Here is a 72,089-nt window from a genome sequence, read left to right as displayed (position 1 = left end):
GAACAAGGAGCGTCCTTTTGCATGCAACGAAACATCCTCAAGCCCCAAGGCAGTGAAATAGACCTAAAAGGACCGTAGCCAACAAATCCATGGAATCAGAGGGTCACTGGGTAAAAGTAGAAAGGGAGCTGGAGATGAAAGAGAAAACTTGTCGCCAAATATTATGTCTTTCAGAGAGAGACACTCACAGCTGGTAAGAGCTACAGTAAAACTCCTTTTTTCATTTTTTCACTCCACACTCCTCAGAACATAACAATCAAACTCATCTTACAAATGCAGACCTACAGCACATGGCTGCATAATTGAACCCCATAATTCAATTATGACACAATGCACATATATAATAAAAACGTCCATGAAAATATGTCAGGTTACTCTTGTTGCATAATCCACATGTTAGATATCCAATTGTATGCTCACAATAACCAAAAAGCATGCATTTTTTCCCAAAATATTCTGATGTTGAAACTCCAAGGAAACCACACAGATGAGGTCCATACAGCAGCTGAGGAAGGGGGCAGAGTTTTGACTGATGAGTGACATAAAAAGGGACCAGGACAACTATCTGGGGTTGACCCTCGAAGAGTGTCTGCAAAGGAGAAACAATTCAATCAGTACTGCACTATCGAACAGTACCTGACGCCTGAAGGCTTTTGAATACCAGTGGTATGACCATCTACCATGGCCATACAGTGGGAGTTCCAGATGGTGATTAAGAATCCAGAAGGGCATACAATAAAGAAAGCATCCTACAGTTATTGGTGTCTCTTCAGTAGTCTTACATGCCATCGAATTGTACAATATACTAAAGCACATTTAAATGTGATTGGCTTTTGAATTAAAGATGGGACTCTTGCCCATATATATATATATTTTTTATTTTTTTGTTAACATTTTTGAAGGCTTTCTGTTCTGATGTTCCAACTAGCTTCATTTAAACAGGGACATTTTCAGTTTCATAATTGGAGACATAGAGAAGTGGGCAAAAATGAAAACTGAAGGGTAGCCATTTGAGCTCAATACAGTACATTTGGAAAGAGATATTGCAGCTGCAAAAAGGAAACCTTTCCCAGGAGAAATGCACTGATTCTGAATCTGTGTTTCTGACCACCACCATACAAACCCAACACTTACACATTATTTAAGTCATTTGGGTTGCAGCTGATATTTGTTTATTCTTTTAACTTCTTGGAACCAAGCCACACCTGCCATAAAGGTTCTCACCTTTAAATGTACAATTTATTTGTAGTCACTAAGGACTTTTCATGGTTATTGTAGCAAAGTGTCCTGGATGTACCTACAAAGCCTTCATTCGGACATTTTAGCAGTGTTTCAAAAGGCAAGAAACAGCAAATTTGGTGTTGGATGGCTACCTGATAATAGCATTCACCCCCATTGTGGACTTGTTGATACCTATTATTAACCCTCAGACATTGGCCAAAGAACAACATGACACAGCACATCAGCAATCCTACAGCATGGTGGAAAGTAATATACTGTATAAGCACAGGCAAATGTAAAAGTACATAAAAATTCATTTCTGTTGTCTTCATAAATCTTAAGGTGGCATAAGATTTTTATTTCATCTATGTGTATTGCTGTTAAAGCAGGTGTGACCCTATCTAATGAAGACAGAAAGAATAGGGGATGATGGTTAAAATGTCATAATTCCCAATCTTAGAGCAGAGGGTGTATACCAAGCTGATGTAGAGGCTAAGCAGACCATCACCACTACCATTTTTACATAATTATTTTGTTTGTTTTTTTCATTAGTTACTAACTAAAAGACTTGTTTTCCTTTCATTTTTGTCACTCTCCTGCATGAATTTGAGAATTAAACACTCTGAGCACAACCTTCATTGTGGCATTTTTTAATACATTATGTAATTTATGTACTTACCTTCATTTATGAATTGTGGAAAAAAAATAATTATCATAAAATTAAATATATGCACAAACAGGCTGCCCAAGTAGGGTCTGTATTTTAAAATACAGTAAAATTAGGTTGAGATGTGCAGGAATTTCCTCTCTTTGCTACCTTGTTCAGCATTTGTTTCTTCTCATCATTCAAAAAGGTTGCCACACACCATACTAAACAACATCACCCTGTTGTTATCTAAAAAAAGAAACTTTTTCTTAGAAAAAGTTACTTTTCATTTGTAGCATTTGTCTGTCATTTCTTTTACTCCCATTGTAGAAAAAATAGGTGACCAGTTTTATGGTAATTTATATACTTTGGCTTAATTTGTCAACTATCTATGGAAACATACAAGTATGAAATTTATCATACTGTGTACACATGGCAATTTGCTTTACTTGACTTAACTTGAATGTCTTATTAAATAATTATATCATAATGACCATTTTCTCATGTTACTTTTCACAACTATATTTCATCTCACAGGAAAACCAAAAAGGACCCTATATAATGAAAGTATTGTCAATCGGTGCTTGTCAAAGAACTTTTGATGCTTTTTTGGTAAACACCTTCAGGAGCAAGGTTAACAAAGAAAGTACTTTCTAATCTCTCATAAAATGTTCAGTTAAGAGTGATTATGGCAAACCCTCAAAAAGTATCACTTGGGTTACATACATCCATTGCAAAGTCAATCTTTAATTTCTAAGGATCATCATTTTTGTTAAGCTCACTCCAGATATAATAAGCATATCAGATAGCTCTAAGTTAAGATTTTACTATTGTCTCTTTAAGGTTGTAAATTATATTATTTGTGTCTTCAAAAGACTGAACTATATTGAATAATTAAGACAGACACTAAAGTATGTTAATATTATATTGAATTTATATATATATATATACATATATATGGATGGAAGTGAAGGTCTGTGATACTGTTTGCATATTAGCAGCTGGAGATCCACAAAGTGAGAAAAAATGAATCACGTATCATAAAGTAGTTTTTATTTCTGAGCTTTCAGCCCCTACCAGGAGCCTTCATCAGAGGATAATGCTTAGAGTTACAAGAATCAAAGCAATCATACAGCAGAAACACGAAACGTAGTTTATAGCATTCCATGCAGTTCTTGCCCAGCGGTATACATAGGACAAACATCAAAAAGAATTGCAACTTGCATACAGGAACATCACAATGCCGTTAGAAGGAAGGACACATGATCACAGATCTCTATACATACAAAATCAACAGGACATACGTTTAACTGGGACAATGTACAAGTAAGATTTAAGGCCAGTACTAAAAGTGCCAGAGTACTGGCTGAATCTTGGCTATCAGACAAAAACGACATTAACAGACATTTGGACATAAACCCAGCATATGCAAACTTAAGTAGAACATGTTCATAATAAATAAAACGTTATGATCTGTACCACCCCTTCCCGTATATATATTCATATATTTGCCTAATAATAAAGCAATTATAACAGATTTTTGATTAAGTATCTATAATGTACCATTGTCACACATTAGCTAGCCCATTGCAGAAACTACTGTGAAGGAGAGCAATTACAGAAAGGAAAATAGTGAGAGTCACAGCCAATAAACCTACTAAACCCTTAAATAATATACTTAAATATATAATATACTTAAATGCATCACCTTTTGTGTCTTTAGTCTTTTTGTGCATTTTTTAAAAGTTTACTTAATTTTTTAAACTTTTTGGCATTTCTCTTCATCTCAAGCTGCTATATCTGGATCAACTAAGCTTCAGCAGTTTTATATAGTGAATCAAATATTTAATTACATTCTCATTTTATGTACAGTAAGTAAGAAAAAGAGATGGACAAATGTAATGTAATAATAATTGTTACTTTTAAGCTTTTAAAATACCTATAGAAAAAAATATGTTAGATTAACAAACAAATAAATCATTTGATTTCTGGCAAAACTGAAATGTTTAGATTGTAAACAGTATTAACTAATGTGTATGCTATTTACATGGTCAGTTGGTGCAGATTTTATACAATTTGCAGTTGTAAAAACTTATCCTGAGAGTCACAAAACAACTGAGTTATAAAAATGAAAGCATAAATACAATGTAAATACATATACCATGCTTTGGCACATTTGGCATGCACTGTCACATTTTCTAAGATAACTCTTCTTATTTTACATCTGTAATTTTAAAATCTGTAGTTTACCATTAATGATTCCCTTGGTTGAAGTATACTTTTACAGACTACTTACTCATTAGCATTGTTCCTGAAATGTGCGCAAACAAAATGATATCATTAGGGACATGTGTACATAATGAGACAATTAGAATGGGAAATTAAAGTAATGAGTCAACTGTTAAAACCAGAAACTTATCTCTCCCAGCACTGATCTATTGATTAATAAGTGATTGAAGAAAAAGCATCCATATTTAAGTTCAACAATTATATTCTACCTGGACATTTTTTAAATTTACAGTAGTTCTGGATTACCTGTCCTCTTAGTGTTATGATAAAAACACAGATATTCAATTCTTGAAACAAAAACTACATAGAATAGGATCCTTAGTCATCTGTGGGCTTACTTTTGGACAGCATGCTCATGCACATCTGTTTTGATTTGAAAATGAAGCTCAACAGAAAACACACATACTAGTTAACAAAGGAAAATGCATTAATAGCAATACAATAATTTCAGAGTAAAACAAAAGCATGCTGGTACATACAGTACTGTGCAAAAGTTTTAGGCAGGTGTGAAAAAATGCTGTTAACAAAGAATGCTTTCAAAAATATAAATAATGATTGTTTATTGTTATCAATTTACAAAATGCAAAGTGAGCAAACAAAAGAAAAATCTAAATCAAATCAATATTTGGTGTTACTACCTTTTGCCTTCAAACCAGCATCAATTCTTATAGGTACAGTTGCACTAAGTCAGGGATTTTGTAGGATTATAGTCAGGTGTATGATCAACCAATTATACCAAACAGGTGCTAATGATCATCAATGTCACACATAGGTTGAAACACAGTCATTAACTGAAACAGAAACAGCTGTGTATGAGGCTTAAAACTGGGTGAGGAACAGCCAAACTCTGCTACCAAGGTGAGGTTGTGGAAGACAGTTTCATGTCATGGCAAGATTGAGCACAGCAACAAGACACAAGGTAGTTATACTGCATCAGCAAGGTCTCTCCCAGACAAAGATTTCAAAGCAGACTGGGGTTTCAAGATGTACTGTTCAAGCTCTTTTGAAGAAGCACAAAGAAAGGGGCAACGTTGAGGATCGTAGACGCAGTGGTCAGTCAAGGAAACTTAGTGCAGCAGATGGAAGACACATCAAGCTTATTACCCTTCGAAATCAGAAGATGTCCAGCAGTGCCATCAGCTCAGAACTGGCAGAAACCAGTGGGACCCAGGTACACCCATCTACTGTCCGGAGAAGTTCAGCCAGAAGTGGTCTTTATGGAAAAGTTGAGGCCAAAAAGCCATACCTCCGACGTGGAAACAAGGCCAAGCATCTCAAGTATGCACGAAAACATAAGAACTGGGGTGCAGAAAAATGGCAGCAGGTGCTCTGGACTGATGAGTCAAAATTTGAAATATTTGGCTGTAGCAGAAGGCAGTTTGTTCGTCGAAGGGCTGGAGAGCAGTACAATAATCAGTGTCTGCAGGCAACAGTGAAGCATGGTGGAGGTTCCTTGAACGTTTGGGGATGCATTTCTGCAAATGGAGTTGGAGATTTGGTCAGGATTAATGGTGTTCTCAATGCTGAGAAATACAGGCAGATACTTATCCATCATGCAATACCATCAGGGAGGCGTACTGTATGATTGGCCCCAAATTTATTCTGCAGCAAGACAACGACCCCAAACATACATCCAAAGTCATTAAGAACTATCTTCACCGTAAAGAAGAACAAGAAGTCCTGGAAGTGATGGTATGGCCTCCACAGAGCCCTGATCTCAACATCATCGAGTGTGTCTGGGATTACATGAAGAGACAGAAGGATGTGAGGAAGCCTACATCCACAGAAGATCTGTGGTTAGTTCTCCAAGATGTTTGGAACAACCTACCAGCCGAGTTCCTTCAAAAACTGTGTGCAGGTGTACCTAGAAGAACTGATGCTGTTTTGAAGGCAAAGGGTGGTCATACCAAATATTGATTTGAGTTTGATTTCTCTTTTGTTCATTTACTGCATTTTGTTGATTGATGAAAATAAATAATTAACACTTCCATTTTTGAAAGCATTCTTTGTTTACAGCATTTTTTCACACCTGCCTAAAACTTTTGCACAGTACTATATGTAAAACTGCTTATTTATCCAATTGAATCAAAAATGACAAAATGAAATTACAGGACAAATATGATTCTTTGTATGTTCTAATAATTAATTACATTTGCAAAAAAAAACCCTAAAATTATAGCAATGATTTGTCCTCTGGCTCCCCTAATGAATGTCAGATACTTACAGAGAAACCCAGAGACTCCTTATTTCTAAACCTCTATCTAATTTTACAGTGAGCAGGGTTGGTGCATCATAGCTTCAGGAATGTATATTCAAACTGGCACTCTCTGTGTGGAGATCTCCTTCTGTCCATATGGTTTTCTGGTTCCTCAAATATTCCAAAAATGTGTAGTTTAGATTACATTGCATTTCTGTGTTGACCTAGTATTAGCAACTGTGGATATGGTTAAAAAGATCTTTAAGTTTCTGCACTTATGTGTTCTGCTCAGAATCATTCAGTAATTTATTAATGCATTGTCTACAGTATACTGTTTTCTTGAAGTTCGTGATTGTAGAGGCAGAGACTGCAACATTGAGTACAGAGCAGGAACCAACAGCTCAGCATTGCCATATTATTATAATAAATACATTTAATGGTAAAATGAGCTCATTTCAGCGATCTTATTTTCGCTATATAACCATGAAAGGTCATTTCTGTTTTATTACATTATCAAAGACAAAGTAAATAAAGGGAGCTTACTTAGTAGTTAAGACTAATAGAATAATAAAATATTTAATTAAACAAACTTAAACATGATTTTTTTCATTTTTTTGTAAATATACCTATGATGCCTAAACAGAAATAAGATATGGACAATTAAAACTACTATTCTGCAAAAAAGTCTAAAATACATATTTTTTAAACTTTTAGAAAATGGATATCAGTTGTGAACAAGAGGTGGCACTGTTGCCCCTTTAAACCCAACAGACAGACACTCAGGACACAAGGTAAAGGCACTGAGAAGTATTTTAATTATTTTCTCTTCACAAAACAGTGCTCCCTAAGCACCACAGCCACAAATAACAGGCAAATAATACAACAATCAATCACCAACACAATTCTCTTCTCTCTTTTCTCCTCCACACCTCCCCGGCAAGTACTGTCCACCTCCTCCCGATTCAGGCTCGCTTGCTGGGTCTTCAATAGTCCTTTATATAGTTCTTGACCCAGAAGTGCTTCTGTTCTTCTAACTATGTGACTTGTCAGCACTTCCTGGTCAGATGGAGAATCCCAGTTCTTTAAATCAGCCCGGAAGTACTTCGAGGCTTCCATCCTTGTGACTTTGTACTTCCGGGCTATGGGGAAAACCTGACTCCCCAGGTTCTCTTTATAGCATCCCCTGGCGGCACCCACAGCACCCAGCAGAGCTGTGGTATAAAACTATATGTCCCATGGTGCCAGTGCGGGAATCCAGGGTATCGCTATACTGCAGGGCAGCTGCCATCTAACATCTTGGGGGAAGTATTGTCCCAAAGCGGTTCTCTTCCCCCATCCTTCCATTCTATGGGCTTCCCTGCCGGGTTGAGCTGCCGGCCGTCTATTACACTGTTTACTTCATAAAGCATTGTTAACACTAGAATAAAACAAAATAATTGAAATGACAGCCTATTAAGCTTAGCAGCTAGTAAACACAACTGCTAGTTTTATGACAGTGTGAACTCATAGAAAACAAAATCTAATTAAGGGTTGCTTGGCTGGTAAGAGTTTGTTAGGACCTAAGACAATAGAGAAAGAACCCACACTGGCAAGAAAAGAGAGTAGCTTGGCATACCACATGTTGGAATTCAAGTTCCACAAATCAGTGAGGCCCCACCTACTGTATTACCTTCTTAGGGCACCATGTCTTTCAGGGTCTACTGTCTTCAAGCAATACTTGCTTTTCCATCTTATTAGTCTAAATTCATGAGTGTTATCCTTCATTGTACATTGTAGACTACAAAATGTCCTTCGATCACTGAATGGACAGTGACCTAGGCTAAAGATTTTAGAATTTCCTTTTACTAGTAAGAATGGATCCTCAGATTTTTTTAGCAGACTAGTGTTTTGTTTTCTCTCCTTTTTTTTCTAGCTGCCCTGAGTTTATTAAACTTTACCAATTATTGTTTATTTATTTATTGTTAATTTATTGTATATTGTTATAGGGAGCCACTGTCAATCACCATTGTCTGGTCAATGTAAATTTCTCTGCTCCCACTTTTCACTTAAAAAAGTCTCACTTAAATGGTAAGCCATGAAGTTTTTAGGGTTAAATCCACACCACAGATTCTATGAACAGGATCCAGTACCTTTTCTAGGAGGGATTCTGTTTTCATTTCATCCATCATTGTAGCACATTTTGGATCACTCTCTGCCTTTTGACTCTGTGTTGACCAGTTTTTCAAGAGTAGGTCTATCAGGAATATAACACTCCCGACAACATAGGTCCAAGAATCACAAGGGTATGGAAACCTCTCCCCTACACTAGGGTCACAAGTCTAGGAGATTCTCTATTGAAATTTTCTTTTCAAATATACATAATATTCTTGATGTTTGACAAATTTGCATCTTTATTAGTTTGTGAGAAACATATTCCTTCACTTACCAAAAGGACAAGCTAGCAAAGCATAAAGAAAAAGCTACCAGTGGCATGGAGTGGTAGAATGCACAGTTTTATTTGAGACGCAAGATGTGTCCTGAGTTGGTGCTTGAATTGTCAATATACTTTAAGCATGTATGTGATGGAAAATTAATTCTAAAACATGACAGTAAGAAACAAGAAGGAATGATTTTAAAGTGTATCCTTAGCAAGGAGGTATGTTGAAGGAGCATACAGAGAAGTGAGACTGAATATAGTACATAAAGGAATTGTGCTGAAGTCATTAGCAAACAGCCTAAAATCATTACAGATAGAGTAAAACAGAATTCATCCATCCATTTTCCAACCCGCTGAATCCAAACATAGGGTCACAGGGGTCTGCTGGAGCCAATCCCAGTCAACACAGGGCACAAGGCAGGAACCAATCCCGGGTAGGGCGCCAACCCACCGCAGGACACACACACCCACCCACACACTAGGGCCAATTTCAGAATCGCCAATCCACCTAACCTGCATGTCTTTGGACTGTGGGAGGAAACCGGAGCACCCAGAGGAAACCCACACAGACACGGGGAGAACATGTAAAATCCACGCAGGGAGGACCCTGGTCTCCTTACTGTGAGGCAGCAGCGCTACCACTGCGCCACCTTGCCACCCAAGGACAGAATTCCGAATTTTTAAAATTAATTTAACAAAAATATATATAATGAAAAGAAAAAAAATGTTCAGAGTGAATAATTATACAACGAAGGATTTGGAGCTGTCTAACTTTCAGTGATTTACACACTGGTATCAGCCCTTCCTTTTCTTTCTAAAAAAATAGAACAAATTTCACAATAGCTACACACTTAGTTAAACAACCGCAGTTTATAAAAAAAAGTCAGTGTGGCCTAACCTTAAAAAAAGCAAAGGCCTGCCATAACTGGAGAGTTAAATATGTCTAGAAATCCATTAATGCATATGTGGTAATGAAAAATTCAATGCATTTTATTACTACATGCATTACAAGATACATTTCAATAGGTAATGCTGAATACGCTGACATCTACTTTGTTTAATTATATTTCAACTAGTCTTAGAAAAGTAGCACAGCTAGATTTAAATTCTGCCATCTTGTACTATGAGAAACATCTCACAGAACAAGTTTATTGGACTAACAGAACTGTTGGACTATCAATTACTGGTTATGAGTATTTTTTGTCATACTTTAAAATTACTGCAACTTCTGCATGTGGAAAAGTCTAATGTCACTGCTCCTTACACTTTAAATGTGGTGGTGATTTTTAATGAATTTCTATTAAATGTAAACAATCCCACCACTTATACTCAATGTGCTGTTTTCCTTGCTTAGATGTTGTGATGATATGCATAGGTGTGGTAGGAAACTGTCTAAAAACGAGTCACAATAAAACCAAACATTCAGAAGTAATAAGGACAAAAATCAAAATGGCAATTCAAATACAAAGGATGCTGATTACAAAATACAAAAAAGGTGAAAGTGGTCAAACCAATAATACATTTCAAAAAGGAAATAACAAAAATGCCTAGATGCTAAAAAAATATAAAGAAACAAAAACAAAATTCAAAAAGATCAAAAGAGTCATAACAAGAAGGTGCAAGATTCAAAGAGTAATTAAGACAGCCTGCAATCCAAAAGTCCAAAAACTCAAACTAGAAACAAATGTCAAAAAAAATCCAGAAACACACACCTAACACTAAACTGTCAAAGACAAGAAAGAACAACAAAAACCAAAGGCAAAATTCAAAAAGGCGAGCAAAGACTCAACAAACTTTGCAGCAAGATCATCCATCTGACTGAGTAACACAAAGAACTTCCCATAGTTCCTCAAGAGCTACAGGGGTGACTAATTACAGCAACAGGGACCTGTTTACCAATTAGTGGCTTCATCCCTTCAATCAAAACTAAGTAAACAGTTAACAACATAATTACCTTTAGGCAGAGCATAAAGTAAATTTTAAAATGAATTTAAAAAGTATTGAACAATACAGGCAGGCAGTGTTGTGTAGTGGTTAAGACTTTGGACTTCAGACTCTGGGGTTGTGGTTCAAATCTTGCTACTGACACTGTGTGACCAGGAGCAAGTCACTTGACCTGCCTAGAAAAACAAAAGAAATGTAACCAATTGTGTCAAAAATGATTGTAGTAGTAGGATGTTGTACTGTGTTAGCCATTATGGATGCAATGAGAAGTCAAGCAAAGTGACACCTTTTATTGGCTAACTGTAAGTCACATTGGATAAAGGTGTCAGCCAATGAACTAAATGTAAACAATTACTAAAAATAAAACAAGGCCAAGACAAGTCAGAAAAATGTTGAACCTAGTAAGATGGTATTTGATTCATTAATATTTGTATTGTATTATAATTCTGCTGTTACATCTACTGGCTTTTATTATACTGTACTTGTGTTCTCTTCTTAGTTTCTTGGATGCCACTTCAGATTTTGTCCTGGTCCCCACACCTAGCTGAAAATCATAGCCATGAAGTTAGGTGAAGCTTCATCACTGCAGTCTGAATTCAGAATTGGAGCTGCTCTACCCTTGATCTTGGACTCTTGCCTGGATAGTGTTATCTGTGTATTTTAATATGTGTGTGCTAGGGCTTAGTAGCCATCTGGCCCAACAATGCCAGATATTTACATTTTTCAACAACGCCGGGTACTTTACTAAACTAATATTGTATATCTGACAGTGTATTTAAAGACAAAAGTTATGTTGCCATTCTTACACAATTTAAAATAATTAGTAATATAAAATATGTAATAATTTAAATATAATAGTGAAAAAGTTACATGATTACCACAATGTCTGTAAATATACAGTGTCTATAAAAAGTCTTATTGTTATACAACATTGAACCACAATGGAATTAATTTGACTTTTTTGACACTAATCAACAGAAAATACTCTTTAAAGTCAAAGTGAAAACAGATCTCTGCAAAGTGATGTAACTTAATTACAAATATAGAAAAAAAATTGATCTCTTCAGTATTTAAATATGATATACCTAACTCATCACTGGTGCAGAAAATTGGTTTCAGAAATCACATGATTAGTGAAATGGAGATCACCTGTCTGTAGTCAAGGAGTTTCAATCAATTGTAATATAAATCAACATTATCTGTAAAATCCAGCTTGTGGTGAGTGAGTATCATGGTCCAGCCTACACAATGAAGACAAAGGAACACTCCAAGCAACTCTATGAAAAGTTGATTGAAAGGCAGAAGTTAGAAGATGGATGAAAAAAATATCCAAGTCACTAAATATCACTTGGAGTATATTTAAATCAATCATTAAGAGATGGAAAGAGTATGTAAGAGCTGTAAATCTGCCTAGAACAGGCTGTCTACAGAACTGAATGGTTGTGCAAGAAAATGATTAGATAGGGTGGCCACTCAAAGACCTATGAAAACTCTGAAGGAGATAAAGACCACAGTGGGTGACATTGGAGAGACTGTGTATACAACAACTGTTGTTCAAGTGTCTTCACCAGTAGCGGCTTTATGGGTGCGGCAAAGATAAAGCATTAGTTAAAAAAAAAAAAAAAAAACACATTTTGCCAGAAAGCACATAGGAGACTCTAAAGTCAGCTAGAAGAAGATTCTTTGGTTTGATTACATCAAAAGTGATCAATTTCAACAAATAGACTAAATCTCATGTTGAATGTGAGCCAAAAAATGCACCATCCTCACTGTGCAGCATGGTGTCAGTCTCATGTTGTGGGGATGCTTCTCTGCATCAAGAACGTGAGTGCTTGTGAGGGTAGAAGGCAAAATGAATTCAGCAAAATACCAAGAAATTCTGATGGAAACCATGATGCAGTCTGCAAGAAATCAGCACTTTGAGAGAAGACTTGTTTTCCAGCAAAGTGACAAATTCAACCATAAAGTGAAATCTACACAGGAATGGCTTACAAACAACAATGTTAATGTCCTGGAGTAGACAAGTCAGAGTCTAGATTTCAATTCATTTGAGAATTTGTGGCTGGACTTTTAGGCATAATCACAATGCAACCTGATAGAGATCAAGCAGTTGGCAAAGAAGAATCTGAGGAAAAGTGCAATGTCCAGATGTGCAAAGCTGATAGAAATACTATGTGCATACATAGTCAAGTTGTTGTGGCTACCAAAAGTGCATCTACTATACGCGTATACTAGGCTGATTAGGGTAAATAATTGTGCAATGAATCATTTTGTGTTTTAAAATTTGTAATTAATTTAAACCAATTTACAATGATCTGTTTTCATTTTAAATTAAAGAGTATATATATTGTAAAATAATAAAACGTGAAGACTTTCAAGAGGTTGAATACTTTTTGTAGGCACTGTTCAAGTAACAACCTTTTACTTTATCTATTGTTTTTCAAATTACCGTATATATTCGCGGATAAGTTCTCCTGCAGATAAGTCAGGGCTTGATTTTACCGTTTAATTTCTGGTATTTTATAATGTCAGTCATATAAGTTGAATGCGGAAAACTCACACTATTGGTCCAAGAGATTATGATATGCTAACGTCCACCTGAGAAAGTAACCATGGAGCACAATGCCTTTTTTTCTATGTATTGTGCCTACGTGATGACACGGTAATACTTGAATTATTCTGAAGCAATGTTTGCACTGTTTTGTGTTTTTTGTATCTCACACTCTCATACACTTTTATCATAAGAGCATCCCTTATCTACGATGGAGTGTTTGATCAGAAGAAAATATGAAGCTGGTTTTAAATTGAAAGTATTGAAGGGGCAAAAGAAATTGGTAACTGGGCTGCTGCAACAAAACTCGATGTGTCTGAGAAACTGATGCGAGATTGGATGAGGCAAGAAGATGTAAAAAAAAATAAAAATAAGTGTCCCATTTTTGAATGGCCGTATAAGTCGGGGTCTGATTTTATGATTGATTTTTTGGGTTTCAAGACCTGACTTATACACGAGTATATAAGGTATTTGAAAAAAAAACTTTTAAAACTTAGCCTTAACATTTAAAGCAAGAGATAAAAAAAATGTATGTAAGTGTTTTTGTTCTTTATTTCACTTTATACGATTAAATCGTATTAGAAATTTATTCGTTTTCACATATCCCTTGGGGTCAGAGCGCAGGGTCAGCCATTGTACCGTGTCCCTGGAGCAATTACAGATTAAGGGTCTTGCTCAAGGGCCCATCAGAGTAGGATCTCTTTTGGCAGTGACAGGGATTCGAACTGGCAACCTTTGGGATACCAGCACAGATCCTTAGCCTCAGAGCCACCACTCCACCCCTAAGTGTGAATCTAAAGTAAGAAATGACACTGTAAGCAACTATTAAGATAAGCGTGAAAAGTACTATAATCAATGTAGAATTGTTACATTTAACAATAGTAAATTTAACCCAGAAACTAGGACTGAACTGCAATTTAACAATTGTGATCAGGAGCGAAATTGAAACAGAATGATTATTACTGTTGCATTATAGCTCTTAGGAACCTGTTTGATTCTTGATCCAGACACTATCATGCACTTTCTCCATGTGTCTAAATAAATTTTTTCTGAATACTTGTTTTCTTCCCAAAACCGAAAGACTTTGCATATTCTAAATTTGTCTGCTGTTGAGTGAGTGTGGGTATGTCACTAGGTGAAATCTAGAGCTCGGCCCTGCTGTATAAGACTTAGACTCATTGATACCCTATAATGGATTGCAAAGGTTTGCACTTACAAATTGACACAGGTTCCTCCTTCTCACTAAAAGAGTTATCTGCATATACTGTACACAACATGTTATATGAAGCTTATTTAGAACTGTTACACATATTATTGTTATTTACTTAACAGAGATCTTTAACCAAAAAATTAATATTCATATAATAAACTGATGAATTGGTGAGAGAGTGCAAAGTTAACAGACAATTCAGAACAATAATTTTAACAGAGTTTCCAGAAGGATAGTACTGCAGGCACTAGTCCCCCATGCTGCCAACATTAGATTCCAGACTAGCATAATATTAAGGGATAATACGGGTTGATGGGATCAGAATAATTTGTACAAAATGCTGTGTAGAATCCTTGAATCCTGAGAGTGGTAAACTGGATTGAGTGGAGCAGTCAGTTTTGTGAAAATGATCACTGTAGGTATATACAGTTGATTATGTAAGCTGCTGAATCTGTGAGGAAAGTGAACTTTGTAAAAAACGCCTTGTGAAATTTATGGCAAACCATATAGAAAAGTTATGATCAACAAACAGTTTAAGCAAATATCACTATGGTGCCTGCAAAGCAACATTAGCTTTGTACCAGATTAAATACTGAGTCATGTGGAGCAATGCTGTAAACATAAATGGTTGCAAAATGCATTAATCCTTTCTCTTGCAAAAGATAAATGTCTGCTTAGAGAAAAAAAGCTTAAAACAAAGTAGCTTCAATTAGAAGTTGGTAGTTGGGTGAAAATGTCTTTTCATTTGCTGGGAACCATAATCCAAAATATTTTTTGTAAACATTATGACAGACAATACAACAAAAAATTCACTGTTTGATTTTCAGTTTCAAGGATGAATGAGATCCACCCATATATGCCATTGACAGTAATGTATGTTATGGCTAATGCACCGTTTGAATATTACATATAAGGCAAGTGTATCTTTGGACTGGTAGTCTAGATATTATATCCTGGAAGAAATATTTATGGAATCTTAGTAATTTTCCAATCATATTTGCATGTGCACTGTGGACATGTAGAAGGCTTAAAACTGCATATGTTGAGGTAGCATGTTGAAGGTGCTATAAGAGTAAGATTGGGTCTAAGTAAATCCGGAGGTTTGCAGAGAACCCAGATAGAGCAACATCTTGACTTCCTCTGTTCATGATGGTACACTAAAGGGACAGGCAGAAACCAGTTACTGGACATGATGGTAGCATCAATGCCATAAGTATAAATGTGAATTAGCACCTAAAAAGCTGAAGTAATGCCTCCCTGAAGCAAGGGATTGTAGGACCTCTGGGTGAGATTGGTGCAGAGTTAGCGCTGTTGATGCATCAGATACTAAAGATAAAGTTGGAACTGAATTTTTGGAAGATACTCTTGGTTTCAATAGCCACATCATTAACTACTAAAAGATGTCAAATAGTAACTTAAAGAATGAGATCATAGGTAGTGGTGTTTTTGGCCCGAAAATTCTGGTGGGACCATATCAGAATTATTCTTTATATTTGCAGATTTTTCTAACATTAACATTAACTTGCCTAACCAATAAAATGTATTCCTCTTTTTCTATTGATTAGCAAGACGTGCAATATTAGATAGATAGATAGATAGATAGATAGATAGATAGATAGATAGATAGAGTAGATAGATAGATAGATAGATAGATAGATAGATAGATAGATAGATAGATACTTTATTAATCCCAAGGGGAAATTCACATACTGCAGCAGCAGCATACTGATAAAAAACAATAGAGTGATAAAAAATGCAGGTATAACAGACAATAACATTGTATAATGTTAACGTTTAACCTCCCTGGTGGAATTGAAGAGTCGCATAGTGTGGGGGAGGAACGATCTCCTCAGTCTATCAGTGGAGCAGGACAGTGACAGCAGTCTGTCGCTGAAGCTGCTCCTCTGTCTGGAGATGATACTGTTCAGTAGATGCAGTGGATTCTCCATGATTGACAGGAGCCTGCTCAGCGCCCGTCGCTCTGCCACGGATGTAAAACTGTCCAGCTCCATGCCTACAATAGAGCCTGCCTTCCTCACCAGTTTGTCCAGGCGTGAGGCGTCCTTCTTCTTTATGCTGCCTCCCCAGCACACCACTGCGTAGAAGAGGGCACTCGCCACAACCGTCTGATAGAACTTCTGCAGCATCTTATTGCAGATGTTGAAGGACGCCAGCCTTCTAAGGAAGTATAGTCGGCTCTGTCCTCTCTTGCACAGAGCATCAGTATTGGCAGTCCAGTCCAATTTATCATCCAGCTGCACTCCCAGGTATTTATAGGTCTGTACCCTCTGCACACAGTCACCTCTGATAATCACAGGGTCTGGGAGGGGCCTTGGTCTCCTAAAATCCACCACCAACTCCTTGGTTTTGCTGGTGTTCAGGTGTAAGTGGTTTGAGTCGCACCATTTAACAAAGTCCTTAATTAGGTTCCTATACTCCTCTTCCTGCCCACTCTTGATGCAGCCCACGATAGCAGTGTTGTCAGCAAACTTTTGCACGTGGCAGGACTCTAAGTTGTATTGGAAGTCCGATGTATACAGGCTAGTGATGTGCCGTTCGCGAACGAGCCGGCTCTAAGAGCCGATGCTTTGAAGCGAACGAGAGGAGCCGATGCCCATCGAGCAGAGCCGAAGCTTCAGCCGCTCCTGCTCAGCTCTGCTGAAAATCCATTCGGCAGTGGCGGGACTTTACTTATATGGGCACACAGAACATTGGCTCATAATGCCGGCTCGTTCACGAACAACACATCGGACTAGGATCGTACCATTATGTGAAAGAAGGAAGGGGGGCAGACGCTCCGAAGACAGCAAGTGTTGGTACAGGCCAGGTACACAGAGCGACACTGTCGACTCGACAGAGGAGGAGCCAGATTTAAATGCAAGCGCATCGTGAAGAAAAAAGGAAGAGTGAAGAAATGAGTGAAAGCCGAAAAAGAAGCAGCATCTGGCTGCATTTCAGTGACATTGGAGACTGCAAAGCTAAGTGCAGAATTTGTAATATGAAAATATCTGTTAGAGCAGGGTCAACAACAAACCTGCACATACATATACTGTATGAACCACCCACCCATCCGTGCAACTGGAGGAGAGCGTGCCCTCTCTCCTGCCATCCACTGACCCTGGAAAGAGCCAAGTACTTCTGCTGCAGCATCCACTGTCTTACCGAAAACTGCAGGTATAACACGGTCTTCAGTTCAAACCAAAATAAGCACATTTATCCCAAAACAAATGATGCCAAACAAACAAATAAGTGTCGATGAGGAGCTGGCTAAAATGATAGCTAGCGACTTTTAACCATTTTCCATTGTGGAGGACAGAGGATTTACAACTTTTGTACAGGCCTTAAACCCCATGTATGTTCTCCCTAACAGAAAAACTTTGTCCCAAACAATTATTCCATAACTATATATCTGAGGATGGAGTACAACACTGTGCTTTCAGAAACCACTGCTGTGGAAAAAAGGTAGCATTTAATGACAATAGAGCTGTGGATGAGGCATTTCAAAGAATAAGTGCAGCAGCAGCAAGATGCAACCCCAGCAGCCTGTCAGCTCCTCCATCAGAGGGCCAAGACGAAGAAATTGGAGCAGGGGCATGTTCACAGGAACCACAAGCTTCTGCTGTGTGGAGGCTCTTTGATGAAAGAGCAACAGGAGACACTGCAAGGAGAAATCCCACAGCTGATGCTATGCTGGAGTTGAGGTCCTATCTTAAGGAGTCCCTCATCCAAAGAGCTGAAGACCCACTGAGCTGGTGGGAGGCCAAGGCTTCAGTCTACCCACGCCTGGTTAAGGTAATGGTGGGAAGACTTTGCATTGTCGCTACATCGGTCCCCTCAGAAAGAGTCTTCTCAAAAACAGGACAAATAATCACGGAGAGGAGAAATCGCATTAGCCCATCTAAGCTGAGGCATCTGGCATTTCTGAATGCCAACCTGGCCTAAAAACTTTTATTCAAAGAGTCATAGTGTTGTGTTGTTGTTGTTGAGTTTGGCCTTTATTTAATTTGTTTGCTGTGATTTTGTGTTAAGTTGTTCATTTAAAGCTTTTATTAAAATGTTAAACAATAGTAACTGTGTATTTTTTTGTAATGAAAAAAATGCATAAAAACACATAATGTCTGAAAACAATGAATAAGAAATTGCTTATACACAAACCATTCATAATTGCTTAATTAGGCTAAAATATAAGCATCCAAGTGATACTAAACGAAGAGCCATTCGGGAGCCGTAAGAGCCGGCTCTTTAAAGGGAGCCGATCCAAAAGAGCCGAAGCTTTGAAAAGAGCCGGAGTTCCCATCACTAATACAGGCTGAACAGGACCGGAGAAAGTACACTCCCCTGCGGTGCTCCTGTGTTGCTGACCACAATGTCAGACCTGCAGTTCCCGAGACGCACATACTGAGGTCTGTCTGTAAAACAGTTCACAATCCATGCCACCAGGTATGAATCTACTCCCATCTCTGTCAGCTTGTCCCTAAGAAGTAGAGGTTGGATGGTGATGAAGGCGCTAGAGAAGTCCAGAAACATAATTATTACAGCACCACTGCCTCTGTCCAAGTAGGAGAGGGATCGGTGTAGCATGTAGATGATGGCACCTTCCGCTCCTACCTTCTCCTGGTATGCGAACTGCAGAGGGTCGAGGGCGTGGTGAACCTGTGGCATCAGGTGGTGAAGCAGCAGCCGCTCCATGGTCTTCATCACATGCGACGTCAGAGCGACAGGCCTGAAGTCATTCACCTCACTAGGTCGTGATACCTTTGGTACTGGGGTGATGAAAGATGTTTTCCAAAGCCTGGGGACTCTCCCCTGTTCCAGGCTCAGGTTGAAGGTGCGCTGTAGAGGACTCCCCTGCTCCAGCGCACAGGCCTTCAGCAGTCGGGGCAATACTCCATCTGGACCCGCTGCTTTGCTGGCACGAAGTCTCCTTAGCTCTCTGCTTACTTGGGCTGCTGTAATTGTGGGTGAGGGGAAACTCTCTCTTATGCTGGTATGAGCAGAAGGATGGGTGCGGGGTGTAGTACTCTGAGGTGAGAGTGGGTCAGGGTAGTCAAATCTGTTAAAGAAGTTGTTCATCTGGTTTGCTCTCTCCACGTCTCTCTCGATGGTGACACCCCGCTTCGAGCTGCAGCCAGTGCTGATCTTCATCCCGTCCCACACTTCCTTCATGTTGTTGTTCTGCAACGTCTGCTCCAGCTTTCTCCTGTACTGCTCTTTCACCACCCTGAGCTGGACTCGGAGTTCCTTCTGCATGCATTTGAGATGATCACCGCCTTTAAAAGCCCTTTTCTTCTGGTTCAAAAGGCCCTTGATGTCACTTGTAATCCATGGCTTGTTGTTAGCATAGCAGCGTACTGTTCTTACTGGAACTACAATATCCATACAGAAGTTGATGTAGTCAGTAGTGCAGTCAACAACCTCCTCAATGTTCTCACTAAATGATCCCTGCAGGATATCCCAGTCTGTATTTCCAAAGTAGTCTCTCAGAGCCTGCTCTGCCTCAGGGGACCACTTCCTGAATGAGCATGTGGTTGTAGGTTGTTCCCTCACTCTGGGTTTGTAGTGAGGCTGAAGCAGAACAAGGTTATGATCTGCTTTCCCAAGCACAGGCAACGGGGTGGCGCTGTATGCGTCTTTAACATTTGCATACAGTAGGTCAATAGTCCTATTTCCCCGGGTGTTACAATCCACATACTATCCACATACAATCCAGAGATTAGCACAAGTTCCTCGGGGTGCTGCATTTGTAATTTAGCAACAGTGGAATGAATCATGTCACCCGCTATCTCCACGTCTGCCCGAGGGGGGATGTAAACAATAACAACAATGACATGTCCAAACTCTCTGGGCAAGTAATAGGGATGCAAAGTTGAGGCCAACAGTTCGATGTCCCTGCAGCAAGTGGAGATTTTGACGTTTACATGTCCAGAGTTGCACCACCATGTATTTACATAGAGAGTGAGTCCTCCTCCTTTACACTTCCCGCAGGTGTTTGCGTCTCTGTCTGCTCTAACTGTGCTAAACTCAGGTACTATATTATACAATTACATACTTTGCACAACATCTGTTCTCTCTACTGACTCATGATTGCAAGTCAGTGAACAGCTCTGACATCATCATTAAAGATTTGTGGATGACAAAATAGTGGTGGGTCTCATCAGCAATGGGGATCACAGAATGGAGATGCAACGATAGGCAGACTAGTGCAATTGCAACAATCTGTCCACACTCCACTGCACAAGGAAGGCTCTATGATGGAGCTGGTCACAAGCACCAAATTCCTTGGTGTGCACCTGGAAGCTGTCCTTACCTGGTCAATTAACACCACTTCCATAGCCAAAACGGTACAGCAGAATCTCCACTTTCTACCTCCCCCCCATTCCCTCCACATTGTACAGGGGCACCATCGAGAGCTTTCTGGGGAGCTGCATCACTGTCTGTCTCTGACCGTAAGGATCTACTACTACCTACAATGGGTAGTAGACACAACATAAAAATTCATTGGGACATCTTTTTCCTCCATTAAAGACATTTTTATAAAGCATTGCATCAACAAAGCAAATTGCACTGTAAAGGACCACTTCTGCCAGGTTCTGCAACAGCTTCAACCCCTTGGTTGTCCAAATTCTGAACTCTGTGCTTCCCCAAGGCCTACAGATCTGCACCTAGTTGCTTATTTATATACAGTACAATTGCTACTACTGTTTTTAATTAACATTAGTTGATGTTATTTATTTATTTATTACTGCATTTCAGAATATTACAAGGAGCTTCTCAGTCAGAAATGATCTTGAAGTAAAACTGCTGCTACTTGTCTGAGAGGATCTAGTTGAAGTGGGCTGAGCTTTCGGTATGAAGGCACACTATGAGGAAAAAATGAAAAAGTAAGAGGAAAAAAGTGTATAAAAATATAGAATTATAAACAATAAAATTAGTCCAAAATATTTTACTTTCAGTTTAATAAAGTTTAGCTTTTCCATCATATGTCATATTTGTGGTGTACAGCAAACATAATGAACTGTTGATATGTCACTCAACATTGCTCAGCTAATATTTAAAACATATGCTGTAAATTCTTCTGATTTAAATAAAACAATGGAGTGTAATACAAAAAGGCATTAAGTTATCATTAATTAACAAGCTGAAGTTGACAGATAAATTGTTTCAGACAATACAGTACTGTATGTTTCTTCAACAACATTTATTTATAAAGCACATTTTTATACAAAAAATGTAGCTCAAAGTGCTTTACAAGATGTGAAAGAAAAACATAAGATTAAGAAATAATATTAAAGAATAAATAAAGAAAAAAGCAAATGAATCTGAGCAATCTTAAAAACAGATTAATATCAAGTAGAAGAGCAGTATCATTTTATACAATGCAATGAAGTCTCTAAAGATGAACCCAGGGATAAGATCCGATGGAAGACAGAAAAAACAAAATAAACTCCAGTTGGGCTGGAGAAAAAAACAAAATCTTCAGGGATTCCAAGGCCAAAATACTAAGCAGCCCCCACTGGGCATTCTACCTAATATACATGTAAGAGCCAGTCGTAGAAAGTTAAAGTTTTGAGTTAAACTCATATTAATGTTTGCTTTATTTGAATAGAATATAATTTCTTCTATAGTCATAGACAATGGTATAGTCTTTTCCCCCTATAAGTTAGTAAGATATAGAATCTTCTTGCTATAACTGAGAATCAGTGTTTTAATAAGCTCTTGTTGTGTTTAGAACAAGTCCTAGTAAACAGGGACTTGAAAGACCCATTTTCAACTTAGAAATGGGATAAGCATACAGTTTTCTGACAGTTTCAAAATGGTTCAGAAATTATAAGTGATTAGTAACGATTTAAGATATAACAAAATTAAGCTTAGAACTAAATTTTTCTTATTATAATTTTTTTTTTTTTTGCTATTTTAATTTTCTTTTTTGTGTGAACTGTTTTTCTTTGAAACTTAACTAAACTTTTAAAAACGAAGATATTTTGTCTGTGGAATCATTTCTGCACGTCAGGCTTTTGTTGAATCCCATTTTTGAGTTAGAGCTGCTGAATTTTGGAAACTTTGGGAAAAACGCAGCAACAATAAATGTTCTTAATTCATTCCTCATTGTTTCCAAGCTACACATGAGAGGATTTGAGGAGTCTGTCTCGTGGACAGCTGGAACACCTGCCTTTATTCCATCATCAGAGGTGTCTGCATGATGCAGATTACCACCAGAGAAGAGTTGGAAATGACAGCAAAGAAAAATGGAGAATAGTACAGATTACAGATCTCTGAAGAATATGGTAATTCTATGCCATTATAGTCTATTAGGAGTACAACTAAAACATCACTACAAAAAAGCCAAATTAAAAAAATAAGTTTTTAGCACTTTTTTTAAAATGTTCTACAGTATTAGCCTGACAAATGTCTGTTAGTAAAGTATTCCAGATTTTAGGTGCATAACAGCAAAAGGCCGCCTTACCACCATCTTTTAAGCACCATCTTTTAAGCTTGGCCCTGGGGAATCATAAGCTGCCAACCATTAGAAGATCTAGGGTCACGACTAGGAGTGTAGGGGGACAGGCATTCTAAAACATAGGACAGAGCAAGATTATTTAAGGCTTTATAAACCATTAGTAGTATTTTAAAGTCAATTCCAAAGGGCACAAGTAAACAATGTAACAATGCTAAAACTGGTAAAATGTGCTCAGATTTTCTTTTTCTAGTTAAGATTCTGGCTGCTGCATTCGCACTAACTGCAACCAATTGATCTCTTTCTTAGGTAGCCCTGTTAGGAGTGCATTACAATAATCTAGTCGACTAAAACCAGAAGCCTGAACTAATTTTTCAGTGTCTTGTAAAGTTATAAGAGTTCTAACTTTTGCTTTTTTTCCTTAAGTGAAAAAATGCAATCCTAGTAATTTTAGGTTTAGGTCAAAGTCAATAATTACCCCTAAATTCTTTACCTTCGCCTCAACTTTCAAATCTAAGGAATCAAGTTTATTTTTCTTTTCTTTTTTTACTATTTTTTATACTTTTATTGATTTTATTGAAATCACGCAACATTCCATACAAATAGATCAATTTTACAAAAATAGGATTGAAAACAAATCAACCCCCACCCCTGAGAAAGAGAGCATGGGCAGCAGAATAAAATTTAAAGCTAGTAAAAAGAAGTAAATAGATAAATTAATAAGTGAATAAAGATAAGTGTAGAAGAAAAAGAAATGGGGAGAGAATCTGCTTCCTCAGTGCTTTAAAAGCTTACACTAAAATGTTATTGATTAGACCCTACCAGGTTTTGAAAAATTTCTGCATAGATCCTCTAAGTGAGAATTTGATTTTTTCCAATTTCAAATAATATATAACATTAGTTACCCACTGACGTAAAAGATGAGAGTTAGGATTCTTCCAGTTTAGCAAGACAAGTCAATGTGCCAATAGTGTAGTAAAGGCAATTAGTTTGTTTGTCCTTCTCCACTTTAAGCCCATCTGGGAGTACACCAAACACAGCTGTTAATGGGTTAGGAGGGATTGTTGACACCAAGGCTGTCTGAAAGGCATTGAAAGATTTTGGTCCAGAATGATGTTAATTTGGTGCAGGCCCAAAACGTGTGACCCAGTGAGGCTGGAACTTGATTACAGCATTCGCAGGTTGGATCTTGCCCTGGAAACATTGTGGACAATTTTAAATGAGACAGATGTACTCAATATATAATTTTGAGTTGAATAATTGTATGCCTTGCACATATGGAGCTCAAATGAATTCTTTGCATTGCTACTTTCCACTCTTTTTCTGAAATGTTGAGTGAGAGATCCTTTTCCCACTGTCCTCTTGGATCTTTGAAAGGGAGGGACTGTAAAATGGTTTTATATATTGCAGAAATGCTGTCTAAGTCCTCGAAACTGAGCAATATTTTTTCCAGCATAGAGGGAGGTGGGAGGTGAGGAAAATTGGGCAGGTTCTGTTTAAAAAAGTTTCTAATTTGAAGGTAGTGAAAGAAATGTGTTGCTGTAAAGTTAAATTCAGAATGTAATTGTTTGTAGGATGCAAAGACGGTGTCTATGTACAGATCTCTAAGTGATTTATTCCCAAATGTTTTCCAGACATTAAAAACTGCATATGTTTGCGAGGGTTGAAAAAAGGGATTCTCGTACAGAGGTGCCACCAATAAAAGATTCTCTATCTAAAAATGCTTCCTACATTGGTTCCATATTCTGAGCGAGTGAAGCACAATTGGGTTGTTAGCATATTGACGATAACTTGCATTTATTGGGGCACAAAGCAAGGAATATAAAGAACTACTGCAGGATTTTATTTCTATTGCGGACCAAGTCTGTATATCTTCCATGAGAACCCTGAATACAGTGAGGACTGATCATTTACGTTAGGTAGAATGCCTAGATGGGGCTGGGCGGTCTCGTGGCCTGGAACCTCTGCAGATTTAATTTTTTTCTCCAGCCGTCTGGAGTTTTTTTTGTTTTTTTTCTGTCCTTCCTGGCTATCAGATGTTACTTTTATTCTATGTTGATTAGTGTTCCCTTATTTTAATTCTGATTTATTTTGTCTTTTTTCTCATTCTTCATCATGTAAAGCACTTTGAGCTGCATTATTTGTATGAAAATGTGCTATATAAATAAATGTTGTTGTTGTCGTATATGTTCATCTATTTGTGTCCATGTCCAGGTTTTTATAGTTTGTATGTTTGCTGCCCAGTAATAAAATTGAAAGTTAGGTAGAGCCATGCCACCTTCTGCCTTTGGCCTTTGTAGGGTCACTCTTTGCATATGTGGATGTTTTGAATTCCAAATAAATGTGGCTATGGTTGAATCTAATTTCTTAAAAAACAATTTTTTGATGTATATTGGAATGTTTTAAATAAAAAGAGAAGCTTAGGAAAGATATTCATCTTAACAATGTTAATTCTTCCAGCTAAAATGAGATGAAGGGTTGACCACTTATGCAAGTCTTGCTTAATTTTTTACATACAGACTGCAAAATTTTGTTGATAAATAGCTTTATATTTACTTGTGATGTTTAACCCTAAATATTTAAACTGATCTGCAATGATAAAAGGGAAGATGTCCAATCTAATATTGTGTGCTTGAGAATTCACTTGAAAGAGCACACTTTTAGTCAAATTAATTCTGAGACCAGAAATCTTTTGAAATTCTGGAAGTGCTGTTAGGACTGCAGGCACAGTATTTTGTGGGTCTGATATATACAGTACCATATCACCTGCATATAGATACATTTTCTGTCCAAGTCCTTCTCTGATAATCCCCTTTATCTCATAAGCATTTCAACAGTGAACTGCCAGTGGCTCAATGGCGATAACGAAAAGTAGTGGTGACAAGGGGCATCCTTGTCTGGTACCACGTTCTAGTTTAAAGTAGTCTGAATTAATGTTGTTAATACAAACTAAAGCTTCTGGATTGGTATACAGTAGTTTGATCCATGCACAAATGTTCGGGCCAAACCCAAATTTCTCCAATGTAGTGAAAAGGTAGTTCCATTCAATCATATCAAATGCTTTTTCTGCATCCAAGAATAATAATATCTCTGGGATGTTTGAATATATTACATTAAACAGGCGTCGAAGATTGGACGCTAAGTGTCGGCCTTTAATAAATCCAGTTTGATCTTGTGATATTATCGAAGGCAGCACTTTTTTCATCCTTCTAGCTAAGACTTTGGAGAGTATCTTAATATCATTATTCAGAAGTGAAACTGGTTTGTATGATGCACATTGTAATACATCCTTTTTTGTTTAGGAAAGACGGTGATTAATGCTTGGCGAAAAGTTTGAGGAAGAATTTTATTGTCTCTAGCTTCTGTGAATGTTGCTAATAAAAAGGGAGCAAGCTGAGTGGAGAACTTCTTGTAAAATTTGACAGGGTAGCCATCGGGGCCTGCTGCTTTCCCACTCTGAAGTGACTTTATAGCATCTAGTAATTCTGAAAGTGCCAACGGTTTATCCAATTCCTCTGCACTAAGTGTATCTATTTGTGGTATCTGTAATGCATCCTGAAATACATTAGATTGTGTCTTGTCTTCTTTAAACTCACTAGAATATAAGGATTTATAGTAGTCTCTAAATGTGTGCATTATATTTTTATAGTCAATGATTTTGTCTCCATTTGTGTTGGTGATTGCTAGGATTGCATTATGAACTTCTTGCTTGTGGATTTGTTGAGCTAAGAGCTTATTAGCATCCTCTCCATGTTCATATTAATGATGTCTTGATTTATAAATGAGTTGTTCAGTTTCTTTTAGTTGTCAAGAGGTTGAGTTCTGAATGCAGAGCCTGCCTTTTCCTATGAAGAGCCTCACTTGGACACCTGGCATGTTCTTGATCTATTCTAGTAATTTTGCTGGTTAGCTTTGATACCTTCTTGGTTTCCAATTTATTTCTGTGGGAAAGATTTGAAATAATCTGTCCTCTTAAGAAGGCCGTCAGGGTTTCCCAGAGCATTCCTGCAGAAACCACTGAGGATGTATTTGTCTCTAGAAAAAAACTGATTTGTTTTGATATAAATTCTGTACAGTTCTCGTCTGCTAATAAAAGTAGGTTAACATGCCATCTGTGAGATGAGTGTGTGAGGCATAATGATTTTAGCTCCAAGATCAGAGGGGCATGGTCTGAAATAACAATAGCGTTGTACTTGCAGGATTTCATTGTAGTCAAGAAATGGTTATGTACAAAGAAATAATCAATTCTTGAGTAGCAATGATGCACTGGTGAGTAGAAGGAATATGTTCTTGAGTTTGGGTTTAGAAATCTCCAGGGGTCTGATAAGTTTTGGTCAGTTACAAACTGTGTAATTGTTTTTACAGTGTGAGATGTCATCGCCCCTGTGACAGGAGACCTGTCTAGGTCTGGATTTAAAACACAATTAAAGTCCCCAGCCATTATAATTTTATAAGTGTTCACATTGGGAATGGATGTAAATACATTTTGGATGAAGTCCCTATCATCCACATTGGGTGCATAAATATTTATCAAAATCACTTTACAATTAAATAAATTACCCATGACAATCATGTATCTCCCTTCAGGATCAGATACAACATCTGATACTACAAATGAGACTGTTCATTGGATAAGAATTCCCACACCTCTAGTTGTTTTTTGTAAAGCTGGAATGGAACATTTGGCCATTCCAGTCTTTTTGCAGCCAGAACTGATCCTTGCTTAATAAGTGGATCTCCTGTAAAAATACTATTTTAGCATATAGACCTGTTAGGTGAGAGAATACTTTCTCTTTTTAATTCGTTATTAAGGCCTTTAACATTCCAGCTCACAAAGTTAACTGTTCCGTCTTGGAGACATTGATTTTGAATTTTTGATGTAATTTTGTAGTCTTAACCAAAAGTGAGACAGCTTTGACCTTAATTTCTAGTTTTCCCAGGAGTTATTGCCATGCAGTTTTGTTACGATGGTAATTATAATTTTAAGGATTAAAAGGATAGATTAGAGATAGCTTGCTCTGTTTTTCTCCCCCCCTTGTCCCCCTACCCCTCCCATTTTGCCTCCCCACGTGAGGCTGGACCCCACTTCACAAAGTTCCAGTCCTCTGACATACCTAGAGACAGAGCAAGTCCAATACAAAACAAGCCCCCCATCAGCAGCGTATGAGGATTGAAACTGAGATATCTATTGCCGATACAGTCTAAATACTATAAGCAGAAAAAAATTATCTTCAACAGTCTTGAAATGTTAAGATAGTAAACCCAGGGGATGGTGTTAAAAATTGGCCCTGGATAAGCATAGTAAACCCTAATACAATAATAACAACAACAGTAAACCAAGGGTATGATGTTTAACAGTCTCCTTTAGAATAGTAAAAAGACAATATGGAAAATAAAAATCTATATATTAGCATAAATAGACATAAAAGTAAGTAACTTCTGAAGCATTAGATTTAGCATAAATTAGACATGACATGCAAATAAAATATGTCAAGCAAATAGTTAAATAAAAACATTAGTTATATTGCATTTTCTAGTTAAGCTTGAAGGAAAATTACCATTATTGGGAAAGGAAGGATAGAACAGGAAGAGAATGACGTACAGAAACTACCCGAGGACAAGAAAAGGGGGAATAAGAACGCCTGTTGTTAGAAGGCCAGAAAGCAAGGAATGATACCAATGACGAAATGCAGAAAAATGGTCATGATAGGCACGTGAGAAACCAGCTGGAATAGTGAGTCAGCAGAAAACAGCAAGTCAGCAGAAACAGCAAAGGCATTGTTACAACAAGGTCAAGATGATGTAATGTATGGAAAATAAAATTAGTGTATTCATGTATTAGCATAAATAAATATAGAAAAATATATAAGCATTAACCTTAGTGCAGATATTAATGCAAGTCAGGCCTGCCAAGCAAATGGTTAGATAAAGGTACATGCCATATTTCTTTTTAATTATAGCTTAGCTTTGGCCACCATTATAAAATAGTTTGAAGGCCTAAGAAAGGAAATGATAAGAGAAAGCCCAAAAATGGACTTCTGCCCAGCCAAGCCCAATAAAAATAAGCAAAACAGAAAATAAAGATGGCCAGCTGCAGGGGGAAGTCAGGAAATAATAATGGTTCCCATGAGAACTCAAGGTATCGGCTGGACAGGTGCAGAGGGGAGTCAGAGAAAACAGCAAATGAGCTAATTTGAGTGAGGTCTGAGTGATAAGAAATTACTATATAAGTTTTGGGTTCTGAACTGTTCAGGGCTCAGTCCAATTTGGCCATATTGGGTTGAGTCCGTGTTATTATTAGTGTTGTTCTATTGCAATAAAACCATAAATTCTGTTTGCCTATCCTCTGAATCCTAATAGCCTTCATTTCAGGTAGATAGCCTTTTGGTGACAATTTTTCGCCACGACAACAAAAAAAAAGTACTAATTTAATTTCTTACACACATATATACATAATACTGTGTAACTGTAATTAAAACATAAACAGATAGTGACCAAGAAGGGAAAAGGATGTATAATTACGGTACCAGTGTCATTGCAAGCTGATCAGACAGCCGGTGATATCTTCTTTGCGATGCCATGACAGGGTGCGACTCATGATTATATTTCAGGAAAGTGTCGGGATCAGCTTTCTTAACTCTCTATCTGCTTCCTCCGTAGTGGTAAAGATGTAATGTTTGCCTTGAAAATCCACTTTCAGTTTAGCAGGATACAGAGTCTGTTATCTGATATAGACTTTCCGTAAGCGCTGTTTAATATTATAAAAAGAGGCACATTTAGCAGCTGTTGAGGGTGAGAAATCATGGAAAATACAAATGAGGTTATTTTCAAATATAATCTCGTTTCTGTCTGAGAAGTGACATTACATTTAATTTAGATTGTAATTTCTCGAAGCGCACAACAAAACTCCGAGGTTTAGAGGTGTTCGAACCCCGTATGTGGTACGCTGCTGCTATCTCGGTGTCTGATTTAAAGTCCTCTCCAATTATTTTGGAGAATAGTTCAGCTACGAATTTCACTGGGTTTGGACTTTTACGATGCTCAGGTAGACCTTCGATTCTAATATTATTCCTTTCTGCATCCATCTTCCAGAGCAGCAAGTCTGTCTGTGAGTTTTTTGCATTCAGAATTTGCAGCTGTTGCTTTTCCATCAGCGGTGGATGCTAAATGTTCAGCTGTTTCAATTCGAGTCGTGAATGTCTGCTTAACATCTTCCAGCTGATCAGCAAGTGCTCTCAGTTTAGACGCATTTTCCTGAATCCATCCATCCATCCATTTTCCAACCCGCTGAATCCGAACACAGGGTCACGGGGGTCTGCTGGAGCCAATCCCAGCCAACACAGGGCACAAGGCAGGAAACAATCCCGGGCAGGGTGCCAACCCACTGCAGCATTTTCCTGAATGTGCTCCTCAATTTTTTCCAGCATACCTTTAAAGGCTGCCTCAAAGCGATTATATACCTGTTTCTCCGAGTCTTTATTACCCTGCCACAGCTCCTGCAGCTTCCGTCGCAGCTTCTCATTTGTCTTCTTGCTTGTCTTGAGCATACTATTTATTTCTTTCTTTATATCTTTCTTTATCTCTTGCTGGAGCTCAGCGATCATAACCTTCAGATCGGACAGATCATTTCTGATTTCGTGCACCGTAGGTGAAGCGGCAAGCCCTATTACAGCCAATGCTCCCAGCTCTCAAGGAGTAGATGAAAGCGTGGACTGCAAGGCCTTTGCCAGTTTCAGGCAATCTTCTGGAATCGGCGAGCTATCGTGACGTGCATCACTTGCACATTTGCTCCCATTTTCGCTTTCAACTGGACAGTGGTCCCGAGAAGTCTGGGCTTTCGCCTATTTGTTCCAGATCAGTCTCTGAAAGGCCGTACCTTGAACTTGGACTTGCCTGTCTAAGCTTGGATGTAGCTTTAGATTTCTTTTCCGTTTCTTTCTGAGCCCCTTTCTTACTGCTCATGTTTATATATGCTTGCATAGACTGTAATAGAACCCTCGGGTTGGGTAAATACAGGATAGTTTAAAATAACACCACTGCTAACGGAGCTCCACTTCAGACATCCATCTCCCGCGGCGGACGAGACCAACTAGGTCGAATCAAGTTTATTTCTAATACCCTCATTATTTCCATTCACTAAGACTTCTGTTTTTTCCTTATTTAGTTTAAGAAAGGTACTACTCATCCGATCGGAAATACTGCTAAGACATTGGATTAGAGATCCAAGAGCATTAGAGTTTTCAGGCATTATCAATAAATAAAGCTGTGTGTCATCTGCATAGCTGTGGTATCTCACCTTGTGCTTTGAGATAATCTGACCTAATGGAAAGTATTCATGGGTACAAAGTTAGGCCAAAAATCTGAAGACTAAATATTTCATTTTTTTAACATAACACCTCTCTTTCATTAAGGGTATTCAATATTTTGGTCACCCTGCAAAATTTCAGTCCCCTTGAAGCTTATTGAGAAAATTAATACTTTTCAAAGATAAGATTTTTTTTCAATTCTTTGAATTTTCAAAGTTGGTCTTTTGCCTGACTTTTTTAATCAATAAGAATTTTCACTATGTTTAAAAATAAAGGATTCAGAGTGTATTCTGACTCCTTCACTTTCTGCACATTTTGTTGTGCTGCAGATTTAATTTTAAATGTATATATTTGGCATTTTTTAACATTTTTTCTTCACTCAATAGCTCCTGGCTCAGGAGAGGTGGGAAAAGTTGCCAAAATTGGACATCTTCTCAGATTTGTGAGAGCAAATGGAGACAAGGTGGTTAGCGATTGCGCCCCCTAGTGTCCCAGGGTTGTATTGCTTACCTTTGGCAAGTCTAGCAACAGAGTGAAGCTGCAGACTGCAATACCTCTGACATTAGACACAGAACGTCCTCCATATAACGGAACGCCCATAGCGTTAGTCACGGCACGCCCTTGACAGCGCACTCCATGTAATGACGCGATTATCGTAACGCCCTTTCCCAACGTCCCTTGCATCATGCCCTCTGCGAGACAATATTGACATGCTCGTTGCGCAATATGCTGCACTTGTGCAAATTACAAGTTTCTATTTGGACAAACATAAATGACTTCCAGTCTCACACTTAAGCTATCCAACCATTCTAAGCACTTTGCCGATATAAAGCAGTTTTTTTTTTTACTTTTTTGAATGATTGTTCATTACATTTTCTCCGGAACCGTTACATTATAGTAAAAGTATGTGCATTTCCCCTTGGGATTAATAAAGTATCTATCTATCTATCTATCTATCTATCTATCTATCTATCTATCTATCTATCTATCTATCTATCTATCTATCTGTTACCATTTAGTGTTTCAAACAGAATGTACCTCATGTACCTCATACCTAGAGATTTTCAATCTATAAATGTTTTTCATATTTCCACTAGCAAATTATAAACATGTGAAACAATATTAAGCTTAATTCATTTTTAAAAGGTTTGCAAAAACAGTGCTAAATATAAAATTGGTTTTAAAATTGTCAGGGAAACATTTTAGGAAACAGTCAGTCATTTATTTATTGATTTGAACCATCAACGTTTTCATTACTAAAAGCTGTTTGTGTGAAATACTGTATTGTCATTTCCATATCAATTGAACAGTATGTGACAGCCAAGAAATTTTACATTTTTAAATAACTTTTGAGTTTGAGACAATTGTGATTGTTCTTAAACCTTTATCATGCAACATCCATATATTATTGCTAACCGAGAATGCTAAACCGGATGGACGCAGGGACATCCGGCCATGGGCCGTAGCCGCAAAAAGACGTACTGCGCAGGCGCCCCAAGAAATGAGGCGCCGCGAGAGGCGGCCGTGACCACAGAAAAAAAGGAGTGAGCACAGAAAAAAGGAGTCAAAGAAATGAGGCCCCGCAACCACAGAAAAAAGGAGTCAGCACAGAAAAAAGGAGTCACAGCACAGTGCCGCACGAAACCCATTGCACACGAAACTACCACACAAAAAAAAAGAAGCCGCTCGCGCCCACCTGCAAGCCCCCCCCCTACAGGCACAGGACGGGACACACACAAAGAGGACGATTCAACAAGCCCCTGGCACACAAAAAAAAAGAACCCAAAACCACCCCACCCACCCTACAAGCAACGAACGGGACACACACAAAGAGGACGATTCAACAAGCCCCTGGCACACAAAAAGAAAGAAGACGCTCGCGCCCCACCAATCCTCCCCCCCCCCAGACGCCGAAAAAGCACACAGCGCCGCACGAATCCCATTGCACACGAAACGGGACCCACACAAACAGGAGGATTTAACAAGCTCCTAACGCACCAAAAAAAAGAAGCCGTGACCGCCACGCCAGGCCCATTAGAGACGAGACATGGCACACGAAATGTTCACAACAACGACGAATCAGACCCACAAACACACTAACATCAATAAGAAGTGACACCCAAAGCCCCATTTCTAAAGGAACCGTCCATATTAAACATACGTCATCTCAACACCTTCACACTAGGCAGCATAGGTGGATCTCCTTACAATAAAGCACTATTAACCGTTCAACTGCAGAAAAGGCTCCATATTAACAGTGAGTGCGATCCTCCTTATTACTTATCCATATTTCGCATGCTGAGGAACAAACAAGTCATGAATACACGCTCACGGGTACAAAACGATTCGGCTCGGATAACGGGACCAAACACACGAACCCGCATGAAACAACAAAATACACGGCGGCGCATCTGCATTACATCCTACAATAGTTCATTTGATTTTGCATCTACCGGAGTAAATATCAGGTCACCAAAAGGCAATGACCCATACTGCTTTCGCGTATGTGGACAAATATTACATCGCATTGGAACAGTGCACCCTGAAACAAATCAAGAACGCAAATATGCACAAATCATGTCGGCACCTACAAAGCGCTTCTGAAACCGTGGAAGAAAAAATGTCTCGGCTCCAAAAACACATGTCACTCCTTATTCCAAATACCGGTCCCAATCACAGAAACATCGGTATCCACTATGACAATGCACAGTAACAATGCACGTGACATCTGTCTTGCCACACTATTAATTATAGATGAATGTACAATGGCATCCAGTCACTTACTCAACACCATTGATAAACTTCTACAAATGTTGATGAATAATAATATTCCCTTTGCGGGAAAGGTACTTTTATTAGGAGGAGATTTTAGACAGTGCTTAACTATTACTCCACTTACAATGCGCTCAGCTATTGTTCACTCCACCTTAAAATACGCGGACAATTGGCATTGCGTTGATGAATAATAATATTCCCTTTGGAGTAAAGGTACTTTTATTAGGAGTAGATTTTAGACAGTGCTTACCTATTGCTCCACATGCCATGCGCTCAACTATTATTCAGTCCACCTTAAAATACGCGACGACGTCATATAAACAACACGAGACCGAACTACAATACATATACAGGCGCGAGACCTGATTGGTGATAATACGATGAAACGAACAGTCCGCATAGTAACAGTGAGTTCGATCCTACTTATTACTTATCCATATTCCTAACGATAAAGATCAAACAAGTCATCAATTCACAATCACGGATACAAAACTAGACGGCTCGAGTAACGGGACCACAAACACGAACCCGCATCAAACAAAAAAATTCACCTCGGCGCGCTTCAAAAACCGCGGAACAAAAAATGTTACGCGAACAATTGGCTTTGCTTTCTAAAGATACACTTGGTACAAAACATGCGATTTCCAGATCCCGAATATAACAATTGGTTATTACAACTAGAACATTGTACACTCACCAATACAGATGGACTTCACCCAGATTACGGAGATATTTGGAACAGCGGTCTCATTAGACCAAATGCCCCTTTTAACACAACGCACTATATTATGTCCAAAAAATATTTATGTTGATCACATTAATTACCAGGTCATTTCATTACTTCCTGGAGAAGCACGGCTCTTTCTAAGCTCTGACAAACTTGACTCTGATGACGACAATGAACATCTGAATTTCCCCTTTGAATATTTGAACACTATTAACCCAGCCGGATTACCACAACACAATCTTAGCCTTAAAAACGGAACAATAATCATGCTATTAAGAAACCTTAACACTAAACAGGGTTTATGCAATGGCACACGTTTAGTCGTCAACACCATGACACACAATGTTATTCAAGCAACAGTTCTTACAGGATCACATGCTAACAATACTGTTCTCATTCCTAGAATTGACCTTACGAATTCTGATCTACAATTACCTTTTACATTGAAACGCCGACAGTTCCCCATTAAACCTGCATTTGCCATGACCATCAACAAATCACAAGGACAAACCATGGACAAGGTTGGCCTCTACCTCTCTGAGCCCGTTTTTGGACATGGACAACTTTATGTTGCCTTCTCACGTGTTCGACGTTCATCTGACGTTAAAGTTAAAGTTATAAATGCTCCATGCCAAGGAAGACTCATTCAAGGACAGGACACCATCTTTACTACTAATGTTGTGTACAAAGAAATATTCCAATAAACCATTACTCTGTGCCAAACACTGTATTTTTTGCTTTCTATATGCATCATCCACACCTGCAGACTATTCTATATCTAATTCATACATCTCACTCTTTGTCATGCCCCAACGCCAGGGGTTGGCGAGCGAAGCCCCCTAGTTTAAGTAGATTGCAAAGACCCAACTTAGATCACCATAAAAACAAACTGTCTTTGAGTCGTCGTCTTTTTTATCTTTGATAAATATCAAATACTATTAACACTACTACTAATAATAATAAATAGTTGGTCGGTTGCAGTGTGCATTCAGCAGAGAATCATCCCGAGGTGATCTCATCATTAAACATACAGTATTTGTTGTCTTGTGTATACAATAGAATTATATTGTTACTTACATGTCTCTCCAGAACAGTGATAATATAATAAAACACAAAAATATACAAAGAATACAACATACAGTATAGATATATATTCAGTTATATTTGGAATATTTATACATAGTCTTTTTCTTACATTATTTGTTATTACGATTGGCTGTTCAGTAACTCCACAACTAAAACACTTTCTCTGAAGCCATACTGAAGGCCAGTGGTTCTTTACTATTTGCTAGAAGGCATGAGCAAGAAAAACAGCTGTGCCGAATGGCTGAGTGTGTAATAATCTTAGCAGAATGTCTTTTAGATACCCTGCCTGGATAGAAGGCAGCTGGGTGCCAGTAATATTTTCTGGCTTTCACTACCCTCTGCAGTGACCCAAGCATTTGTGCCCTACCATGAAATGATGCCGCCAGTGAAGATGGACTCCAGACAGCACCTGTGAGACATCTCAGGAAGGCATTAGTGAACTTGGCAATAAACAAAATGTGCTGTTCCCTCCTCAGTTAATCAGTGATTAAAGGTCAGATTGTCCTGGGACCACTGAGTCAAGCAGATAGTCCTCTTGTCTGCAAGCAATTTAATCATTATTGGTGGCCAGGCCTATGACAGTGATGTCAGTAGCATTTTTAATGATGGAGCTGGTGTGGTGTCCGGACACAGTCACACTGGGGGATTAGTTGAGAGTGAGCATAGAGGATATGATGCTGGCAATCAAGCTGAGGTCTGTTTGCTATGAAGTTCAAAATCCAGTTCTGTTGGCACAACAGTGTACAATGCTAAGCTATTGTCTATAGACATACCTCTGTAAGAGCAGCTTTTACATTATCCAGATGTGCCAAGATGATATGGAGTACAAGACTTAACTGCTGTACCAGTATGCATCATGGAGATGATGAAGGGCAGCAAAGTTATGTAATAATTTCAAGAAGTCTGAGTGAGTGTAGTTAGTTATAAAATGAGTTATCACATACAACACACAGACTGTTATGGACATGAAAAGGATGAATAAACAGATAAGCACATTTTAAACATTACAAGAGATGTAAATCATGAAACACACATATACTTCCTCTCTCTCATATATACCTACATACATACACACACACACACACCCAAACACATATAATATACATATTAATAATCCTGATTTGTAATATGGCATTGTTTCACACAGTGGTTCTCATATTTACTCCCAGGGGTGGCAGATTTTAGTCGCAGCTATTTTTTGCTTTAATTAGACTCCCATCTTGAACTTGCAAGCCAACAGTCTAGGTCTTGAAAGTTAAAGTGGTGTATCAAAATACAAAGCTCATTGTTATAACTACCACATAGGGGAGTGTAACCTGTGGGGGGCATTTTAGCACCCAAACCCTTGACACAACCACACACATGCAAGTTCCAGGTTCAAATATGAATATATTTTAAAAAAAATAAAGCACACAATCTCAGTCAGGACACTCATCCGTGTCCTCCATCCACTATATGGGTCTTTTGAGTAGACAAGGAATTACTGAACCAGGTCAGAGAGCCAGTCAATCCCCACCTTTCTTTACAGTGGAAATTTTGAAAGTTGTCAAAATGAAAACAAAACATAACAACCTAATTGGTAGAACAGCAGCAACTGATGAGAACTTTTTTTTTTACCCCGTATTTCATCAAGATATGAGAGCATATCCTTCATGCAGTCAAAAGTAAATAACAAGGAGGACATGACTTCTTCAATATCTTCATCATCTCCCCTTTCATCTAATTTTCCAATTGTGTGTGTTACTTCATCCTTGTCCGTTTCCAGAATTCTTGGCCTGAGTACTGTCCCAGCAAGTCGGTCACAAGCAGTCAGGATGTTTTTGATGAATGAAGACTTTTTTTGTGAAAAAGAAAACAATACAGAGTGTGAAGTATTTTATTAGGAATATCAACACATTAACTCCATGTTCACTCAAACTACAGTCAAATTGGCTTATGAACACACCAATATGACCACAGCATGTCATAGGAATGCTTAGCTCTATTGATTTCTCTGTCTTTTTGCCTCTGCTGTACTCCCTGTATTCATGAGGTAGAGTAAAAAAGAAAAAAGAAACTCCAGTGTACAACCATAGCAGTTCATCTTCAAGGGAATGCCATGTCTAGTTAGAAACCATTCAGAAAGTGCATACATAATTAAAAATGACTAAGTCCTCTGTAGTTAAAAAAGCATACATTTTTATTTACTAATAAATTGCTGTAAGACCCATTTCAATTCAATCTGTACGTCTACAGGAATTGTACTTAAGTGAGTACCTGAAAGACAAAAATAGTCCAATTACCACAATATAGTTACTTGTGAAGGCCAAATTCATCATTTCAAATAATATGTAGTTTAATTGTTCCCAATTTAGTAAGTATACTTCAAAAACTACTAAAACATTCACCTAAACATATTGCAATAGAAATGCTACATGTAAAAGGTTATACATAATTTAACGTGTTTACCTGAAGTAAACAATCACTCCATTCTAGACTGATTGATGAATGAATGATATCGAAAATGAAAAAGAGAATCCTTACCTTTAAGGCATTTGCTGTGTTTGAGTCGGTAAGAATCATTTCACTGCACAGTACCTGACAGGGCTGTGCCTTTGTGAGAACCAAATTTTCCATGCTACAAGGCACAGCAATACAGATTATTAAATATTATGTATTTCTGCAAATCAATTATGTAGCATTTCAATAATTTTAATACATTACAATTTGCTACCAACTACACATAACCATAAATATGCTGACCTGCAAATTCAGTTAATGCTACCTAATGTCACAGATGAAACTGATCCTTGAAGAACAAGGAAAACAGTCATAAAGTTACACTCCACAAAAGGAAGCATATGAAGCCATTCATTGCCTAAATTTTAAGAACAGTAAACTAAATTTGATACTATTCATTGTACTGGCAGAAATAATTCAGTCAACATTTTCAAAAATACATGCATTTTATATAAAAGTTTTGGTATTTATAGGTGAAAACACTTGACTTTCTACTGTATTCCAGCTCAATAGTGTCATACTACATTATACTTTCACAAAATATATTTTACATTGTAACATATTGGTTAAGGATATACAATATCAAGCTCTTGAGAAATGTGTGAGTGAGTGAGAAAAGGAGAGAAAGGCTGCATATGCTTCACTATTAGAAAAGAAGGAGCAGAGAGAGAAAGGTCCTTGCTGTTCCTTATCTTGTCTGGAATTACTGGAAGCAGAAATAATTGCCATTTAATAAATCAGTTAGAGCACACAAAACCCCCATTTTTAAGACCACTGTTCTCTGCCCCCATAATGCCATTGACACAACACAGGGCTGAAGAAAGAGACAAGTCAGTGAAGGCCTCACTGGAGGCCTGGTTTGTGACCTGTTGGTCAAAGAATTTTTGTAAAGCTCTAATATATAAAACGAGTGTCAGAGAACTTTTAAACTCATAATTAGGAAGCACTACCTGTGGTACACAGAATGTCCTTCTTCTTGTGTGGAAACTGAAGATGGCTGTCTTGGCTGGAAGAAAAAAACAATCAGAAATACTATAAGCTGACAAATTCTGATAACTGTTCTTCCCTTAAAAAAAGCTTAAAAAGTTACACACTTTTAATGCTGGCTTTCCGAAGTAAGAGAAGACACTGCCATCTTCTAATTTATGGCACATCTTCCAAAGAAATGTAAATCAGGGAACTGCAAGAAATTCTATGAATAAAAAATAGCATGCTATTTCTTTTAATCAAAACAAACATTATAATAAAAGATACAGCCAATAATGCTTTTAAACATTTATGAAAATATATTATATGTTGCCTGTCAATTGTAGGTAATGTAACTCCATGCTTACGTTCTTAATAATTAAAGTATTCGTACTATGAACTTTGTCATATTGTACTAAATATTTTAAAATAGAAAATTGTGTTAATAAACAGTCATGAATGAATTAATCTAAAGTTAATCAAAGCAAGCTTTTCAAAAGGTGGAAAACTACACAGTATACTATTTTATCAAATAAAATCTTTTTGTTAATGTGGAGATCTAGCTGCATTCAAATGTGTTAAAATTTTCAATTACAAGTTCTGAGAGCTTCACATCCCTCCATGGACCACCACTGTCCTTTTGTGGCTTTGTAAGTTGCTGATGAGGCCTGTATAATCTGATCTTTTATAAGAAAATAGACACGCAAACTCCTGAGCACCAAACACAACTGTAGGTTCCTCTGTGGACTTGAATATACTTATGTGTCTCTGGTGAATATAAAATGGATATAAAGTTCTTAAAACTGACAAATATGCACAAGAACAACCGTTTCACTTTATTTCAATTGAAAAAAAAACTTCAAAAGCAATATTTTTGAAGAATGCAGGAGAGGTCAGCATGAAACACTGAATATTGTTTTAAGAGTTTAAACAAACTATACTATCATTGAAAGAATTTTACAAAATAAAATAATAATAACTGGCTGTTCTTTTCCCCATTGTCTAGAGTCTAATTTGAACTTTCTTGAACAGGAAGTAATTGAATATTGCTTTAACACTTGACCTTTACAGCTACTTGTTAAAATTTTTCGTTATGTACTGTAAATATATATACAGAACTATGAATTTAGTGTATTCAAACTTTTGACTAGTAACACATTACTATACGAGAAAAAATAGTATATCCACTATTAACTGTGTTTGTCTTAGAAACTTTTGCTCTTTTTCCACTTTTAAGTGGAAAATCACTTTATATTGGCTCAATCTCTCTCCACTGTCTTTCTAAAATATATTTTAGTATCTAAAATACCAGGTTACTCATAGGTTTTGCTTCTGATTAACTAGCATATACGTGATATACAGGACTATTATAGGGCAGGGCAATTATAAGTTCTTATTTACAGTCACTGATAATTTGATTACGATCCGTTACACTTAGCTATGGTCAATTATAGTCAACAACGGACACTTACATATAATATTAGTTATTATAAAAAAGAATCGACAGCTGTATCTGTCGATTTAGTATTCCAAATTGAGTTTGCCTTCTCATAACTTCACTGTAATTTAATCCTGATACTCTGTATATCCAATTCATTATAATAACCATTCATGGTGGCTTTAAAATCTGTACTAACCCCTATTCTCTCTTCTGTTTCCTTTTATGGTGTCCTTTTGGTGGTGGCTTGTGCCACCACCATCTACTCTAAGTACCATGATGTTCCAAAAATGATGGATGGATTAAAAGCCAGAAGTCTGTATGACCATCAGAATCAAGTGACTCTGTGAGAACCCTAACTACAAAGAGGACTATTTCATTTATGTTAGGTAGAATGCCCAGAGGGGACTGGGCGGTCTCGGGTCCTGGATTCCCTACAGATTTTATTTTTTCTCCAGCTTTCTGGAGTTTTTTTTTGTTTTTTCTGTCCATCCTGGCCATCAGACCTTACTCCTTTTCTATGTTAACTAATGTTGCCGTTTATTTTTCTTTTCTTCATTATGTAAAGCACTTTGAGCTACTTTTTGTATGAAAATGTGCTATATAAATAAATGTTGTTGTTGTTGTTTTCCGAACAGCCCTGTAACAATACGCTACACAAACGGACCTGCTTGTTGTTTAATACTTTCTAAGAGCACTTAGTATTGCACGGCACCTGAAAGTTGATTCAACTAACATCTTTAATACACTTTGGTATAACGTACCCTACCAGTAAAGTATGATGTTATCTAATATTAATAAAACTTGCAACAAACTCACTGTCATCTTGATTTCCAACTCAAACTCTGTCTTGTTCTCTTTTCCACAAACAGCTTTCATAAAGATTTGTTCAAAGTCCACCATTCCTTTGAGCGGCGACAAAAACAATGATGGACGTATCGAAACTGACATCAGAGGGCGTTCCGTGTCTGATATTAGGGGCATTCCGTGATGTGAAGGGTGTTCCGTGTCTGACGTCATAGGTATTGCGGGCTGCAGCTAGACCCTTCTGAAGTTTAGAAGGTGACCATTTGTTAAACTGTCATAAGATTTCTGACCTGTTAGAAAGCACTCAGTTATAAAACACATTTCTTACACCAACCTATTTTCTTAGAAGTAAACCATTGACACCTTTGTAGTAACTGATTAGAGAGTTTTCAATTCAATTTATTGTCCCTATACCTTACAGTACATTGATATGTAATTGTTGTGGTACATGTAGTGACAGTATAGTACATGGTTACAATAACACAGCAAACACAAAATTACTAAATAAAAGAAAGAAATAATATCATCTTATCAATAATAGTAGTAATAATAAGGATAATAATAATGCTGAAGTCCCTGCTAATGTTATTACATACATATGCATTTTGAAGCCTGCTTAATCATTTTTTTTCCTGTGGGGGATGTGATCACTGAATATGAGGCAGGAAACTGCCTTGGACAGGAAGCCAGTCTATTACAGAGCCAAATTGGAATTACCATCTAACCTAACCTGCACATCTTTGTAAATTTAGGAAGAAAACCCACGCAGATATATCACTTAACCATTCATGCGTGAAATATTCCAAAGGAACTTCATAAGACAAAGAAGGGATACTTAAGTGGGCATACTGATTATATATATGCCGTTTTGTCCAAGGGCATATACATTTATCAGTTTGCAAATGAATACAATCAGATTTCAATCCATCTTTATTTTATATAGTTGTGCTATCTGGTGTTTGCTGTAAATTTAAAGTGGAAAAAAGTAATTTCAGATGCTTTGTCTAAAGTAACAAAACCTTAGCTATCTCTGATCAGATTTCATGATTGCTCCCCTTAGCAGGATAGGCATTCACAGAAAATGAATGAATGAAACAGAGCAGTTGATAATTTGCAAGTATTACACATAAAAGCTCCTCTTCCATCACATTACTATTAGAGATCATTTGAATAATGTATCATTAATATTATTACAGTGCTTTAGAGAGTTGGTTTGTAAAAGTCAGGGAACAAAGGCTGGTACCAGGGTCTATTAAGCTCTTTGTTTGATCTCATACCAACAGTTTTATTATGTGTACTTAATGGTACAAACAAAATAGTTATCTTCTTTCACTTTTATCTGAAAGTAAGATATAATAATTTAGTTTTAGAAGGCAGTATTTTTAGCCATTATTATAAATGTGAGGCACTGTGAGCACACATCTCATTTATGGCAGAGGAGAGGCACAGGTCTCTGGTGATCTGACAACTACAACAACTCACTAATCTTTCTAGTGTGAAATCCTGTCACACATGATAGAAGATATAAATTCATACTAATATTGAGGGGGTTAAACAGTGACTCAGAACACTTCTTTCATTTAAGAGTTATGAGTTATGGATGACTGAAAACTCCTGACAGAAAGCAGAAGGTCAGCCACTTTCAACCCAAATAGTGGGTTTCTTTCTGCCTCAGGCAGATTCTTCATTACATCAAAAAGCTAAAATGTAAGTGTTCATTCCCTTTGGAAGTGTTTTTCTTCAAAGATTAGTCTACACTTCCATGTTCTTTATTAAAGTAATTCTACTTTTCTACAAGACAAAGAAAACCCTTACCACCACTTATTTATTGAATCCAAATTAATCCTAATCCAGGTCTGTATTCACTGCAACAGTCATTAGCACATGCAGATAAGAATTTTACTTTAAAGCTATTAACATACTTGAGATATTTGGACAACTTAGTTAACCAAGCTAGCTAACTATCGAATTTTATCCTTTTGTTTGCACTGCAAAAAATTAAATGTAAGCCAAGTGAAAAATACTTAAATCTTGACATTAAATCTAGTTTTCTGTTATTATAAGAATTATTGACTTATCCAACAATTTATATTTACGATTATTTAGCTTACTTTAAGAAATATTCTCAAGTAAATTTTTCTTACCCTTTAGCAGATTTTTTTGCTAAATACAATCAAAACAATTCCCATTTCAAGTTTTTTGTCTAGTTTTTGCATATGCATTTTTTGCAGTGTGCCAAACATCTTAAGTGCTTAACAGCTGTAAATAGTACTCCTCTTTCAGTCACTGATGATAACTTTTTGGGACATTAGATCAATATGAATAATATTTTGAAATTGTAGATTTTTTGAGCATTTAATATACTAGGGGGCTCTGCCCCCTGCTCGCTTCACTTGCCAACCCGTGTGCAGGCCCTACACGCTAGTCATTTCCCGGATCTGCCGCTTGCGACAAATCATTCTGTGCTTTTGGATAAACATGAATATCAACTCTGTCTTTGATATCTCCAACTTTCGAAACTATTATTGCTGACAATTTGTCCCATTGGTTTATTATATATGTGAGCGTGATCTTTCGGATTCATATAGAAATCCAAGAAAACTTCTTTGTCTATGTTTTTCAGATAAATTTTGTGTAAAGTGCGATACTTTTTGACATATGGATTTGTATCCATTATTTGCTGTAGAATTTCTAATACGTCTGATCATTTAACTCTTTCGATTCTATGTTGCATCGCTTATCTGTGATCATAAATATAAACCTGACTGAATTGTGGTTTGAAATTAAACTTGTAGTAGCTTTAATTGTTGCAGGACCACAGATTCTCAGAGTATGGTCCTGAATCGTGTAAATCTATGTTTTGAGCATTGAATGATGCAAATGCAAACAGATTACTGTAGATTCGGATATTTTGCCTGTAGTGTTTGTGGATTTCACTTTCACCAAATAACAAATCTTTTATTTCTCGTGGATACGCCTCTTCATTGGGAAGAAACACTACCTTTTCCTGATGGCAACACGAATTAGACGATCTACAAGTCTTTGACTTAAACCTTAAAGCCGAATAATATCTACAGTACATACTTCTGTCATATCACCTATGTCCATATATTCGTTCTCTTATCACTGTTTTGTTATTTCACTAAGTAATAATTTCCATCTCCTCCTTTAACCGCCACCTTATCGTGGTGGAGGGGTTTGCGTGTCCCAATGATCCTAGGAGCTCTGTTGTCCGGGGCTTTATGCCCCTGGTAGGGCCACCCAAGGCAAACTGGTCCTAGGTGAGGGATGAGACAAAGAGCAGTTAAACAAACCTCCTATGATGGAAAACAATTTTGGACGGCGTTTTCCCTTGCCCGGACGCGGGTCACCGGGGCCCCACTCTGGAGCCAGGCCTGGAGGTGGGGCTCGATGGCGAGCGCCTGGTGGCCGGGCCTGCACCCATGGGGCTCGGCCGGGCACAGCCCGAAGAGGCAACATGGGTCCCCCTTCCCATGGACTCACCACCTATGGGAGGGGCCAAGGAGGTCGGGTGCAGTGTGAGTTGGGTGGTGGCCGAAGGCGGGGACCTTGGCGGTCCGATCCTCGGCTACAGAAGCTGGCTCTTGGGACGTGGAATGTCACCTCTCTGAAGGGGAAGGAGCCTGAGCTAGTGCGCGAAGTTGAGAGGTTCCGGCTAGATATAGTCGGACTCACCTCGACGCACAGCTTGGACTCTGGAACCAATCTCCTTGAGAGGGGCTGGACTCTGTACCACTCTGGAGTTGCCCCCGGTGAGAGGTGCCGAGCGGGTGTGGGTATACTTATTGCCCCCCGACTTGGAGCCTGTACATTGGGGTTTACCCCGGTGGACGAGAGGGTAGCCTCCCTTCGCATTCGGGTGGGGGGACGGGTCCTAACTGTTGTTTGTGCGTATGCACCGAACAGCAGTTCGGAGTACCCACCCTTTTTGGAGTCCCTGGAGGGGGTGCTAGAGGGCATACCTTCTGGGGACTCCCTCGTTCTGCTGGGAGACTTCAATGCTCACGTGGGCAATGACAGTGAGACCTGGAAGGGCGTGATTGGGAGGAATGGCCCCCCCGATCTGAACCCGAGCGGTGTTTTGTTATTGGACTTCTGTGCTCGTCACGGATTGTCCATAACGAACACCATGTTCAAGCATAGGGGTGTTCATATGTGCACTCGGCACCAGGACACCCTAGGCCTCAGTTCGATGATCGACTTTGTGGTATTGTCGTCGGACTTGCGGCCACATGTCTTGGACACTCGGGTGAAGAGAGGGGCGGAGCTGTCAACTGATCACCACCTGGTGGTGAGTTGGCTTCGATGGTGGGGGAGGATGCCGGTCAGGCGTGGTAGGCCCAAACGTGTTGTGAGGGTCTGCTGGGAACGTCTGGCAGAGCCCCCTGTCAGAAGTAGCTTCAGCTCCTACCTCCGGCAGAACTTCGACCACATCCCGAGGGAGGTGGGGGACATTGAGTCCGAATGGGCCATGTTCCGTGCCTCTATTGTTGAGGCAGCTGACCGGAGCTGTGGCCGTAAGGTGGTCGGTGCCTGTCGTGGCGGCAATCCCCGAACCCGTTGGTGGACACCGGTGGTGAAGGATGCCGTCAAGCTGAAGAAGGAGTCCTACCGGTCCCTTTTGTCCTGTGGGACCCTGGAGGCAGCTGATAGGTACCGGCAGGCCAAGCGGAATGCAGCTTTGGTGGTTGCTGAGGCAAAAACTCGGGCGTGGGAGGAGTTTGGGGAGGCCATGGAGAACGACTTTCGGATGGCTTCGAGGAGATTCTGGTCCACCATCCGGCGTCTCAGGAAGGGGAAGCAGTGCAGTGTGAACACTGTATATGGTGGGGATGGTGCGCTGCTGACCTCGACTCGGGACGTTGTGGGTCGGTGGGGGGAGTACTTCGAAGACCTACTCAATCCCATTAACATGCCTTCCAATGAGGAAGCAGAGCCTGGGGACTCAGAGGTGGGCTCCCCCATCTCTGGGACTGAGGTCACCGAGGTGGTCAAAAAACTCCTTGGTGGCAGGGCCCCGGGGGTGGATGAGATACGCCCGGAGTTCCTCAAGGCTCTGGATGTTGTAGGACTCTCTTGGTTGACACGCCTCTACAACATCGCATGGACATCAGGGACAGTGCCTCTGGATTGGCAGACCGGGTTGGTGGTCCCCCTCTTTAAGAAGGGGGATCGGAGGGTGTGTTCCAACTACAGAGGGATCACACTCCTCAGCCTCCCTGGAAAAGTCTATTCGGGGGTCCTGGAGAGGAGGGTCTGTCGGATAGTCGAGCCTCGAATCCAGGAGGAACAGTGTGGTTTTCGTCCTGGTCGCGGAACAGTGGACCAGCTCTATACCCTTAGCAGGGTCCTGGAGGGTGCATGGGAGTTTGCCCAACCAGTCTACATGTGTTTTGTGGACTTGGAAAAGGCATTCGACCGTGTCCCTCGGGGAATCCTGTGGGGGGTACTCCGGGAGTATAGGGTACCGGACCCCCTTATAAGGGCTGTTCGGTCCCTGTACGATCGTTGCCAGAGCCTGGTCCGCATTGCCGGCAGTAAGTCGAACCCATTTCCAGTGAGAGTTGGACTCCGCCAGGGCTGCCCTTTGTCACAGATTCTGTTCATAACTTTTATGGACAGAATTTCTAGGAGCAGCTAGGGCGTTGAGGGGGTCCAGTTTGGTGGGCTCAGGATTGGGTCACTGCTTTTTGCAGATGATGTTGTCCTGTTTGCTTCATCAGGCCGTGATCTTCAGCTCTCTCTGGATTGGTTCGCAGCCGAGTGTGAAGCGGCTGGGATGAGAATCAGCACCTCCAAATCCGAGACCATGGTCCTCAGCTGGAAAAGGGTGGAGTGCCCTCTCAGGGTTGGTAGCGAGATCCTGCCCCAAGTGGAGGAGTTCAAGTATCTCGGGGTCTTGTTCACGAGTGAGGGAAGAATGGAGCGTGAGATCGACAGGCGGATCGGTGCGGCATCCGCAGTAATGCGGGCTCTGCATCGGTCTGTCGTGGTGAAAAAGGAGCTGACCCATAAGGCAAAGCTCTCAATTTACCAGTCGATCTATGTTCCTACCCTCACCTATGGTCATGAGCTATGGGTAGTGACCGAAAGAACGAGATCGCGAATACAAGCGGCTGAAATGAGTTTCCTCCGCAGGGTGTCTGGGCTCTCCCTTAAAGATAGGGTGAGAAGCTCAGTCATCCGGGAGGGGCTCAGAGTAGAGCTGCTGCTTCTCCGCATCGAGAGGAGTCAGATGAGGTGGCTCGGGCATCTGATTAGGATGCCTCCAGGACGCCTCCCTGGTGAGGTGTTCCGGGCACGTCTAACCGGGAGGAGGCCCCGGGGAAGACCCAGGACACGTTGGAGGGACTATGTCTCTCAACTGGCTTGGGAACGCCTTGGGATTCTCCCGGAAGAGCTAGAAGAAGTGGCCAGGGAGAGGGAAGTCTGGGCATCTCTGCTCAAGCTGCTGCCCCCGCGACCCGACCTCGGATAAGCGGGAGACAATGGATGGATGGATGGATGAATAATTTCCATTTGTTAGCACTAATCCGATCTTTACTATCAGTTTTTTGAGACTTTTGAATTTTAGTACTTTCATAATTTCTAACCTACATATTTATTGCGCCAACATTTTGTAACCTCTTTACAACATTCTACTTTGTCTTCTACTCTGTCTTTTATTTCCGGCCCCACTTGGACCTGTTAGGTTTTCAATTCCACTTGGTCTGGGCTGATTATAACTTTCCTTATTTTCCAAATTTGCACTTAGATTATTATGGTTCTTTTTTTAATTCTTTTCTCTCCAACGCTTTTAAGCCTCTTTTTGACATGCTGCTCTTTCTTCTTCACTTAGTCGTTGACGTTTCATCTAGAACGTATAAAATTATCGTCTAGAACAGGACTACATTGAAGGAAACTAATAGATTGTATTTCTTGTATTAAAATGAGGAAAACGTAAAAATTTGTAAGAGCTGAGAGCACAGGAACTGTGTCTGACAATAGCATTCACACGAATGAGAGGTGAGTGGACCGTGGGCGTGGTTAAATCTCTTGGCACAAAGTCTTGTCTCGTGGGACATCTTTAAAATATCAGATGTTTTTAGAAGGACAGTGGTTGGTTGAAACATTTTTCAGAGATTAAGCAATAATAATGATGTGCTCCATGAGCCTAAATTCTTTAAACGCATTGAGATGGGGACCTTCATAGGCCCTCCACTCCCAAACAAACACCAAGGAAGCAAAAGGTAACAAAAAATTGTTGCTGGAAAAAAAAGAGAATTTCCATTTGTGTGTAATAAAACAATAATTAATTCTGTCAATTACAAGACTTAAGTGATTAAGCCATGCAACTAATTTCAAGCTCTTACAATTTTACAATTTGACTTTCCTAAACACTAAATTCTAAGTGTTCTCTTTTATTTGCCCTCAGGTGGCTGCACTAAATTAGCAGCAGCACCTGAGAATGGGTCAAAATTGGGAGCTACATCCCCTTTGGTTCTAATTTTAATGCAAAATAATTGAGAACTTAAAAGGACTAATCATAAAAATAAATTGTTAAGAAAACAAAAAAAGGCAGAGCTCCAGAAAAACAGTTATCTATCATCATTGGTTTTATCTTCAATATATATGTTTAAATAAAAGTGTTACAGGCTAAAGAGCTTCTAAACACTGCAATAAAAAAGCAGACTACAGTTGTAAAGGTTTGGGGTGTTTAGGCTCCGTATACTGTAAAGCAAAAGTTTGTCAGTGTTTTCATAAACCATGTACAACAGACAGAAATAAAATGGCTGGGCGGACAATTTATAAGGGAGGACTGGAAGTGATGTAAATGATGTTGGGGAAGCCGTGGTGATAGATGGGTAGATGACATCATCAGGAGGGGAACAAGAGGTAAGAAAGGAACCCGGAAATGGGTGGAATCAGTAGTCTTTCGGGAACAGTTATGGCAGCGGTGCTTCGTTCTTTCTGGAGGAACATAAAAAGAGAGGTTAGTACCCCGTCATTATCCCCTGGCATGACTTGTCGTGGCGTGCGTCAGGTCCTTAAGCCGTTCTCCCTGCACTCGTGCATGACATGACCCCCCCCCCCCCCGATGGGTCGGGTGGCCCGAACCGAGAGGTCGTGAACCCGGGAGAGAGCATCAGCATTGACCTGAAGGTTACCTCGGCGATAAGTGACGGTGAACTTGTACGGCTGCAAGTCCAAAAACCACCTGGTAACCTGAAGATTCAAATCCCCGTTTGAGGGCCATCCACTGGAGGGCAGCATGGTCCGTCACCAGGGTGAATTCCTGGCCCAGCAGGTAGTATCGCAGGTGAGTTACTGCCCACTTGATGGCCAAGGCTTCCCGTTCCACTGCTGCGTACCTGGTCTCCCGGTCCAACAGTTTCCAGCTCAGGTATATCACAGGGTTCTCGACACCGTCGATGCTTTGGCTCAGCACGGCACCTAGACCTGTGTCCGAAGCATCGGTCTGGAGGAGAAAAGGAAGAGAGAGATCAGGAGTTCTCAAAACAGGTGCCGTTTTAGAGCTATTTTTAAGTCACTGAATGCCCGTTCCGTAACATCGTTCCACACCACATGTAAAGGGGCCTGTTTCTTTGTCAGATCCGTCAAAGGGGCTGCCCTCTCAGAAAACCGAGGTACAAACTGGCGGTTGTAACTCGCTAATCCCAAGAAAGCTTGCACCTGCTTCTTGACTATCGGATGGGACCATTCAAGGATGTCTTTTATTTTGGAATGCTGTGGTTTCACCAGCTCTCCTCCCACCAGGTAGCCCAAATACTTGGCTTCGTTCAATCCAAAATAACATTTCTATGGATTGATCTGCAGCCCGGCCTTCGCTAGCGTCAGGAGGATGGAGTAAACCTGCAACACATGTTCCTCCCAGGTGCCGGAATAAATGACCATGTCATCCAGGTAGGTGGCACAATAAGACTGGTGGGGCCTTAGCACTCTGGCGCCCCGTGCAGTCCAAATGGGAGGACCTTGTATTGTCAGTGTCCCTTTGTCATGTCAAGAGTAGTCAAATAACGGGCCGTCCCCAGCTGTTTGAGGAGCTTGTCCACACGGGGCATGGGGTAGGCATCAAATTTGGAGACTTGATTGAGACATCGAAAGTCGTTACAAAATCATCAGGACCCGTCCGGTTCAGAAACAAGAACGATGGGACTGGACCACGGACTGTGACTTTCTTCAATGATGCCTATGTCCAGCATGTGCTGGACCTCTAGTTCCACCTCTGCACATTTCGCCTCCGGGAAGTGGTAGGGCCGTTCCCTGACTACCACCCCTGGGTCCGTCACTATGTCATGCTGAATCAGCAAGGTGCGGCCCGGTGCTTCACTGACCACTTCCGGTACAGACAGGATTGCTTGTTCGAGCGCCTGTCGCTGGTGGGAAGTCAAATTGTGACTGAGGTTAAGGTCAGTTGTTTTCGAGAAAAGGGAGAGGGTAGGGCCAGCAAGAGGGCAGTCGTCCCTATCTTTCCACTGCTTCAGGAGATTGATGTAATATACCCTCTCGCTCGGTCAATGATTTGGTTGACTTACCAAATAGTCCACAAGCCCCTTTCTTTCTTTAACCTCTGTGGAATGAGCCCCGGACACAGACAGACGGACATCGTGTTTGCACCCAACACACGTTTATTTACAATATTTACAATTATTTAAGTTGCACAAACCCTAGTGCCACAGCACCAATCACCCCAGTCCAGGCCAACACCACAGTATGCCTTTCTTTTTCAGACTGCCTCCTTCTCTCTCCTCTCAGACCTTATCCTCTTCCACCCAACTCTAGCCATTCCATGAAGGGAGGCGGCCCCTTTTATATGCACCCGGATGTGCTGCAGGTGCTGCCCGGCAATCTTCCACCGGCACTCCCCAGTGTGGCGGAAGTGCCGGCTGTGTACCCGGAAGCACTCCGGGTGTCCCCACTTCTCTTCCCCCCAGTACTTCCGGGTGTGGTGGAAGTGCTGAGGTCCAGAGCTCTCCAGGCATGGGGGCGCCCCCTGGCGGTGACCACAGGCCCCTACAGGGTTGAGCTTCCAAAGGAACCAGGGCGGTCGCTCCCTCATGGTCTGGAGGAGGCACAAGCCCTCCTCTGGTCTTCCTGGGTGTCACACCTCGTACAGGCCAAGCCAATGTGCCAATAATTTGGAGTGGGAAGTGGGCACAAGCACCATTACTCGATCTCCCGGCTGAAACTCTCATAGGGAGGTGTTTCTATTATAGTTCCGCGCCTGCGCTGCTTGAGCTTTCAACATATGATCTTTTAATAAGGGTCTAATTTTTTCCAATCTATCGCATAAATGTGCGATATACTCTAATATATTGGCGGAGGGAAGTGGCTCTCCTTCCCAGCCTTCTTTTAGGACGTCCAAAATGCCCCGGGGCTGTGCCCGTATAACAGTTCAAAAGGGGAAAACCCCATAGAGGCTTGTGTCACCTCCCGATAGGCGAAAAGTACCAGGGGTAAAAGCTGGTCCCAGTTCCTACCGTCCACGCTGACTACCTTGCGGAGCATCTGTTTAAGGGTTTGGTTAAACCTTTCCACCAACCAATCCTTTTGAGGATGATAAACTGATGGTTTAAGATGCTTAATGAGGAGTAATTTGGCAACCTCCCTGAACATATCCAAAGTAAAGGGCGTGCCCTGGTCCATAAGGACTTCTTTGGGTATGCCCACTCGGGAGAAAAGCCCTACCAATTCCCGTGCGATATTTTTTGTATTAGCGGCTAGCAGGGGAACCGCTTCTGGGTACCGGGTTGCGAAATCGACCATAACTAATATATATTTATGGCCTCGCATCGAAGGCTCCAGGGGTCCTACTAGGTCAACACCGATCCTCTCAAAAGGAATGTCTATAAGGGGAATTGGAACCAGAGGAGCACGATCCCTATGGGGTATCTGACGTAACTGGCAGGTTGGGCAAGACTGACAGAAACGTCGGACCTCCTCATTGATTCTGGGCCAATAGAATCGGAGTTTTACTTGCTCCAAAGTTTTTTCGGCCCCGAGGTAGGCGCCTAAGAGGTGGGCGTGAGCTAGTTCACAATCCTCCCGCCAGTAGGTCTGCGGTACTAACAACAGTTTCCACCTCTCGCCTTTGTGTTCCACAACTCAGTACAGCACATCATTCTCCAGAACAAAGCAAGGTCCCGGTGGTGTGAAATCCGCCGACGGTATGTCGTCTACAGACATGATGGCATTCCTGGCAAACTTCAGGGAATCATCATTCCACTGTTCTCTTTTAAACGACGCCGGTGTAGAGGAAAACTGATACTCTGTGACAGCGAGTGGATCAGGTGGGCAGTCCGGGGGAGCGTATGTATGACCCGGAACCTCACCTGCTTGCATTTCTGGGTCAAGGTCCGTCGCTCCTCCGGGCTGTCTTCGTCATCAACAGTTGCCGAAGTGCACGGCGTTGGAGCAGCTGGGAGAGCCCCTTGACCCTCCATAATCAGACCCAAGCTAGGTGTAGAAGTGGTCTCTGTTCTACCGTGTTTATTCTCCGACCAGTCTTGTCCCAATATGACCTGAAAGCGAGTTACAAAAATAAAAAAATGTAACAAAAAGCTCTGTTAAATAATAATTAGTACAGAGGAGAACAAAAACACAAGAGGCAATGCCATCTAAATAGGCAAACAATGTCCAAATACATAATCGAGAAGGCAAAGTCAAAAAACAAAGCCAGGGTTCAAAATATACAGAAATTACAAAAAGCACAAAATAAACTCAAAAGAATTCACCACACCACAAGCACATTTATGATGAACTACAAGGGATTGGAGGTTTTCTGGGCTGAAGGCAGTCACTTGATGGTAATGGGCAGATAGCCCCACCTCTTGGGGGATCACCCACAAAACACATGGAACTTAAAAAAAATATACATAGGTATATAAAAACTAATTGACCAATACTATTAATATAAAGAAAGGAATCAAAAATGAACAAAAAAGATCAAAAATGTCATTTGAACCACAGCTAGGGGAGAAAGCCTGGCTGAAATATAACAAAAGGAGGAAACATAACAATTTTGAAAAAAATGAAAAGTCAGATGTAGAAATCCCTAAGCTTCATAGCTTTGTTTTGTATTCAAAAACCAACATTTAGTCCTCCAAAATCAAATTGTTGTTTGACACTTTAAAAAATGTAAAGTTACCATGATGAAGAGAGGCTGCCTCACAGATCTGTTTCCTATGCTCAGATATCACACCTGGATGTTGTCTATGTGGGAATTTCTTCTGATTACTCAAGTTTTCATCCCATATCTTCTAAAAGATGCCATGGTATAGGCTGTGGCTCCACAGACCACTTAACTGGATTATGCAGTTTCAAGTTAAGATATGCAACATCTTTATTTATCGGGCAGCATATTGGTGGAATGATTAATGCCTGGGAATTTTTATGTTCTGGGTCCACATCCTTTAACTCTCCTCATGACTTCCTGGGTTATTCTCCAGTCATCCTCCCACATTCCAAATACAAGCTTATGTTAATTACCATATCTAATTGGGCACATGTGGGTGTGTGCTACCATGTGCCCCAAAGTGGACTGCTTGGATAGGCTTGGGCCTCCTGCAGTCTGTTTAAATGGGGCTAAAAATAGATGGATAGATAAATGCAATAGTCAGATGTAACAGTAAATAACAGTTTGAAGTTGCCTCATTATACTAGTGCTACTATCTTTAATGTCTTCATAGCACTTTCTAGTTCCCACTCAAACAGTAAGATTATTATTATTCTCTGGCCAATTATCAGTTGATGAACTGATGCCAAGTCCAGGGTTGTTTCCTCAAGAGCATCCAATATAGCTTCCACTGTAGCCATGAAATTTATTTAATATTATTTTAATTTTAAACTGGTTCAAAATAAAAAGGAGGGGTGGATGGATGAATTTAGTAGACTGCTCTGACAAGGGTAAATAATATTATACAATGCAATACATTTGAGTGTTTAGCATAATTTTAGATGCACTTGAGAACTAAATTTAATTTATCACACAAGCTTATTACTGCTATTAATCCCAGAATTAGATCAATTAACAATATAGTAAAAAATGATTAAGCAGTCCTGAGGTGCATTGTGGGAGTTTTCTGGAGGTGCCTGAACATCAGTAAACTGAGAGTCATAGTAAATTTCTGAGTTTAGGAACAACAATAAAAAAAATAGTGTACATTTTCATTTCATCAGGAAACAGAAGGAGCTGTTAGTAAGCAGAATGAAGACATATTAAAGGAGCTATTGAATGGAGACAGTAAGAAATATGGCTATGTAGGGATCTGTAAGTCAGGAAATGAGCTCTGAACTGGATCCTATAAAAGAAATCCGGGGAGACAGCAAAGCAGATGAATAATGTGACTTTAGCTGGGAATTGAATACACTGGCAGTATCCTGGAGGAGTTGCAGTGATAAGATAACTGTTACCTTCCCAGATGACCATTGCAACCTAGACAGAGTTGAATGCCATAGGTGTTAAGGATGGGGCGGACCTTGGGGTATTTAGAACAAAGAATTGAAGCATGGGGTTAGTGAATAAATGTGCAGAAAAGAAGAGAGAGTAATCAAAGGCCACCCCGAGCTTACTGACAACAGATGATGTGGAGACAATGCTGTTCACAGCCACAGTACCTAAGGATACATTTATAAAAAGAATACAAAAAGGACAAGAGCAGTCTGTCTTTTCTGTGGATCTTTCAGGGATTCTAAAGCCCATTGATTCACAATCATTTTTATATATATTAAACCTTGTCAGAGTTTATATAAAGTTAATTATTTTTTCATTTTATATAGAGAACCTAATTGGCGTGCCCTTTATACACATATAGTAACAGTCATTTAGTAGCATGGTCCTTTTTTATCTCTTTGCAGCTGTTTATATAAAATTTTCTGAGTGTAAACGGCTTGCTGACAAGGAGATTTATTAACACCTAATACTGGGAAACGTGAGCAATAAATCAGGATTTAATTATGTGTGCAACAATTCTGAAATGTATGCAACTGAACAAATAAAGTCATTTACCATTCTCAAGTGAATAACACCAGTCTCTGGTCTTTCTTGCTATTCACAAATAAGACTGCTGGTCAGAAATGCACAGGACAAGAAAACCTTGTGGATTAAAAAAGAAACAAGACTCTCTTTTAATTGAAGGAAGAGGTATAAAATAATGGATCCTGCCATATGGCTTAAATTCCTGTTATGAAGGAAATCAGAGCAGTTAGACAGTTGTGGCAAAAAAACTCTGTATTGTTGAATCTGTGAAAAATTGTTTTATTTTAAATTTCTCAGAACTGCATCTCATTACGAGCCAGAATAGAAATTGTACAATGGCCAAGTGAACATACCATTCACTTCAATGGAGTGTGTTATTCCTAAATTTTCCGGTCATCATCGTTTTGAAATTTGGAATGACCCAAACACAATTTTTTAATAGTAATTGATTTTTTTCCATGAGCCATAATGTAACACAGTATTGTTATTTGACTAACTGAAAACTGCAATATAAACTTTAAAACATCTGAATTAGAATAAGCCATCCTAATTCAGGTGTTCATAAGAAATGTAATTATTTATTTCATGAGGTAGAAGTACATAATAAACAAGAATAGTTGCATTAGATATTTGAAATATTAAAATGTGTGCTTCAAATTAAATTTTTAAAGTCTAAATGTCCTCAGTTTTAAGAGAAATGTGTCATTTTTCACCCTCTGATATAGGTCTATAGAGGCCTAGGCCCGTAGTAATGAATCCAAAATCAAAAATAACATCATATTCATAATCACTGACCTTGAAATACGTAGCCTGAAATGATACCCCATTTAGCATGTTTAACCTTCTCAGTGTGACTCTTAGAGGGTGAGAACCACTGGTAAAGAATTAAATATCAAAACTATTATATTAGTTATCAGCAAACCTCAAAATATCATAAAACAACACTCCACATGATAACATGTATGCTACTGATCCTCATATTATCAAAGTTTTGTCCATCCATCCATCCTCTTCCGCTTATCCGAGGTCGGGTCGCGGGGGCAGCAGCTTGAGCAGAGATACCCAGACTTCCCTCTCCCCGGCCACTTCTTCTAGCTCTTCCGGGAGAATCCCGAGGCATTCCCAGGCCAGCCAGGAGACATAGTCCCTCCAGCGTGTCCTGGGTCTTACCCAGGGCCTCCTCCTGGTTGGACGTGCCTGGAACACCTCACCAGGGAGGCGTCCAGGAGGCATCCTGATCAGATGCCCGAGCCACCTCATCTGACTCCTCTCGATGCGGAGGAGCAGCGGCTCTACTCTGAGCCCCTCCCGGATGACTGAGCTTCTCACCCTATCTTTAAGGGAGAGCCCAGACACCCTGCTTGTATTCGCAATCTCGTTCTTTCGGTCACTACCCATAGCTCATGACCATAGGTGAGGGTAGGAACATAGATCGACTGGTAAATTGAGAGCTTTGCCTTACGGCTCAGCTCCTTTTTCACCACGACAGACCGATGCAGAGCCCGCATCACTGCGGACACCGCACCGATCCGCCTGTCGATCTCACGCTCCATTCTTCCCTCACTCGTGAACAAGACCCCGAGATACTTGAACTCCTCCACTTGAGGCAGGATCTTGCTCCCAACCCTGAGAAGGCACTCCACCCTTTTCCGGCTGAGGACCATGGTCTTGGATTTGGAGGTGCTGATTCCCATCCCAGCCGCTTCACACTCGGCTGCGAACCAATCCAGAGAGAGCTGAAGATCACGGCCTGATGAAGCAAACAGGACAACATCATCTGCAAAAAGCAGTGACCCAATCCTGAGTTCACCAAACTGGACCCCCTCAACGCCCTGGCTGCGCCTAGAAATTCTGTCCATAAAAGTTATGAACAGAATCGGTGACAAAGGGCAGCCCTGGCGGAGTCCAACTCTCACTGGAAACAGGTTCGACTTACTGCCGGCAATGCGGACCAAGCTCTGGCAATGATCCTACAGGGACCGAACATCCCTTATCAGGGGGTCCAGTACCCCATACTCTCGGAGTACCCCCCACAGGATTCCCCAAGGGACACGGTCGAATGCCTTTTCCAAGTCCACAAAACACATGTAGACTGGTTGGGCAAACTCCCATGCACCCTCCAGGACCCTGCTAAGGGTGTAGAGCTGGTCCACTGTTCCGCGACCAGGACGAAAACCACACTGTTCCTCCTGAATCCGAGGCTCGAGTATCCGACGGACCCTCCTCTCCAGGACCCCCGAATAGACTTTTCCAGGGAGGCTGAGGAGTGTGATCCCTCTGTAGTTGGAACACACCCTCCGGTCCCCTTTCTTAAAGAGGGGGACCACCACCCCGGTCTGCCAATCCAGAGGCACTGTCCCTGATGTCCATGCGATGTTGCAGAGGCGTGTCAATCAAGACAGTCCTACAACATCCAGAGCCTTGAGGAACTCCGGGCGTATCTCATCCACCCCCGGGGCCCTGCCACCAAGGAGTTTTTTGACCACCTCGGTGACCTCAGTCCCAGAGATGGGGGAGCCCACCTCTGAGTCCCCAGGCTCTGCTTCCTCATTGGAAGGCATGTTAGTGGGATTGAGGAGGTCTTCGAAGTACTCCCCCCACCGACCCACAACGTCCCGAGTCGAGGTCAGCAGCGCACCATCACCACCATATACAGTGTTGACACTGCACTGCTTCCCCCTCCTGAGACGCCTGACAGTGGACCAGAATCTCCTCAAAGCCGTCCGAAAATCGTTCTCCATGGCCTCCCCAAACTCCTCCCACGCCCGAGTTTTTGCCTCAGCAACCACCAAAGGGTCAAAAGGGTCCTGTACGACTCCTTCTTCAGCTTGACGGCATCCCTCACCGCTGGTGTCCACCAACGGGTTCGGGGATTGCCGCCACAACAGGCACCGACCACTTTACGGCCACAGCTCCGGTCAGCTGCCTCAACAATAGAGGCACGGAACATGGCCCATTCGGACTCAATGTCCCCCACCGCCCTCGGGATGTGGTCGAAGTTCTGCCGGAGGTGGGAGTTGAAGCTACTTCTGACAGGGGGCTCTGCCAGATGTTCCCAGCACACCCTCACAACACGTTTGGGCCTACCAGGCCTGACCGGCATCCTCCCCCACCATCGAAGCCAACTCACCACCAGGTGGTGATCAGTTGACAGCTCCGCCTCTCTCTTCACCCGAGTGTCCAAAACATGTGGCCGCAAGTCCGATGACATGACCACAAATTCGATCATCGAACTGAGGTCTAGGGTGTCCTGGTGCCAAGTGCACATATGAACACCCCTATGCTTGAACATGGTGTTCGTTATGGACAATCCGTGATGAGCACAGAAGTCCAATAACAAAACACCACTCGGGTTCAGATCGGGGGGGCCATTCCTCCCAATCACGCCCTTCCAGGTCTCACTGTCATCGCCCCACGTGAGCATTGAAGTCTCCCAGCAGAACGAGGAAGTCCCCAGAAGGTATGCCCTCTAGCACCCCCTCCAGGGACTCCAAAAAGGGTGGGTACTCCGAACTGCTGTTTGGTGCATATGCACAAACAACAGTTAGGACCCGTCCCCCCACCTGAAGGCGGAGGGAGGCTACCCTCTCGTCTACCGGGGTAAACCCCAATGAACAGGCTCCAAGTCAGGGGGCAATAAGTATACCCACACCCCGCTCGGCGCCTCTCACCGGGGGCAACTCCAGAGTGGTAGTGAGTCCAGCCCCTCTCAAGGAGATTGGTTCCAGAGTCCAAGCTGTGCGTGGAGGTGAGTCCGACTATATCTAGCCGGAACCTCTCAACCTCGCGCACTAGCTCAGGCTCCTTCCCCTTCAGAGAGGTGACATTCCATGTCCCAAGAGCCAGCTTCTGTAGCCGAGGATCGGACCACCAAGGTCCCCCGCCTTTGGCCACCACCCAACTCACACCGCACCCGACCTCCTTGGCCCCCTCTCATAGGTTGTGAGCCCATGGGATATCAAAGTTTTGTGAAAAGGATTAACTTTGACTCCTCATATCTCATTAGGGGGTGAACCTCTGGGGTCGGTTGATGTGACTTGTACAACTTGGTCCTACTGATCATTTTTGCTAAAGACACTTATTGTTTTACTCTTTATCACAAGGATGTCATTTCCTGCACAAAAGATGGTCCAAAATGGCTTGAGGGTTTTTTGGGGTCTGAACAACTTGCATAGCTAGACTTCAAGATGAGTCAAATGGTATATCATATGTAGGGGGTTTTATCATCTCAATGAGTCGGGGGACACTGGACAAAAATATTGAAATAATTTCAAAGTGTAATGTTTAAAATGTGTAATCTGTCAATCCTGTTATGGATTGCCATGTTCTCAAAAACTAAAACACAGAGGCTTTTCCTCCAGAAGTAGGCCTCAGAACTCCAAAGAGACCTAACAAAAAAATGAGCTTAATCCCAAACTCAAGAAGCAGACTTCTCAGCCTGCAAAGACCCAAAAACATTAAAAAAAGAAAAAAAAAGTTGAAGGCTTTTCAAATTAAAAGCATAGAATTGAGAGAAGGGAATCTGACCCACAACACAAAACAAAGTTTCTTCAATTAGTAAACTTTATTATAATGATTCAAATTAAAACAAAGCAAGAGCAAAGTTGAAAATAGATTCACAGGGCTAAGCCATTACAAACCACAACAGCTGAAAGCCAAACCGAAATCCAGATATCTTAATCTTAAACAAAAGCCAAAGGTGATTGTGCAGAAAAAAACACTTACAAAATCGCCACCCCCAACTGTTTGGGGATCATCCACAAAACACATGGAACACAACCCAGGCAACTTACATACATAGACACAATCAAAAACAAAGAATAATGAAAACAATTAACAAAAGTAATAGTAACATTTACATAAATAAAAGCAATAAACCTGACCTAAAACATGAATTTGAACACCCACAAAGGAGGAATGCTTGCTGAAACAAAATATTTGCTGTGTTTTTGTTCTTCAAGCCAGAAGGTTTGTGGTCATTTTTTGCATTTAGCGCCTTTTTGATGATATGAAGGATGTCACTACCCATATTAAAGGAACACAGTCTGCTAAGATAAAACAGCCTGCTCTGCTCTTTCTTATATAGTTCCTCTGTGTTCTGAAACCAGTCTATCCTGTCATTAATGTGGACTCCCAAGTCCTTGTAGAAGTGCACCATCTTCACATCCGCTCCCACAATAGTGAGTTAACATAGAGGCTGTTTGGTGGGACAAAAGTTAATTACTATGCCTTTCTCTTTCAAATAACTTTGATGTCAAGTTAACAGGTTGATTGACCAAACTAAAAAAAAGGTTTATTTTTATTTGCAGATTGTGCTGATATGTGTACCACAGTTAGGATAAATAGGTCATAAAAAATGAAAAGATTACTAGCCATATTGCAGAAAAGATGCAGATTGACATGAAGTTAAAAAGAAAGTTTTGAACAGCTAATTCTCCAGTTACTTTCTACTTACGTCATATCCCTTGTGACAGATAGGTGGCGCTATCGCTTCCTTGAACCCTCGGACCAGACGCCAATCACCAGATAAAAGTCCAATGATTATTTTTATTTAGACTATGTGAATTTCCCATTGGGATTAATAAAGTATCTATCTATCTATCTATCTATCTATCTATCTATCTATCTATCTATCTATCTATCTATCTATCTATCTATCTATCTATCTATCTATAATGTGCACCAAGCACCCTCCACTCCACAATACTCATAAAGATACAATACTCTCTACAATAAACAATAATCAATCACTCCCAGACACGTTGTCACCCTTCCTCCCGACTCAGCTCGTCCATCTGGGATTTCCCAGTGTACTTTATAGTCCATGACCCGGAAGTGCTTCTGATCCCTCAGTCCATGTGATTGTCCAACATTGTCCGGGTCAGGTGAAAACTCTTCTTCTTCATCCCGAAAGTACGTCATTTCCTCTGTCGCTGTGACTAAGATGTACTTCCAGGTTATAGGGAAAATAGTAGTCCCTGCTCCTTCCTGCAGCATCCCCTGGAGGTCCCCATTGTATCCAGCAGGGCTGTGATATAAAACTCCACTGTCCATGATGCCCTGCTGGAACTCAGGGCACCACTATGTTGCAAGAAGGGCTCCACCTGGCAGCCTGGGGGTATTGGCCGGGATGAACGGCCGGCCATATCCCACATCCTATATAATGCACACACAAATACATAGTTTTAAGCAGACCTTTGACATTTATGAGCACGTGGAGAAAAGAAAACATCCTTAAACCAGAAACTGGTTTAAAATTCACTATTCACAACAGAAATGTCAGTCTTTGTAACTGGACCAGCTTCTTATGAATTTCTCCAATTGTAAGGCGGGCCTAAGGATCAATATTTCTTCAAAGACAGCTCGATTAATCCAAAAAATAAAATACTGAAGGCCTTGGCTGACATTTCAGAATGGCAAGGTTTGGAAAAATATCAGTGAAAACATAACTTTACCTTGATGTACTAGATGTAAGCCTTTATTATATTCTGTCTGTGTCTTTGCGCAACAATTTCAACAGACTTGTGTGCCTGATAAGGTTTAAAATGAAAGCCCAGCAGTATTTTCCTGATATAATTAATATTCACATATCCTGAGCTTTCATCTTAAAAACTACTAGCTCCATTTCAGACAAAAATTACATTAGGGCTTTGTCTAATCCTCTTTAAAGAAAAATTTGCTAAGTAAAATGACAATGAAAAACTATTAGCTCATTTCACATAATGGTTCCAGAGTGGGATTCATTTTAATGCAGAAAAGGGTAATTTGATACAATTTAAAACAGAACAGCTGCCAGAGGATGACACAGTATTTAGCAAAGGTGCCTGTCAGTTGCTGGAACCCGAATCAAATTCCTGACATGCTCACTGCCCATATGGAATTGGCATGGTATCCTTGTGCTCCTGTGGATTTTATGAGTACTTTGATTTCCTCCGCATCTAAAAGATGTGCACATTAAATTACATGGAAAATTTAAGTAGATTTGATGTGTACAAGAGTGACTATCAATCAACTGGAATTATAACAGAGGCTATTTCCTCTCTACAGCCTGATGTTGAGAGCCAGGACAGACTTTATGTGCTTCTGCAGCAGCCCCTGTGTTAATATTGTTATAAGACTGTTTGGTACATTCCTAACCCCCCACCCATTTTTTAATTTAATACATATTGGTATGTCCCTAGCTCCTTCTTTGCTACTAGTGCTGCTTTAGTTATAGCTTTACCTTCCGCCATATTGTATTTTAGGTTAAAGAAATTATCGTCCTTTTACCTTTAAGTTGTCAGTTGTTTTTCACATCCTAATACTTGTATGACTTCTTCCCAGAAACCTACATTAAAGTATACAGAATCTCAGCCTTGACTTTTCTTGGTGAGTAAAGCTATCCATCCATGTTCACTACAACCAACGGGGCAATGCACACTCCGTACGGACTGGGTCTTAGGAAAGAAGCCTTGCCAGCACGGCGTTTGGGGACGGACTACTTTGATTCTGTACAACTTTGCAATGGGAATAGCATGGATGTATGCACTATCATGAATTGAGTGGGACATACTAAGTTTATTATGTATTGGCCCACTCTTACACCCTAAACTTAACATACACACTGTGACACCCCATACTCTCCAGATACCTTGCAACAGTTCAAACGGAGCATTGGGTAGTCATATTGAGGATAAACCAAGGTGAGTGAGAGGGGGACAGATAAGATGGTGCAAAATAGACAGGGGAAGGGATCATAGAACTTCTTTTAGAAAAGAAAAAACTCTAATTAAACCAATGTTGCATCTGACCAGATTATCCCCACTTCTTGGTGCTGTGGCAGATGACCGGGACCCATGCCCAGTTGGAACACCCCTTTGACACTGGATTTAGGGGAGCAGTCATGGGATGCACACTATGTCCCCTGGAACACTTGTTGGCAGCCCCCCTGGGTTGTATCGGGGCCAATACTATTTACAGTATATACTGTACATGTTCTGCACTCTGAAATCTGCAGGTTGAATGGAAAACGCAAAAACAAATAAAAAGGGTTATTTCATAATCCGCTGCAAGAAAACCTTCTTCCAACTCCCCGGCTTCTCTCTATCATTCATTCCTAATCGTCACCCTCCACTCTGTAGGCAATCTGTGGTTCTCTTCGTGCATCTTCTTTATCAGTATTGCCACCATCTAAACACTACAATGTGGATTTTGCTTGAAGACAGACTCCTCTCTAACTTTTACTCCATCCATTTTATACAGCCATACATACTGGTGTTGCATGCTATGTCTAAAGGCTTGTTTCATAATAATAATAATAATAATAATAATACATTTTATTTATATAGCGCCTTTCCCATGCTCAAGGCACTTACAGAATATAAGAAGAACGGCAGGGTATACAGTATATAGCGTTGTTCAAACCAGATAAATAAATAAAGAAGGTTACAACAGTGAATTCAGAGAAAAAGCCTAACAGACAACATAATTGATGGTCTCGCACACACACATACAGGTTACATGAGCATCTTGACCGAGAAGTAAACTGAGAGAAGGGTGATAAAGTCAAGTAGAGCTAAAAGCCTTCCTGAACAGATGAGTTTTGAGTTGTTTTTTAAAAGAATTCATGGAGTCAGCTGACCTGATTAATTTTGGTAGGTCATTCCAGAGTCTGGGCGCTATACAGCTGAAGGCCCTGTCACCCATGGAGTGTAGATTAGTGTGGGCACAACAAGATTGCCAGAATCAGAGGACCTTAGTTGGCGGGCAGGCACATAGTGATGGAGAAGGCCACTGATGTAGTTTGGCGTGAGGTTATTTAAGGCTTTGTAGGTTATTAGTAGGATTTTATATTCTGTAAGACACAGGGAGCCAGTGAAGACAGAGCAGGGTGGGTGTGATGTGCTCACTGCTGCTGGTTCGAGTAAGGACTCTTGCAACTGAGTTTTGAATAAGCTGGAGCTGTGATAGAAGATTAGAAGGGGCACCCGCCAGTAGGGAATTACAATAATCGATGCGGGATGTGATAAAAGCATGGGCAAGTTTCTCAGCATTAGAGACGGAGAGGAAGGAGCGAACACAGGATATGTTACGGAGGTGAAAGTAAGAAAGTTTCTTAATGTGCTTTATGCGGGCAGAATAAGAGAGGGAGGAATCAAAAATGACACCAAGATTCTTTACATTAGAGGCAGGTCTGATGAGATCACCACCAAGATGGACTGGGAAGGAGCTCATTTTATTAAGTTGCATTTCAACACAATCCAACCTCTGCTCCTTAGGGACAAGCTGACAGAGATGGGAGTAGATTCATACCTGGTGGCATGGATCGTGGACTATCTTAAAGACAGACCTCGGTATGTGCGTCTTGGGAACTGCAGGTCTGACATTGTGGTCAGCAACACAGGAGCGCCACAGGGGACTGTACTTTCTCCGGTCCTGTGCAGCCTATATACATCGGACTTCCAATACAACTCAGAGTCCTGCCACGTGCAAAAGTTCGCTGACGACACTGCTATTGGGGGTTGCATCAGGAGTGGGCAGGAGGAGGAGTATAGGGACTTAATCAAGGACTTTGTTAAATGGTGAGACTCAAACCACCTACACCTGAACACCAGCAAAACCAAGGAGCTGGTGGTGGATTTTAGGAGGCCCAGACCCCTCATGGACCCCGTGATCATCAGAGGTGACTGTGTGCAGAGGGTGCAGACCTATAAATACCTGGGAGTGCAGCTGGATGATAAATTGGACTGGACTGCCAATACTGATGCTATGTGTAAGAAAGGACAGAGCCGGTTATACTTCCTTAGAAGGCTGGCGTCCTTCAACATCTGCAATAAGATGCTGCAGATGTTCTATCAGACGGTTGTGGCGAGCGCCCTCTTCTACGCGGTGGTGTGCTGGGGAGGCAGCATCAAGAAGAAAGACGCCTCACACTTGGACAAACTGGTGAGGAAGGCAGGCTGTATTGTTGGCATGGAGCTGGACAGTTTGACATCTGTGGCAGAGCGACGGGCGCCAAGCAGGCTCCTATCAATTATGGAGAATCCACTGCATCCACTAAACAGTGTCATGTCCAGACAGAAGAGCAGCTTTAGCGACAGACTGCTGTCACTGTCCTGCTCCACTGACAGACTGAGAAGATCGTTCCTCCCCTAAACTATGCGACTCTTCAGTTCCACCCGGGGGTAGCATTATACATAGTTATTGTCTGTTTTTACCTGCATTATTATCAATCTTTAATTTAATAATTTTTTTTGTATCAGTATGCTGCTGCTGGAGTATGTGAATTTCCCCTTGGGATTAATAAAGTATCTATCTATCTATCTATCTATCTATCTATCTATCTATCTATCTATCTATCTATCTATCTATCTATCTATCTATCTATCTATCTATCTATCTATAGTCCCAATTTGCAGGAGTTCAGTTTTGTTGCAATTTAATTTTAAAGAGTTCTGCTCCATCCAGGTTTTAATTTCACTAAGGCAGGTTGTGAGCTGAGAAAGCTCTGATGAAGTTCCACTTTTAACATTGAAGTAGAGTTGAGTGTCATCTGCATAAAAATGATAATCCAGTCCATAGCTACATATAATATAGCCAAGGGGAAGTATGTAAATACAGAAGAGAAGAGGGCCGAGGACAGAGCCCTCTATAATAATATAATAATAAAGGAAAAGTAAGCCAGGCAGAAAATTCTGTTTTTGAAAAAGAAAAGCGTTACTCATGCAAGCAAGAATTCCATTGTACTCTCTGCACATAGTTCAGATCTTTATGTTATTACTCCTATTGCTTGGACAAACGGACCACTAACCACTACCGCAGGTTCAATACATTTGTGAACTTAGTTGTGTTGGTGTACCAAATGTATTGTGGAGTACCATGCATCTCAAATATGGGTTCTTCATGAAGAACAGCTATAGAATAAATTGAATGTTATAATAATAATAATTCATTACATTTATATAGCGTTATGAAGTATCTAGATTGATTTCTCAAAGAAAGAAAAAATTTTATCCCATTGCATTAGTTGCTACACAGTTTTATAGAGAACAGTGAAAGATCAAACACTGTTCATGAAGTGTGTGGACTTGACTCTGTGATAGAAAAGGTAAAATAAAATTATGTTTGATTTCTGTCAGTTGTCAGATACTACTCAATTAGAAAATATTTAGTCCTTTGTGGACTGTGAAGTAAACAACATCCATCTCCTTTTTCTATTCCCCATTTGAACCTCTGAACATTCAAGGAATTAATGCTAACCACTACACCACAAGATCTCACTATTTCAGTATACAGTAATCCCTCGCTATATCGCGCTTCGATTTTCGCGGCTTCACTCTATCGCAGATTTTATATGCAAGCATATTTAAATATATATTGCGGATTTTTTGCTGGTTCGCGGATTTCTGCGGACAATGGGTCTTTTAATTTCTGGTACATGCTTCCTCAGTTGGTTTGCCCAGTTGATTTCATACAAGGGACGCTATTGGCAGAAGGCTGAGAAGCTACCCAATCAGAGCATGTATTACGTATTAAATAAAACTCCTCAAATATATTGTGAGCACAGGGGCTGTTCGCACCCCTAGAAGATACGGCCACTCCTCAAAAAACACTGAAAGATTACCTTCACATTGCTCTCTTCCTTGCTGGGATTAAATGTGGCTATTTTGTCAAGCGATATGCTTCCTGAATGGTGCTTCGCATACTTAAAAGCTCGAATGGCACGTATTGATTTTTAATTGTTTATTTTTCTCTGTCTCTCTCTCTCACTCTCTCTGACATTCTGTGCTCCTGATGGAGGGGGTGTGAGCAGGGGGGGCTGTTCGCACAACTAGACGATACGGACGCTTCTCTAAAAAAATGCTGAAAGGCTACCTTTACATTACTCCCTTCCTAGCAGCTGCATTGTCCGCCGGAGCTTAGCATACTTAAAAGCCAAACAGCCCTATTGATTTCTGATTGTTTGCTTTTTTCTCTCTATCTCTCTGACATTATCTGCTCCTGACGCGCACTCTTTGAAGAGGAAGATATGTTTGCATTCTTTTAATTGTGAGACGGAACTGCCATCTGTGTCTTGTCATGGAGCACAGTTTAAACTTTTGAAAAAGAGACAAATGTTTGTTTGCAGTGTTTGAATAAAGTTCCTGTCTCTCTACAACCTCCTGTGTTTCTGTGCAAATCTGTGACCCAAGCATGACAATATAAAAATAACCATATAAACATATGGTTTCTACTTCGCGGATTTTCACCTTTCGCGGGGGGGTCTGGAACGCAACCCCCGCGATAGAGGAGGGATTACTGTATGTATTTATACGTCTATACAATAGATACTTTATTTATATGTTTCTGTTAGTGGATTGCAACACTCTTTACTCCGGGTGTCCCTGCTCCTCTTCCCCCCAGCACTTCCAGGTGTGGCAGAAGTGCTGAGGTCCAGGGCTCCCAAGGCATTAGGGCGCCGCGGTGACCACGGGCCCCTACAGGGTTGAGCTTCAAAGCTCTGTACCCATGGTCCCCATAGCAACCATGGTGGTCTCCCCCACGTTTTCTGGGGAGGTGTATTGTCCACAACAATTTATTGCTTCTTGCTTTATACCCGTGCATACCCTGGCAGTGTGAGTCAGGAATGCTAACTCTGTGCTACCACTCTGCCTGTATTAAAATATCTGATAAAATTTAAACCTTGGCACATGTAGAATTAAATGTATATATTACTAGGGGGGGTGCGCCCCCTGCTCGCTTTGCTTGCCAACCCCTAATCCCCCCCGCCTGCCAGAACTATGCGCAGAGGGGGGATGAATGCACCCCAAGGATACGCAGTCACTCCTCTGAAACCCCTCTTGAACAGTGATAAAATGGGAAACAAATACAGTTTTTATTACCTCCTCTTTGCTCGATCAGCTGCTGGCTTGCTGCTGCTGTTGTGCCATGTGATCTGCATCTTGTGTGGCGCTTTGAACATTTAAAAGCCTGTACAGCAGCTGTCCTTTTGTCTGACTACCTTGTCTCTCTTCTCCCCCAGACATCCTCAAACACTATTTGATCTCTTTTCGCTGTTCCGCTATTTCACCAAGTAATATTTTCCATTTGTTTGCGCTAATGCAATCTTTACTATCATTTTTTTTGAGACATTTGAATTTTCCTACTTCCATTATCTCTAACCTGCTCTGTATGTGTATCTCACCAACGTTTTTTAATTCTTTATGATGTTCTACATTGTCTTTTTCTGGCCCCGACTTTTTAAGAGATGAGAGCACAGGAAGTGTGTCTGCCAAAAGCATTCCAACAACTGATAGGTTAGATGACCGTGGTCTTGTTTGAAAATGGTTGTAAGTAGGGTGTGACTTGACTGTCTCACGGGACGTGAAAGTGTCTCTCTGTCTCTCTTCAAAAGATCATGTCTCGTCACAGGAATTAAAGTCTTGTCTCGTCCCAAGATTTTTTTTATAATAGAGAGAAATGTAAATTTATGACTGTTGCAAACTTCTTGTCACTTGATTAACATTAACATTAATTTTATTAAAATCAAATAACGTTCCATACAAGCAAGTCAATTTAACAAAACTAGGTTCAAAACAAATTAACCCCCACCCGTGAGAAAGAGATTGTACAGAGTTTTGTACAGATCCTCTAAGTGAGAATTAGATTTTTTCCAATTTTAGATAATATATAACATCAATTACCCATTGACTTAAAATAGGTGAGTTAGGATTCTTCCAGTTGAGCAAGATAAGTCTACGTGCCAATAGTGAAGTAAAGGCAATTACAGTTTGTTTATCCTTCTCCACTTTACATCCATCTGGAAGTACACCAAACACAACTGTTAGTGGATTAGGAGGGATTGTGACACTAAGGCTGTCTGAAAGGCATTTAAACATTATGGTCCAAAATGATGTTAATTTGGTGCAGGCCCAAAACATATGGCCCAATGAGGCTGGAACAGATGTGCTCGATATATAATTTTAAGTTGAATAATTGTATGCTTTGTGCATATGGAGCTCGATCTTTGAAAGGGAGGGACTTTAAAATGTTTTATATATTACTAGGATCAAAACAAATCAACCCCCACCCATGAGAAAGAAAGATAGGCCAGCAGAATAATAGTAAAAATATGTAAATAAATAAATGAATCAAAATAAATAGAATAAAAAAAAGAGTGTAGAGAATCCACTTCCTCAATTTAAATGCTTTTTTCTAAAATGTTATTTTTATTTTATATATTATATTGCTGTCTGAGTCCTCAGGACTGATCAATATTTTTTCCTGCTGGCTGCGAGTCACAGAGCCCCCACGCCGCTAGCGCAAACTCAGTCGGGCCCTTCTTGGGCTCGGGATGGATGTTCATCAGCCCCGCCTTCCTTTAATCATCAGCGGGCACTCGACACAGGCCGTCCAATCCCTTGCCTGCTTCGGGGAGGGCTATCTGGTCCTTCACCACCCCCTCCACCCATCAATGAAGTCCAATGGGGAGACATGCTTTTAGGCGTTCTTCGCCCTGTTGTTCTTCGATCGGTGGTGACCCCTTGTCTTCTTCCATTGTCTCCTCTGTGTCTCCCCATGGATCAACATGCTTCGGCCACAGATGCAGATCCAGGCAGTCCCCTTCTATAAAACAAAAGCAGGGGGCAGCAAAGTAATCCCCACCAGGCCTACCACCATCAAGCGCGAGACTTATCTCCCAGATCCTATCTCCTGGGGTGTACTTCCTCCGGGTGGCCTCTTTAGCCACTGTGCTGACCCGGGCATCAGCAACGACAATGCAGGTTTGAGAGTTTGCTGCTTTCAAGGCTCGCCTATTCTTTTTTCTCCCCATTGGCCGGAGCGGTGCTTCCGTGGACCTCTGATGATCATAAAACGTGAACTGATGGTTGCTATGAGTGCGTGCAATGATGCATGGCATGTGCGGTCATGCTCTGCTGTGCCAGGCTGCCCACAAAAATTTTTAAATTAGGTCCCCTACCAGTTAACAGCCAGGTGGTCCCATCTGGGATCCCATTATGGAGATCAGCCTGGACTCAGACAGAGACTGAGACACACAAGTTCCAAAAACACACTTTTATCTCTTTTCTGCCCTTTAGAGCACCGTGCACAATCACCCGCAGCACTATTGCTCAGTCCTTTTCCCTGTTTGTCCTTTTCTTTGTCTTTTCTTTTTCTTCTCTGCCGTCCTCACTCCTCCACTCGCAAGCCCTGTCTTCTGCCTCCCGACTCCAGCTCCCCAAATGGAATGAGGCGGCCCCTTTTAGGTTGTACCCGGATGTGCTCCAGGTGCTCAGTGATGATTTTCCGGCAACACTTCCTGTTGTGGTGGAAGTGCTGGATGGGCACCCGGAAGCATTAGGTTTAGGAACTGTCCAGGCGCCCCCTAGCGGTGGACACAGGCACCAACTGGGTTGAGCTTCAAAGCTCTGTTCCCGTGGTCCTGATGCCAATGAAGGCGGCTGCCCACTCATGTCCCAGGGGATGTATTGCCTCTCTCCCGGTCCTTCCATCTTCCAGGTGTCCTGGCTGGGCAAGAGCCCCAGCCGTTCGCCACAATGTATACTGTGATTGTGACCCAATAACTTCAACTTGAAAAATACCAAACTAAACATTTATGACTTGTTATCCATAAATTGAATTAATAAAAAATATATCCAGGCTTATAGTATTTTAAAACAGTGCACATAACAAAAAAATACATTTATAAAATTACAAAACTAAAATAAAGGCTATACTTTTTCATTTCAAAATGTACATCATTAATTTCCCTACATTAACAAATTACTATTTGTTTACAGCTTCTATTTATTTCACATAGCATAATAAGACTTTTTATCTTCAATTCTACAGCCCTGGACAAACTAGCATTATGAGTTTTTGGTAATGCTTGCAAATTTTATTAGCATGTACAAAATGTATTATTCTTAATAGCCTGTCCTTTGGCAGAGGAGCTGTTTATGGTTGTGTCTTCTTTTAGAACTAACGTCTGGCTATCAATGTGAAAACTGGTTGAATGCTTAATTAGACAATTTAGAGTCTAAATATAACTAAAGAGTAATAAAGTCAGTTTAACATGCAACAAACTGTCAAATAATGACTAAAGACTTCAAATTCTATATTGCTTTTAGCATGTGCGAATTCAGATTAATAGTTGCATATTATAACACATCTGTATGCTCAGTATTACGCTATAAACTGGCATTTCAAGAATACTGAAATTAGCCAGCTGATACCAAAGTTGTTTGCTGTGACCTCTCTGGTGTTTTAGGGAAGTATGTAGGAACCATACGCTTATTTATCACCTAAGGGCAAACACGCAACAGGTCAAATACTATCTATGCAAGAGTCAGACTGCAATCTGGTCCATCTACTGTAGTAACCATAGCAACACTTTTAGGTTGCAAACAGTACCACTTATTCCTCTCTCCTTTTCCTCCAAAGTGTGCCCATTATAAACAGCACAGGCATCCAGTTTATCTGGCTGTTTTCCTTTAACGCAGGTGCTGTCAAGTAAAACATTTTTTTGGTGGACATACTGCACATTTTTATCACTCCTGTATTTTATATTGGCTTTTTTATGCTTCAATTTGTAAATTT

This window comes from Erpetoichthys calabaricus, chromosome 3 (genome assembly GCF_900747795.2).
Source record: "Erpetoichthys calabaricus chromosome 3, fErpCal1.3, whole genome shotgun sequence".
Lineage (NCBI taxonomy): Eukaryota > Metazoa > Chordata > Cladistia > Polypteriformes > Polypteridae > Erpetoichthys > Erpetoichthys calabaricus.
This window is presented reverse-complemented; position numbering follows the sequence as displayed.